Below are 72,089 nucleotides of genomic sequence, written 5' to 3' on the forward strand. Positions count from 1 at the left end.
GGAGGGGGTGAGTGAAGAAAAGCAATGTTTATGAAATATTAGATGTGCCAGATCGTATGATAAATATTTTGAGGATAAAATCTCTTGTACTCCTTATAAACCTGTCAGGCCAGTATCATGGATTCCAATCTACTGTTAAAGAATCTCGGGTTCAGAGAGGTTTAGTAATTTTTCCAAGGCAACAGAGCTAGTAAGTGGTGGTGCAGAGCACCCAATCTGGAGTGCAATGGGCTGAGCCTGTAGGTAGAAAGTGTAGGAAATTCAAGTTGGGAAAACTGAAGCAGGAAGGTTTTGATATTGTGAGACTGTACATCAGTCCCCATTCTCATAAGCCTCTAGGTTCCTCTTCTAGTGTCTCTTAATGGAACCAATGATCAGTCCCCAATAAGACACGAGTAAATGGTCATATGAGCAGAAGACAAAAACCCAAATGGACCTTCAAATTCAGGATCATTAAAATAGCACTTGTAGGCCTTGACTAGAGCTCATTACTCACGATATATAGTATAGATGATATAGGTTAGATATAGATATAGATAGATACAGATATAGATATAGATATGATAGATAGTGCATCCTATTGAATGAATTTGTCAGATTTTATGATTACTAACTAGATGCTTTAGAATTACCACTTTGGAATGAGGGTTAATTTAATGATGTACTGCATCAAACCAAGTCACCAATCACCAGTTCAAAACACTCACCTCTTTTGTTTTTTTTTAAACTTGTTTTTATTCCGGGTCAGAGTAATTGTTTTATGATAAGTACACTTGCCTTAAAAAAATGCTCACTTAAATAGTAATGCTTGAGTAGATATGAAAAGGGATATAAATAGGAGACACTAGATCCAATGAAAAATGCAAACAGTTTTCCTTTCTTTTTTGCAAAACACTCATCTCTTGACACACATGTACTATATTGTTTTGATGCTGCCCAAATCCCTGAATCCCTAGGGGCCCAAGAAGCTTTAAAGAACAAACACTTAAGGTGAGAACATTCGACAACTATTGAGCAAGTGATCAATGTACATATAGTTCTATCCATGGATCATTAAGGGAAGAAAGCTAAATTGACATATCAAAATAAAATTCTATAAACAAGAAACAATTATTATTAAAACTTCAATAACGTGATGCAATTTCCTCCCGAGTCCCCAGTTTGGCTAAGATTTTTCTCTAACTTCCAACAGCTCAACATTCCCTTCCAGGCTCCCAGACGCTTAAGGAGCTGATTCAATCTGACAGTGCCCACATTGTGACAATTGGGGAAGCAGGCCAACTGGAAAAGCAAGGGTTAGTCAACCAGCCAGAACCTAACCTCAGCCACCACCCCAGCCAGGCCTCATTTTTAATGTCTATGTTACTGCAGTAAAGTACGCCTCCTTCTTACTTTCCCAGCTAAGCTTTAGCACTCATAGCCTCCCAGGTTTTTAAGCCATAAGCCTGTTTGTCATCCTTGATGTCCCCTCACCCCCTAAATTCCTTCACCTGGTTCTGTGGTTCTCGTTGACATCCCTCCACCTCCAAGCCATCACCCCAGTCCCAGCCACCATCATCTTTCATTTGAGTCACTGCAACAGCCCTTAACTGACCCCTTGGTCCCCACTCCTAATTCTTCCAATCTATTTTCCACAGAGCAGCCAGCATCATCTTTCTAAAGTGCTAATCTGATTATAATTTGGTTTTCTTCCAAGTTCCATGGCTTTCAAGTTCACACTTTGCTTTCATAGCCAAGTAAGATAACTAGAACATAACTGCGGAAAGTCCATACTTGTCTCTTACTTCTGAACCTCCCTTGTCCTGAAAGTCCATTGTGGTATACCCCTTCTCTCTCTTACTCAGTTCCCCAAATCCTCCCTTCATTCCCAAAGGCAGAGCTGAGATCGCCGATATTCCATTGTAAAAGGTCGCAAAGCCTGGAGTGGTTAGAAAAAGCTTTGGGGTTTCCTATCGGAGGGGAATTAGAGCGCTTCCCAATAACAACCTAAATTCAGTCACAAAGTATTATTGGTTGCATTGTAGCCCCCCAAAAGTTATGTTGAAGTCCTAACTTCTGGTCTCTGTGAAGGTGACCACATTGGGCAACAGGGTCTTTGCAGAGGTAATCAAGTTGAGGTCATTAGGGTGGGGTCTAGTATGACTGAGGTCCTAGTAGGACCTCATGAAGAGGAAAATATGAAGAGGAAAATATGGATACAGACACACACACACAGAGGAATGCCGTGTGAAGACACAGGCGCAGAAGGCAGACAACCATGTGAAGACCAAAGGAGAGACTGGAGCTTTGCCGCCATAAGCCAAGGAATTCCTGGGCTACCAGAGCTGGAAGAGGCAAGGAAGGATCCTCCGCTAAAGGCTTCGGAGGGAGCCTGGGGTTGCTTGCACCTTAGTTTCAGAGGTCTGGCCTCCAGAACTGTGAGATAATACATTTCTGTTGTTTATGGCACCCAGTTTGTGGTACTTTGTTGCCGCAGCCACAGGAAGCTAATACACAGGCCTACCTGCTCCTCCACATAAGGAATCCCCACATCTCTATCTTGGGCCCTGGCTTCTCTCCATGTCCCTTGGAAGACACTCTCAGAACCAAGTTTCCCTCCACGTCTTTCCCCCATAGGTTTCTGTCTCCTTAAATGCCTCTCTGGAGCCCGTCTCAATCAATCAATCAATCAATCAATCAATCAATCAATATCAATCAATAAATAGATAAATACATAAATAAAATCCCTTAATTTATTTTTTTCTCTGCCTAAGGAATTTACCTTTTACACTATTCTTCAATAAATTTTAATCTCTCTTGTCTCATCTTCTCTAACCCAGACTTAGCCCAAAGGCTTCTCTTTTCAAAACCCAAAGTCTTTATTGTTTCTTAACCATAAAAAAAGCTAAGAAGTTTTCTGCCGTCATCAAAAGCTAGATTTTAAAATATCACCTTTTTTTCACCATGTAAAACTGTGTTGTCGCTCATCTGTTTAAAATTCTTATCCTTTTGCCCTCAGGATATAATCCAAGCCCCTTATTCTTTCATTCAACAGACAATTAAGAACTATTAGTTGCCTTGAAGATCCTTTGCTGGTGGATAAGAAACTATAGTCTCTGTTCTCATGGAGATGACAGCCCAGCTAGAGAAAGGCAACAGGCAAACACAAATACATACATAAGTATAAAATGCAGGAAGTGCAATGAAGGAAAAGAATTAAAGTCTCTGAGCTAAAATAAGAGCAGAAATTCATTTAGATTGGGGATTGTTCCAATTATCTATTATTGCACATCAAACCACCCCAAAACTTAGTGGCTTGAGACAAAAAGCAGTTATAATTTCTGCCAATTTCATTGGTTGACTAGGCTCAGCTAGGCAGTTCTGTTCCACATTGACTGTAGCTGCCTTCAGCTGGGGCCTGAGTGGTTGGAACACCCAAGGTGGCTGACTAATGTGGCTGGCAGTGGAGGCTGCCTCTCTGCTGGGAGCTCAGATGAGACTGTTGACCAAAATGCCTAGACATGGTCTCTCCAGGTGTTTTGGGCTTCTCGTAGCATGGCAGCTGGGCTCCAAGGGGGAGCACCCCAGAGTGAGTGAGTGTTCTCAGAGAAGCAGCAGAAGTGGCCAGGCTAATATAGGGCTTGTGCTGGAATGGGTGCAGCCCTGTTTCTGTTGTATTCTGTTGGTGAAAGCGGTCACAGGCCCAGTGCCAAGTCAGTGTGGGAGAGGACTACCCAAGGGTGTGAATACCAGGAGGTGTGGTTCACTTGTCCTGCAGGTCTGTAGTGGTATATCCCTTCTCTCTCTTACTCAGTTCCCCAAATCTTCCCTTCATTCCCAAAGGCAGAGCTGAGGTCTCCGATATTTCATTGTAAAGGGTCACAAAGCCTAGAGTGGTTAGAAAAGGCTTTGGGGTTGCATAATAATCACAGGCAATTAGGAAAGACCTCACTGAGGAATTTATGCACATGGGAGGAGGGGGAGAGGTGTACGTTAAGATCTGAAAGAAGAGTATAAGTTAGCCAGGCAAGGAGTTGGGAGAAAGATGTCCACAAAGAGAATGTAGCTCCTTCCAGGAGCTGGAAGAAGACTATTGTGGCTGAAGCATGGGGACCAAGGAGAAGAGACCATAAAATGAGGCTGGATAGGGACTTCCAAGACAAATTAAGGAGTTGGGATTTATCTGAAACGTAATGGGTGGCTACTTAAGGGTTTTCAGCTAGATGACAATTCAATCTGAGTTTTTGAAAGATTCCTCAAACTGTTATGAGCAGAAGAATGGAAGGACCAGGAGGAACGGTGTGGGAGGCCAGGTAAAGCCACTGCAGGAGTCCAGGGACACAGGATGATAGCTTGTACCAGGTGGTAGTGTCAGAGGAGATAGAAAGAAGGGAATGGATTTGGGAGACTTTCTGGAAGTTGTCTTGACAGGACTAGTGATAGATTGGACATGAGGAATTCCAATAGATGGCAGAATGAAAAGAAATAGATGCCAATAAAGTGAAAGAAATAGATGCCAATAATGACTCCAAGTTTTCTAGCTGGAGCACTCCCAAGCAGGCAAGATTAGGGAGCATTTATTAATATTTAAGAAAACCAAGAGTTCAATGTGGGACGTTTTTATTTGAGATGCTTATGGAGACATCCAAATAGAGGTGTCAGGTAGGCAACTGGATAGAAGAGTCTTGAACTCAAAAGCCGCTGGGCTGCTGTTAATGTGCCTGCAGTACAATCTTCTGCTTATTACTCCAGAACCATTTTCTCCTCTTCCTGATGCACTCCATGCTACATTCGTATTGAATGGCCTACAGTCCCCAACAGGCTATATTCATTCACATCTAGACTTTTGCACATGAGTCTCTCCCTCTGTCTCCCTACCACCCTCCATCCAATCACCTGGCTATATTCTCCCAGATTTGTAGGTTTGACCCTACCTTTACCCTACCTTGCCCCCAATCAGGTTTGGTACTCTTGTCCTGGTTTCCCAGAGCACCCATCGTGGCCCTTGTCATACTGCATTCCAGTTGCATCTTCAGCTCCCCCGTGGAACATGAAGTACTTGAAACAGGAAATGTCATTTAGGGTTGTGTTCCTAGCAACTGTAGGCCCTCGATAAATATTTATTGACTGAATCAGCCTATCTCTGACTCCAGTCTCTTCTTGCTCCAGTTCGTGTGGAATATCATATCCAAAATCAACTTCTCAGGCCGGCCCCATGGCTCAGGTGGTTGGAGTGCCATGATTCCAACGCCCAGGTCACCAGTTCGATTCCCACATGGGCCAGTGAGCTGCGCCCTCTGCAGCTAAGATTGTCAACAACAAACAACAGCTCTCCCAGGAGCTGGGCTGTGCTGAAGGTTGGCATGAGCTGCCTGGGCTGCCGTGGGCTGCTGTGTGTTGCCGCAGCCAGCGTGAGTGGCCAGCAGCCAGTTTGAGTGGCCAGCAGCCAGTGTGAGCGGCTGGCAGCCGGAGAGAGCTGCTGGAAGCTGCTGTGAGCGGCCAACTAACGACTGGCGACCGACTGCCTCAGCCAGGGGAAGCGCAAGGCCTATAATACTAGCATGGGTCTGGGAGCTGTGTCCTACACAACTAGACTGAGAAAAAACGGCAACTGGAAGCTGGCGGGGGAGGGGTGCAGAAGAAAGGGGAAAAGAAAACAATAAACAAAAAACCAAAATCAACTTCTGGGAACATCCCTCTCATCAGACAGCTCCCCTTGTCGTGAGGTTCCAAGACTTCCTGGTGTTTACTCAAACAGAGACTTGGTGTCCTTTATTTTCTCTTCTCTTGCTAAGTATATCGAAAGAGAAAGTGCACAAGGCCTCGATGTTTTGAGCTCAGGATTCCATGGAGGGGCTATAACAGCTTCTATACAGCAGTGGAGACGCTGGAGTGGGAAGCATTGGGGGGCTACAAAGGGAGACATAAAGGAGCCTCTAATACACTCACACAGGTATCAAGGCAGGGGCAGGATCTTCAATGCTTTATATTCACCTTTTTCAGGAAACTATGCACTGGGGTCCTTAAGCTACTTTTAGTTCACACAAAAATAGACTGCGGGATGGAAACAAACACATCTCACGCTCTCAAATGGGAAATGCAGGCTTTGCGCCCACAGATATGCTACTACAGCAGGCTTAGTGCAACAACATAACGATTTTATCATCTTTTACTCCCAGTAATAACAAAAAATGAGAATGGGAAGAAAAACTGGATGCCAGTGATAGGGACTGTAAATTTACATGAGCTTATTAGAATTGAGAACGTGATGGCCAGATGGAATCTTTAACCTCGAATGGCCCACAGGTAGACTTTAGGAAGTCAATTGTGTATTCCGTTGTGAAGGATTAAAAAAAAAAAGTTATCAATCATATATAAAGTGCTGGAAATATATTGTTGAAGTTTGAATCTAGAAGGTAAGGTAAAATGAGAGATTTAAAGGATTTTAGCTCTTTAAAAAAAAAATCCCTTATGATATACAAGACCCCTCTCAGGCAGTTTCAGGACTACGTTATAGATGACAGCTTGGGGCTACCTGATCAAAGAGGGCCCAGTGGAGTGAGGGAAGCCTGGCACACATGGCCACTATTTGAAATGCTGTGAGACCAACTGTATCAGTGTTTCCCTTAAAGGAGATCCAGAGCAATAAGGGGTGACTGCTTAGTGATTGACTTAATTGGTGAACAGCATGGTACAGACGAAACTATACTTGATTAGAAATCCAAGCTCTCTAGTTTTAAAATGATATGAAATCTATGCTCTAACGCCATGGTGCTCAAACTTTAGCATGAATCACAGTCAGCTGGAACACTTGTTAAACCCTGAGTTTCTGACTCAGTAGGTCTGAGGTGGGGCCTGAGAATTTGCCCTGCTGTCTAGCTCCCAAGGGATGCTGGAGTGGTCCAGAAACCACTCAGAACCATGGCTTTCAATCTGGGCTACATGTTACAATAACTTGAGGAGCTTTTGATTTTATTTCATTTTTAATTTTTTTCCAGCTTTGTTGATATAATTGACACATAACATTGTATAAGTGTAAGGTACGCAATGTACTAATTAGATCCATTTATGAATTGCAGAGCGATGGCCACTCCAGCATTATCTACAACCTTCACCACCTCATACAATCACCGTTCCTTTTTTTGTGGTGAGAACATTTAACATCTCTTCTCTTAGCAACATTCAAATACATGATACAGTATTATTAGCTATAATCACCATACTGAACATTAGATCCCCAAACTTGCTCATCTTTTATCTGGAAGTTTTTACCTTTGACCAATATCTCCCCATTTCCTCCAACACCTCCCCCCTACCCTGCCGCCACCAACCCCTGGCAGACACCACTCTATTCTCTATTTCTCGGCGTTTGTCTTTTTTAGCTTTCACATTCACATTTAAGTGAGATCATATAGTATTTGTCTTTCTCTGTCTGACTTATTTCACTTAGCCTATGTCCTCCAGATCCATGCTTGGGGAGCTTTTTAAATATACCAGTGTTGGGGCCTCAGCCCCGAGAGATCCTAATGTAACTGGTCTGAGGTGTGTTAGGACCTCAGCATTTGTGAAGACCTCTCCCGGTCATTTGAATATTTGCCCAAGCTTGAGAACGATTGCTCTAAACTGTGCCATCAGGTTAATAAGTGCACTTTAGTTTTGTTTTATTGCCTTTCTGTAGAAAAGGTATCTAACTGATGGGGAGCAATATCAGGTCAGCATTCGAGGCCCACACATCTCACCTAATGGAATATTCCTAGATTTAAAGGAACAGTCTCTACATAATGCTGGATTTTGAAGACCAAGTGTTAATGGAGACCTGTTTTCACCTGACCTCCACTTCAGTAGGCTGTTATTTTCACGGCCTTCCCAAAATGCTGGGCTGATGTCCAACTTGGTGTCTCTCCCCAAGCTGCTTTCTTAGTGTGATCAGTGTTTCCCAAAGTGTGAGAAAACACACAGTGCTACCAGATGATGGAGGACAGGTTGTTCATATATTCGGCACTGGTGGACTCAACACCAAACAGCGTTGGACAAGTCATTTTTCTTAGTCTCTTCCATCCTTCATGGCGAGATGCAAGTCTCAGGTAAGTGCTGGCCTTCGGCAGGACTGACCTTTGCAGGCAGAATAGGTGAGCCTAAGGTGGATGTGGCTTGAGATGAAGCTAGTTAGAAATTAATAGCATTGCTTTGTTTTCTTGTGTTTTTATGATCAGTTCCTTTTATGGCCAGAGATAATGGTTTTTCACCTACAATAATGTTTCCTTTTAAATGAAGTTTCATTTATGCAAAATGAATTAAGTCCTAGAGACCTACTGTATACCATGGTGCCTATAGTTAATGATACTATATTGCCTACTTAAATACGTTTTTTAATTAGTATTTCAATGTTTTGTGTTTCTTTTTAAGGAGGGCGCAGCTCACAGTGGCCCATGTGGGGATCAAACCGGCAACCTTGGTGCTACTAGCACCATACTCCAAGCAACTGAGCTAACCGGCCACCCGTGCTACTTAATATTTTGCTAAGAAGATAGACCTTATGGTAAGTGTTCTTATCACAAAAACAAATAAGAGGGCGGGAAGGAACTTTTGTAGGTGATGGACATGTTTATGGCATTGGTTGTGGTGATGGTTTCATGGGTGGGTGTGTACCTATCTCCAAACTCACCAAGTTGTATACGTTTTTTGTATGCCAATCACACCTCAATACAGTGGTTAAAAACAAAAAGTCAGAACTTTTGGGTTTGAGCATTAATTTATTAATTTGGTGTCAGCTACTTTAAAACACAACAAATGTACCAAAATTAAAATAAATCTCAAATGAAAAATTAAAAAAAAATTAAGTGAAACAGTTAAATGTTTAATAACAAAGAATCATCATACAGATGATATATTAAGTCACAAGAAAACAGAGTCATTTGAGACAGGCTAAAGATACAGAAAAAGCCTCTTGTGCCGGCCTTTTCTACTGTATCTCAAGGATAACAATCTCTAAATAACTGACATGAGACTACACTGCAAATGTGAGAAGGGTACAAATCACCCAGACACCAGTGCTCTGCTTATACCACACCTGTGTGATACGTGCCCTGCACATGGCAGCCCCCATGCACCTTCCCTGGCAGGAACCCGAGCACTGAAAGGCTGTAGCACTGTGGCCATGGTGCTCTACGAGTCCCGGTAACGGACAGCACTTCCTGTAGGGGAGGTAGGCTCCTCCAGGTGGTATGCGGCCTCTCACCCATCTTGTAGCCTCCAGAGTCAATCACAAAAATTTACCCTAAATATTGGTGGATTAATGGATTTTGAATTGGACCCCTTACAGTCTGAAAGAGCAACCTGCCCTCAGAATGCCTTTGTGTGGTATGTAAGTGTGTGCGCATGCATGTGATTAGTTATTGAATAAAATATGGCTTCCCTGTCCACCCACAACACATCATAAAACAGAAAAGTACCCATAAGTTGGTAAAATATATTTTATTTATTCATACAAAGAAATAGTATGAATTACCAGAATTTCATTTTTCTAGAAACATCTTTCTCTGTGTAAAATTAATTTGTGTTATACATAGGACAAAATACTCGATTTAATTTTTTTTTTTTTGTACATATTGGCTATTCTAACATCCAGGTTATAGAAGACACACTGCTAGAATTTGCACAGTATTTCAGATTACGGGGCTGAATGAAACTCAGTCATAAATTAATGTTACAAAAGTGAAAAAAATCTAACCACACCTTTAAGTTTTATTGACCGTCCTTTTTGATAAACTGAAAAGAAAAAAATGACATTGATTTCTGTGTCAGCATTTTAAATACATACTAAAATGCAACCTTCCATTTTCCTTTCTTACGAAAATATCCTGGCAGGATCTGAAACTGTTTCTCCAAAGGTCTACGATGTATCTGTCACTCAACATGACTTCCAAAGAGAATCTCATGAGAAGACGATTTCTGTTCCTCCATCATCCAGTTAAGTATTTATTACAGTTAAATACCTTTTCAGGTACCACCTACCAAGTTAACAGACTACTATACAAATGCCTCAAAGAAAGCATGGAGTAGATAGGAACAATAAAAACCATCAATTTTTTTGTTCATATTTTTGTTTTTTAATGAGAAAAGAAACAAAACTACGAGGAATAAAGTATTCCAATGACTAGCAAGCTTTTCCTGTAAACTGGAAGAAACGAAAAACATGTGCGAGGACAAATTGCCAAAACATGAAATGGTGTCTGTCTTCTAGCAGCTAAAAGTTAAGCTGGTGGCCTTGCAGATTGCTAGAACAGGAAGAAACCCAAGGCTTAATCTGATGTGTTGCCTAACTTCTCCAGGAGGAAGACATGGGGGCTAGGCTCTGTAATAACTATCACACGGTGGGGTGTAACCTGGGGACCGATGCTGTGTCCGGATCAGTCAGGAACTATACGCTATCAGACCCCTGTGAAGAGATGCACAGGAAGTTTGGTTTATTTGTTTTATATGGAAAGACTTGCTCTAGTCCTTCAGTGCTAATTATCGACATCTGTTTGGATTCAAGGATTTGACCCAGAATAGAATCTTGACCCACTTCAGTGTTTATGACTAAATGACCCTCCTTCTATCTGAAAATTTCCTGTTTCAGTTTTAAGGCAGGGAATAAACAACTTAATCAAAAATTGTCCAGCTTGGAAAGAGGGCAGGGACTTGAAGGAGAAAGAAAAGCTCAGGCAATAATATTTTCCACCCGCTTTGTTGCAAACCCTTCTCTGAGCTTTCCTGCGATTCTACCTCATGACCAGGTCAGAGTATGAGAGTGGCCAGAAAGCGGACAAGGAAGAATGAAGTGCAGGACGTGGAGACTGACTTTTACTTTGAGCAATGTGATGCTGTAACTGAAAAGCGGTGTTCTCAGTTTTATTTCACATGAGCCTTCTGACTGGAAAAACACATGATCAATTAGCACCCTTATACAGATGCCTTTGATACCCAAGCAGCAAGAGAACCACGCTATGATTATGGCGTTTCCCTAAGTGCAGGTTCTCGACTACTGGGTAGAGGCAGAAACAAAGCTAGGAAATGAACAGAACATCTCAGGAATGCAGAGCCCCCCACCCCACCCTCCTACACAGAACCGACATATAACAGTTTTGCTGCTAAGCATCACCTAGTTAGATGTGGGCTAAAACTTGTGGGCAAATACAAACCAGATTATCCACAAGAACTCACTTAAAGACCAGTGACATCTCTGATCAGTTTCTGAAGATAAATTATTTTTTCACGTAAGTTTTCTTCCTCTGTCAGGCTAGTTATCCCTTCCAACAGACATGTGTCCTTTGTAAATATCACAACCCAACCATTTTGACCATATGTATACCTTCCCATACATTCCTTGATGAATGTGTAACTCAAATAACAATTATGGTAGAAGCATTCTGGTTTAGAAAATTAAGGATAAAGTGAATATGTCATTATGTGATATTGCTATGTGGTTACCCGACGGCCACTAGCTAGTCATCATAAAATATCCCCAACTGCTCTCTCAGCAGAGAGGTATGGGGAGAGCCTTCTGTATCAGTGGCGACCCTTCTGCAAAGGCTTAGCTAAACCGAAGGACAGCTGCACAAGTTCAGGTTCAAGTGCTCAGAGGCAACAAGGGGCCCGCTTACCTAGCCTGTCCTTCCAAGGACACTCCTGGTTCTTGCTGTTTGGCTCTTGACTATAACAGACCATGTTGTCGATCTGAGATGAGCTAGGAATTCCAAGGAGAAAAGTTCTAGACATCAAGCAGGGGGCCAAGGATTCCCTTCCTCTGTCAAGCCATCTGCCCTTTTGGGGGCTTTCTCTTTTCTTCCATTGAGGGTGCCAGCCTACTGGGATGTGCCCCACATGGCTGGCTCTGCACCTAGGAGCACCTTGGTAGATGCTGATGGCATTGGATGCACCTGACCCCATTGGGTCTCGACACCCGGCACCCTTGGTTTGTGCCTGTGGTTCTGCTATCCTAGGGGATTCTTTGGTGTGTCAAAGCAGAGCTGTCTGCCTGGAGAACGGAGCATGGTGCACTCTCATGCAAATTAGAAGAGACCATCTTTATTTCTAAAGCAGCACCCGCGCATCTCACACACATGAACTGGGACAGAGGGAGCTAACATTTGCATACACTTCAAGCTGGTTAACGAACCAGGGATAGGGCAGAAGAGGATGCAGGGCCATCCTTCAAACTCAAAATCTGAAGTAAATGGACCCCAGCACGCAGGCTTTAAAAGGATATGGATGTCCCTGCCGAGGCAGTGATTCCCCCATGTGCCTGGCAGACTTGGGGGGGGAAACCTAGCATGGTGGTCTGGCGTCTACATCCTTGGCAATGGCATCATATGGCCGAGGAAGCTGCTACATGAGGTCTCACTTTCAGAGTGCAGCACTGCTGAGGCAGCTCAGTGCTCCTATGAGGTACACAGGCAAAAAGAGAAATGGAATCTGGAATATGAGACCCAAGACACAAGAAGATGGCAAGTGAATTCAGACAGCGATCGAAGGCTGCATACCCGTAACAAAAAAAAATCTCAAGTTGTGCTTTTCTTCTTTTTAAATATTATGGGTGGAGGGAGGGGGAATGGAAGCACCATCAATTGTGAGGAAAAGAACAAAATATTAGTTAAACACTTTGGAATGTTAACAGATTATGAAGCTAACTCTCTAAAGAGCGTGGCTAGGCAGCTTAGTGAATTAATTGCTCATGAATTAAAAATAAATTATTATAAAATAGATTTCTGTACATTTTACATACATATACTCTCTCTCAATATATAAGCCAAGTGGTAAATTACACGGTCCGGGTGCCTTCAATCCCAGCCAAAGTCGTGCCCCGTCATCTGGTAGAACTTGAGGTTGAACGGCCGGTAGAAGTCCCGCAGTCTCTGCACCACCTCGCGGTCGATCTCCGGGTGGGTCCTGCCCTTGGTCTTGCCCAGGCAGTGGGGTTTGCTGCTGCCCTCGGCCTTCTTCAGGCAGGGGAAGCCCTTGGTCTTGTTGAAGTAGAAGTGCTTGTCGGTGATGATCCTCTTGAGGCCCAGGAAGTCCTGCACGCGGCCCAGCTCGCCGGCGGGGTCGCTGATGAGCCGCTCCCCGCTCACGAAGAGCATCTGGCCGATGGGGAAGTGGCGCAGCCAGTGCTCCAGGTGCTTGGCGTAGATGCCGATCTGGATGGCGCTCCACGACGTGTCGATGAGGCCCGTGGTTCTGTTTTTGAACGTCAAGCTCTCGAAGGTGGGGATGTCGGGCCTCTTGGAGAGCGTCTGCGTGTAGTCCGAGATGGCTCTGGTCACCGGGTCCCGCACCACCACGATGAGCTTGGTGTCCTTGGACATGGCCGAGATGCGCGCGGGCGCTTCCCGCGTGACAAAGTAACTGGGCGTCTTCTCCATGGTGATCTGCCCTTCCAGGGTTCTCGGCATCAGGTCCCTGAGGAAAGCAAACAGAGCAAACGCGGGTCAGACACCTCTTTGGCCACACCTCTCAATGTCAACACTTCTAACCCTCTCACCCTCATCACTGGGAACAGTTGTAGAAACATTAAAAAAATGCAAGAATTTTAGAGCTGAAAGGTACATTAATGCCCCCTCTGAAGTTTGGAGGGCAGACACCGTCTACCTGAAATATAAAGGCACTTGCATCCAAGGTAAAATGCATAAGACAAGATTCTCTAAGATCCTCTTGTGGGTTTCACCTCTCCCTACTTCTCAGGGTATCCAGCTTTCAGATGGTCCCCAACACCTGATAGCCTTTGGCCTTTGGGTATGTGCCTTTCCAAAATAACAGCACCTGGGCTCCCAGAGATTTCTCTGCCCGTAGCCCTCACTAGATTGCCTTCAGGTGCTCACTCAGGAAGCCTGGACAAATGTGCTATGGGCACATGTCACCCTGGCCCAGCCAGGCTGTGCTGACTTTATCACAGTGACCACTGACAAAACATACCCGAAAAGCATACCCGAAGACAACAAAACACACAGCAGCCAAAAATTTGGGTGAAATCAGAGGACGTATGAACTAATACAAACTTACCAAGAGGAAATTCCCAAGACACAAACTTCCAAAAATACTTTAGATTCTGTTTGTTTGTGCTTTTTTTTTAAAAAAAAAAAAAAAAAAGACTTGTATATCTATGGCAACATTAATCAAGCAAAAGTATGTAGACAAACTTGTTACAACCTATAGTAGATATAGGCCATGACAACTGGACCAAAACGCAGTTTGTGGTGGCAATTAGCACTAAAAAAATAAGAATCAATGATGTGAGACTGTGCCTTATTTGCTCTCTGAGCCTCAGTATCCTCATATGTGTAATGGGAATAATTCCTCCTACTTCATTCAGCTGTTATGACGTTTATAAAACTGAAGCACTTTGGCTTAACAGTTAAGGAATGTGGGCTTGGCGGTCAGGCTGCATGGATTCAAATCCCAGGTCTGCCACTTACAAGCTGTGTTACCTTGAACAACTTACTTAACCTTTCTGGGCTTCTTTTCTGCATCTCTAAAAATGAAGAAGCTAATACCGACCTCATGTGAGTTTAATAAGAATTAAAACAGTTAATGATCATCATGTGATACATAATCATTATGATAGCTTTCAATACAGTTTATAGCACATGGTAGGACCAAAGTTGAGCATGTGTGTGCACACACCCGTCTGTATACAACCAAAGGAGATGTGCTAACAATTTCAGTAATTGGACACTCAGTTGTGGTCACCAATGTACAATTTTCCATTAGCAATGAGATAGAGATTTCTGATTGATTCTTTCCTGGGCTCAGGAATTTAAAAAAAAAAAAAAAAAAGACAATTTCCACATCATTGTCGACCAAATATTTACCTCTCCGTAAGATATTCTAAACGTCCAGCTTCAAGCCATTTCTAGTCCACTGAGACCACAACTCCTATATTGAGCACATTTATGGAAATGATGACATAAACTCACTGTCGCACCCAGCAGTGAGGGCAGCTCCCTGGAGAGCACTCCTTCTTCACAGCCAGGAGTGGAAGACGCTTTCTTTGAAGGAAGACTGCCTCTGCAGCACGGCAGCCACCCCTGGCTTAAGCTAAAGCTGGATTGACCCACTTTGTCCATTAACCACTTAGATTGATGCTGCAGTGTCATCAGGCTCATGTGACGGAGGATTAAAGATAGTCCCCAATCTCAACTTATTTTGCATTTCACTCAAAAGCAGGTTGAGTCAGATAAAGTCCAAGTTTTCTTCCCCATGTTAAGCCATCTGCAACTGGACAGTGTTACCAGAGTGTAATATCCAGAATCAAAGTGTACACTACAACTGAAGGAAACCCACCCACCCCCCAAAGTTGTTGACAGCCGTTGCTGAGGAATGGGTTTGGGTCTGTCCTCAGAGTCCGTCTGACCCAGCATGGCCTTTTGAAGCCAGGCCACTGGTTTTACTCAAGGCATCTCCACTGATTAGGTGTGTGACCCTGTGAGGGTCACACGCCTGTCCGTGCCTCAGTTTTCTCATCAGAATCATGTGAAAAATGATGGCATCCGCCTCCTAGCGTTTTTGAGAAGACTGTAAAGTTAACCTCGGTAACTGTGAAGGTAACATGCCTGGTGGCTAGTTGGTGCTAGAAAATGTTCTCAGTGACCTTCTGTTGACAGGATCTTGGCAAGGAAGTAAGGGAGCAAGGTTTGCACACAGGTCCTCACACGGTTCTATCCTGCAGAGAGGCAATGGGGAAGTCTCGGCTCCTGCGAGAGGTAGAGGGGCAGGGCACTGGGCTCCACCCTCAGCCTGCTTGGATTCCAGAACCATCTCTGAACCTTTGCTGCCTGCGTTTCCTCAACATCCTTAGGGCCTGGCAGGAAATGAACAAAACAGCTAAATGGGCAATTGTGAATAAGAAATCACATCATAGGTCCGGTAAAAAGGACGTGGGAGAGCCTCACTATTCTCAAGTCCAAAGGCAAAGCCTCCTCGGCTATAAACAAAGACTGAGCTGTGGGCAGATTTCCTGTGTTTGACTTCCTGCTGGCCACTCAAGCCTTCTGGGGTACCAGCTCCAGGGGACCCCTCTCCCCAGAACACGTATGTCAGAAAGCACTAATGAGCCTCAGGCATTTCCTTCATTATCCAATAACAGCCAGGGAACCACTGCTGTGACACCAGGACTTCTCGGCCCTTGTCTATTGTAGGACCCATGGCCACTCTCCCTTCCACGTGCTTGGATGTGGACAGTGAGTAGCCGCACAACTAGTCTTTCCATCATTCAGCAAATGCCTCTTGAGTCCTCTCTGCCCGATTCCAGGAGACACTTCTGTGGCAGGTGAAAATGGAGCAGAATTTGCCAGCCCAAAATATGTCTCTTTGGCATTATGATTAGTTTAGGCAGATTATTTTAAAGAAACAGCATACATAAGAAAAGTTCTGAGTAAAAGTTTCATTTTGTAAGAGACATTTACCTTTATAAGGGAAATCTCCATTTATGAGGGTTGTGTCCGCTCCCACCCCCAGGAAGAAGACGTGAATTTTAATCTGTGTAACAATCATACCCTTGTTTACTGTGATTTTCCTGGTCACCTACCCAGCCCCCAACACCTTTCTTTTGTCTTTAGTTGGATGTATTTAAGGTGATGGCTTGGGCCATTTGGGGGAGTTCCTCAGTTTTCCTGGGTCTCTCTCATGTGTACAGGAGGTTATATGTTATTAAAGTTTTGTTTGTTTTTCTCCTGTTTATCTGTCTTACATGGGGATCCCAGTCAAGAACCCAGAAGGGTAGAGGAAAAATTATTTTTCCTCCCCTACACGGGCACTAGCCTCAGATGGAGCCTGCATCTCCCCCAATATACCCCTGTGGGGAGCACAGCACAAACTGAGCAGTGTGTGGACAGCTCCTGGCACAGAACCCTCTGGGCAAATCCCCTTTCTTCCCATCTCTTCCTCCACTACCCCACCCGGATCCCCACTCCCGGCCTGGAGCAAACCCCCTTTCATTCGCTTCCTGGGTCCACTTGCTTCTTCCCATCCCTGGCCACACACTCTCCGGTCCTCAGTCAAAATCTCTCTGAGCACCACAGTGACTCAGAGGACAAAGGGCAGAGAGCGAGACCACTCACCTGGGGCCTTGTATGCTCATCCCAGCAGTGGATCCAGCCTCAGGTGAGCTTCCTGAGCCAGCAGGGAGGCTGTAGGTTAATTGAGCTGCTCGTTATGAAGCCATTTCTCAAATTGATAGTCATAGCTAATAATTATGCAGTGCCTGGAGCTTGCAGAGGAACTTTCACAGACGTTATCTGATTTAATCCCTCACAACAAGCCTTTGGGGTAAATACTGCAGTCCCCAACTTACTTATGAAGAAACTGAGGCTAAAGGAGACAGGGTGACTCGCTTGGAGTTGGGTCACTGGCCTGCAGGTCAAGAGCTGGGACCTATAGTCTGCCCCTGGGATGCTTCCCCTTCCATTCGTCACAACGCTGTCCCCCTCAGCCTCCTGTATTTCTCCTTAATATGATGAAGAGCACATAGAACCACACTCCTGTCCTCTCGGTAAAGAGGTACCTGTATTTTTTTCTCTTGTTTACAGATTAGGATCTTAATAACAGGTATTTCAGTGATAGAATCAGATGACTGCAATCGTAATTGTTCAAAAATGAGTCAGATTTCATTTAAAACAATAGACCTCTTAGGTTCACATGCTCCTGCTGTTAACTGTATATTCTGTGAGGCCTGGAATCTCAGCAATCATTCCAGCAGTCCTCCCGCCAGCATCTCCTGACCCTGAGCTCCTCCCCTCTTTACCATGTGGGCAGGAAGGGACACCTCTTTGGCACCTGGCACATGTCACCAATGGGTACTTGCGAAGCCATTGGAGCTGGACAGTATCTCTAGTGCAAGCCGAAGGAAGGCACATGCTCACCCCGCATCAGAAGGGTCCCCTAGGACAAGTCTACGGGATAAGAACCAACAATGCAGGTGACACTCATGACAGAAACCAGAAAAGATGCCACTTCTTCAGTGAGACGTACGGGGCGAGGCAGGCTTGTCACCCCATTTTGGCCAGGGGAGGTCGAGCCCAGTGAACTTCCAGGAACACCAGTAATCCCAAAGAGTGGGGCCACAGAACAGGAAGCTGAGAACGAAGAGGGTTCGGAGAGCGTGTTTCAGGCTTTCTACAGGTTTGAGGATATACATGAGAAAGTGATGGGCCACCTCTGTGGCAGTCTCAGTCCTGGGTGCATGTTGAAATCGCAGGGTGCTTTAAACTAAACAACGGGCCCTGCCCCAAACCAACTGAGTCAAGCCTGTGTCGGTGGAGCCCCCAACACAGAATCTTTCAGTATTTTAATGTGTGGCCAGGATTGGAAATAATTATTCTGGGGTATGTGTCATGTACATCAATCATTTATTCTGCTGATATCTGTGGTCACCTAAGAGCAGACACTCCTCTTAGTATAGAGGGCCATCATGGTGGAGAAAACAACACTGTGACTGGAACTGAAAATTGTTCAGTTAATCCAAGACATTATTTGAGTCATAGGACCACAGTTAAGCCTAGGGACTAAGGGTCATACTTTCTCAGCTGAAAGCAGACCAGGTTCCAGAGTGAGTGAGGGGTACGCCCCAGTGGTCTACAAACTTCAGAGAACAAATAAAACAACCAGCACAAACCAAACACAGTCAGGTTAAATGCAAAGAGAAGAAAAGGATGTCTGTTGCCCTTAAGCGTGCATGCGCACACACACGATAGTTATCAAATACAAATCGGGCTACCAGCAAAACAAAATGAGGCAAACTGAAGAAACTCAAAGATGAGGCCATCTGTACGTGTGTGATAATGAAAGGCTCATGATGCATCTAATTCTTTCATCATCAAAAGTTAGATAACATCTGCCTTACCACTGCACTATACGCCTGAAGCTGATAATATTGTATGTCAACTATAATTTAATATATATATATATGTACATGTATAGTCACGGGATATGGAGTACAGCATACAGAACAGAGTCAATGGAATTGTAACAGCTGTATACGATGTCAGAGGGACAATAGATTGGAGGAGAGGGGGTATCACTTTGTAAGGGGTGAAATGTCTAACTATTGCATTGTTTTGTACACCTGAAACTAACAAAAAAAAAGTTAGATAACATCAACATAAACAGAAGAAAGGAAAACAAATAGGTGAAGAATAGTACTAGCACTAGATTATCTGATTTATACTTTTGCCAAAGTTCATAGCTTAAAATGAAACTAAATTCTCTTTATAAAAAATATCTCATGATGTAACACGCTGATTTCTGCAAATAGAGATATCCCTTTGAGAGATAAATTTGCAAAATACAGTCTTCATTTTCTGTATTAAAATTCATTTCAGTTTTAAAAAAAAAATATCATGAAACTAGGAGAAATTAAAGTCAAAAGTGACCATTGGGCCCTTTTCCCGTTTTCTAATCTTGAGGCAGGGTGGATAAGGAGAATGGCCAGAATCCGCTTGGAGGATTTGGCATCTCCAACCCCAGGTCCCAGAGCTCACCTCTCCCTGTGTCTTTGCCAGACTAGAAGTCAGCTGAGGAGGTGAAGTTGAGCCCATGCCCTGCAGAGTCAACTTCCCACTGGGGACTGGCTGTTACAGGGCTTTGGAGAAGCACAGCATTTACAACTGAACATCCCAAGTCTCCACGGGCCCTTACATGTCCCTCGAGAAGCAGACAATACTTTGGGCCCGAATAAATAGGAAATTCAAAGGAACCAGAGAAGATCTAAAAAGCGCTATAAATCTGATGTTTTCCAGTAGCAAACAGTGCCCTAATTTTCTTCTTCTGCTCCTTTCTTTCCTCAGGTGACATGCCTGATTCCGAAGTCCAGCAACTTAACTTACTATTTGAACTGGCAAATTACACAACAAGAAAAAAGGAAGATGACTGAAATGGGTGTAACATAACTCACTACAGCCAAACAGATGCTGAGACATTTATGCAAAACAGATGCTAGAAATGGATGAACTTCAGAGAGGAGACTAAGCTGCAAGCCACATCGGGTTGGGGTAGGCCCAACTCCCACTGTGACTGAGGAAAACTAAACAGAGTGGAGGAACATTCGGCCACCCCTGCCCCCTCTCCCTTTGGGAGAATGACTTCCTTGCCTGGTTGCAGAAATACCCCACATTTTCTGGACTCCAACAAAGAATATTTTTTTTCTTTTTAAAAATCTACTTTTTTGGGGGGCGGGGGGCAGACGGGTGGCTCAGTTGGTTAGAGCGTGAGCTCTGGGCAACAGGGTTGCCAGTTCAATTCCCACATGGGCCAGCGAGCTGCGCCCTCCACAACTAGAATGAAGACAAGGAGTTGCCACTGAGCTCCCGGGCGGCCAGAGGGCTGTTGGTTGGAGCGCGTGCTGGTTCGACTCCCACAAGGGATGGTGGACTGCGCCCTCTGCAACTAAGATTGAACACAGCAACTGGACTTGGAGCTGAGCTGCAACCCTCCACAACTAAGATGGAAAGGACAACAACTTGACTTGGAGCTGATGGGTTCTGGGAAAAACACACTGTTCCCCAATAAAGTCCTGGAAATACACACTGTTCCCCAGTAAAATCTTAAAAAAAAAATCTACGTTTTAACCTACTATATAGTAAATAATCATTTTTGGTGTCCAGTTCTATGAATTTTGACAAATGCACACAATTGTGTAACAACCGCCTCCACAATCAAGATATAGAACTGTTTCATCAGTCCAAAATCTTACCCTTGTGCTATTCCAACAAAGATCTTACAGGAAGCTATTTCCACAGGACAAGTCCCCTCACAAATGGCCAGCGGCTGCCCAAATCCTTCTTTTGATACTGTTTTGAGGAAAATATTGGTTGAAATGAAAAATGGTCAACAGGGACTTAGAAATTTTGACATAACAGAATTCTTTACTGTTGCTTAAGAAAAAAAAAAGGACAAGTTGTTTTCATGAAGGTCTCTGTTAGTCTTCCACTTCTAGGTCTGCTCCTAATTGGCATGTGTCCCCCTCGCCACATTCCTGACTTTCTAGGTCTCAGCTTCCTGGCCAGTAAATAAGCATGGCCGAGGAGGTCCAGCGGTCTGCCCATTCTGGTAAAGTGCTCTGATGAAAATCCCCAGGGCACAGCCAGGAAACTGTAATGCTGCATCATCTTAAGATTTTCCTCCTACAGAGCCCAAGTCTGCCTCTGAGAATTCCAAACACAAAAGTGCAGCAAGGAAAATCTTTACAAACAGCAGAATCAGGATTTCTAGGAAGGTCACATCCCTCCTCTCTATCATGCAAAAAAAAAACAAACAAAAAAACAACCCCAAAACAAAACAAAAAACCCCCATCAAACTTGTTCCTAGTATCTATAGTCCCAAATCTGTTTAGGAAATAAGGATGCCCTTTCAAAAAGGTAAAGCAAGTGTCTTTTTTTTTTTTTTTTTGAGACTCCCATAAACCTGCTAAAACCAGTATCAGCAGCAAAATTCAAAAAGCACTGGGATCCCCAAGGAATAGGAGAGAGGGAGGAACTAACAGGCAGAACACAGAGGATTTTCAGGGTAGTGAAAATACTCTGTATGATACTATAAAGATGGATACGTATCATTACACATTTGTCCAAACCCACAGAATGTACACTACCAAAGATGAGCCCTGATGTACACTATGGACTTGGGGTAATAATGATGTATTCATGCAGGCCATTATAACAAATGTCCCACTCTGGTGGGAATGTCGACAGTGGGGAAGGCTTGGGGTGGGGCAGGGGGCATATGGGAAACCTCTGTACTTTCTGCTCAATTTTTGCTGTGAACCAGAAACTACTCTAAAAAATAAAATCTTCCTTATGAACGATGGTCTTTTCCTAGGGGAAGAATGGGGTCTCACACCCTCACACCTAGACCACCACATCCGTGCACCATTCTCATCATCGTCATTTCTTTTCTTTTCTTTTTTAAACATAGGACTTTTTTAAACAAAGGGCAGGTCTTCGCAGGATGGGAGCGAGTTCTGACCTCCGGAGGAGACAGACCCCTACTTGCCCGCGTTGAGCGGTTCTGCTGACGGAATCCCCACGCAGGCACATCTCAGAGAGGTGCTGGACCTTGCTGACTGGCTTGGACTTCTTGACAGTTGCCACTCTTGGGGACCTCGGTCCAACGTCCTTCACATTCTCCAGCACCATGGTGCAGTGCCTGTCAAAGGCCTTCATGCAGCCCAGGTGCTTCTTGTTGTTGCAAGGGTGGATGAGCACGTGGGTGTTGTTCTTGACTGACTGCACGACCGGTGTTAAACGGCTACTCCTCCCGCTTCCGCAGCTCCTCTGGAGTCATCTCACTCTTGGGCAGGTGGAAGAGGCTCATGGTGGTAGGTGGCAGTGCTCTCTGACCGCTCCCGTCTCCTCCGTGTGGTCTCTGCCTCTCACCATCGTCATTTCTTAACACTCATCTTCCTGGGCAACTTCTGGCTCAGGGCTCTTCCTGGGATGCAGGGAGTACGGCAGCTTTGCCTCATCCATACTGGCTCCTTCACCCTCAACCAGTCAGGGGGAAAGAAAAACCTTCCCTCCTAGGGAAAACTGAGATTTGTAAAAGATAGCATGTTTGAACCTGAGACATGCAAGACAAGCAACGGAATATCAAATTTTCTGCCTTGTAAATCTTTTTGAGAAAAAGTCTTATTTTATGAAAGGATGCCCTTGGGATGCTGAGCTTTCTGACTATTGGCCAGAATTGGGGCTGCCCAAGCCCCTCACTTAGCATCTCTTCTTTGGCACAAAGGCCTCACGGTCCACCTTGCCTAGTCCCTAGGGGAAGAAGTGAGGCACTTGAGAACCAGTGTGATAGAAGCAGGGGCTTTATTTTAGGCTCAGCAGTAGCTGAATGTTTCAACCTCCCCACCACAGGGAGGTCTAGGAAACTCACCCAGTTGGCTAACTTGAAAGGGTGGAAAGGGCAGCTGAGGGTGCGGAGGGGAGGAGACCCGAAGGGAGACATGAAGGGAAGGTGACATGGAAGAGAGGTGATGCTGTTACCGTAGGCAGAAAGAAGAGGGCGGGCGGGAGAGAGTGGGGAGGAAGGGAAGGAGCAAGTGTGGGAAACGAACGAAGGAGCTGAGGTCACTTTTAAGAAAAGCTGTAGCTACCAGACTGGCCAGAACTGGATTCTGGCAGCAAAGAGCAGATCCAGGACACCATGTTGCCCGTCAGGTGAACTTTAGCTAATTACAGTGGATTATAATATTATTAGCATGGCAGCCAAGAAAAATCTCCACCCCATGTCGCCATGACAGTTCCCACAAGGGCCAAATAAAGAAACAAATCCCTCTTCCCGACAGGAAGGAGTGGTCAGCAGTGCCACCCCTACATCTTGAATATTTCGCACCCTCATTGTAAAGATGATAAAATCCTACACTTCTTTGTTCTTTGGAGGCAGTTGCTCTTCTCCTGGGCCTGCCCACTCTCACGCCATCCTGAGAGTGTACCATACCTATTTCCTTTGAATAAATCTACTGCTTGTTTGGCTTTGTTTGCGTTGCTTAAGTCTGTGTGTCCTGGAATTCCCTTTTTCTCCAGTAACAACCAGTTCCAAGAAGTGAACTCCGAAGCTGCTGGATAAGTCCTGGAGGGGTCAGATGTGGCAGGCGGTGGGGAGCGAGTGTCCCCTCCAGGTTTCATTCGGCACTTGGTACTCCAGGCCAAAGAGTTAAAGCATTTTCAAAAGAAAATCCAGGGGAAGAGAAAGAGCTGGCCCCAAGGCCACCACAGTCCCAGTCACAGGCGTTTCTGTAGTGACAAGTGAGGGCGAGCCTATCCTTACCTTCCCTAAAGACCGGGTACCAACCCTAAATATCCACCCAAATTGGCACCCAAAAACCTCCCTGGTGTCTTTCTACCTCTCACGACCTTACACATTACAGTGGACTTCAGGGGTTGAAAAGACAAAAGCTACAGCCTTATTCTCTCTCCTTTCTTCTCCGACGGGAGGAGACACCCAGGGACAAGAGAGAAACTTTTCCTGGAACTTGACTGTGGACAATGACAGAGGAACCTCAGCCTGCTCCTGAGAGTTGTAACTTGAACTGTCAGTTGCAACTCTGGGAAGTTTCTTCTTTAAAGCAGCTTTCTTCCCAGGGGAGGCAGCAGGAGGGTGGGAGGAAGATGTGAATGAGCCTGGCCCCATCTTATCTGGAACCTCCTTCCTTTGGTAGGAAGCCTCAAAGCTCACCAGACTGGAGCTCCCCTTCAAAGGGCCACATCTCCATAAATAATTATCTCCATTTGGGGGAGATGTTTGCATATCAAAGAACTCCTCTGGGAGGGTTTAAAATAATTTAAAATGAAATTGTAAATAGTCTGTTGTTCTCAACGTCTCTCTGGTCTTGAAGCCGGAGCAGTGGGGCTACCGGAAGTGATGTCATCATTCATTACAAACTTTGTTGGGTCTTTTCTCTCTCCCGCCCCCTTTTTGTAAGGTAATGGGTAGGAAAGAAGAAAAATCACAAAAGATGGGCTCCCCCAGGCCTCCCCCTCTTCCAACCCTCTCTTCTTTCTTCACTCCCAACCCCCCACCCCCACCACAAGGATTTGGCCTCCATTGTCCTAGAATTTCAATACCGCTCAGAAAATGAAAAGCCTTTGAATACCATAAGGGGGTGGGGCGCAAAAGAGCATCTCGCTCCTCTGGGTCAACTCAAGATTCCTTTCATTTTGGCCGAATCCTCTGTTATAGACCCTGCTTCACAAAGGCCTGAGTTCCTGTTCCTGGAAGGGGCTGGGGCCAGTGGGGGATGGAGCGAGGGTTTCAATTAAAAGCTAATAGCCTTTTGTGTATGAGCTCTCTGGGGCACTGCTCATGTTTATTGGACCTCACTGTGTGCCAGGACAAATCATGTGAAATCAGAGTAATCTGTGTCCGCTTCCTGGAAAAAAAAAATTTATCATTAGAAAGAAAGAAAGAAAAAAGTTTTCAGGGAAGCGGACTTTTTAGAAAGTAAAATCAGCCCTACCATTGGGCAGAGGAGGGTGGAGCAGAGGACCCAGAAAGGAGAAATGGGCACCAAAATCCAACTGCAGAAAGGCTACAGTTGAAGCGGTTCTGCTCCTGCTTTGACAGATTCTTCCCTGGGTAGACCCGGCCAGCATTTTGTCTCTGATCAGTGCTGCCTTCCTGGTCTGGGACAGGCTCCTTTTCCCTGGGGCAATGGGAATCTCAGCTCTGTATAGGTTACTTCCCTGGCAACACAGGGTCAGCCCCCGCCCGCCCCCCTCCAGAGTTGCACTCCCTCTAAGTTTCACAGGGTCCTGTGGTCCTCTCCCAGCTCTCCAATTCATCCCAAGAAAAGCTGTCTTCTCTCGTGCCCTGGCTAACTCTGAGTCACTTAGTTCAAATGTTTGTAAACAGTCCTTCACCGTAGAGCTTCTGAACCACTCAGCTACGCCAGTCAACACAGAGTGGATGAAAATCACTACACCCCACAGGGAAGCCAGGAGAGAACAAATGGGAAAAGGGGGAGCGGGGGCTTCCTGACACTCAGTGAAAGCACAGTGGGCACTGGGCACATCAGGTTCTGGGTTCTGGTTCCTGCCCTGCCACTGACAAGACCCTAAGACCTTGGACAGACACTAAAGCTTTGGACTCCGTTTCCCTCTGTACAAATATTAATGTATTGGTTTAAAAGAGTGTTCTTCAGCTCTAAACTTCTATATGCTGACCGTTACAATCTCCACTCTCCCACCCCATCCCTATTCTACCTCCTCCTTCAGCCAGCAGTAGTTTGACACAAGTTGGCAGGGATAAAGTAGATCCTCTATAATATTTGATGATTGAATATGTACAAACAGCATCTCAGGGGCATTGGTATAGACCAACGCCAAGAGTATAATTTAGATAGAGGTCAATGTCAATTGTACCCTGTGGGGACAGAGCCAGGAGTGCAGTTTCCAGGCTCTCGGCCTCACGTGGAAAGGTGCTGGCTCAGGTAGTAAATGGCCATCAACTGTGATTGGATGGCCATCAGCTGTGGCTAGTTGGCCGTCAGCTGTAACCAGTGAGCCACTGGCCACTAATATAACTGCCGTGGCTACGCTAGCAAAAAATGGGGGCAAGCAAGAAGATAGTGGCTGAGCTAGCAAGTGCGGATTGCAGTTAGCATGGCGGGTTGCAGATCGTGTGGATCCTGCTTCCTGTGTCTCCAACCCAGCCGCCAGCGAGAGTATAGTGGTATGACTCCTCTATCTATGGCTCCGTGGGTGTTCCTTTTTGGCCTCACCATGTCCTGCGTTCTTATGTCGGGAGCGGGACCAGAGACCCCGCCTGACGTCCGGCATGACATACCCTAAAATTATGCACCCAACTGTAGAGTAGAAAGAAAAGTGGTGTTCAAAGTCAGGCTGTGTGGCCTTGGACAAATTGCCTAACATCTCTGCACTGTCTTTCCTCATCTGTAAAATGGAAATATTTGTCCTGCCTATTTTACAAGACAATAAAAAATAATAATTGAGACTCAAATGTTGTTTGTAGGTGAATAAGCTCTTAAAGAAGCGAAACCCTACCTTAAGAGTGGGGTGGAATGAACCCCGTTCATTATCCCACTATTAACTCCTTAGGCTTCTGCCTCTGCATGCTACCGTGTTTCCCCGAAAATAAGACCTAGCTGGACCATCAGCTCTAAGGCGTCTTTTCTAATGCGTTTTTGCTCTAATGGAGCAAAAACTAATATAACACCTGGTCTTATTTTAATATAAGACCCAGTATAATATAATATAACACCAGGTCTTATATTAATTTTTGCTCCAAAAGATGCATTAGAGCTGATGGTCCGGCTAGGTCTTCTTTTTGGGGAAACAAGGTAGGAGTATTTCTAGGGAAATGATGCTAAGGAAAAAGAAACACCAAATTGGTTCTTAAATTCAAAGTCTCGTGTAAAAACAAGTATTTGAAAGAGTCTTGATTTCCTGAAATTCCTCACTTATGCTATGAAGTATCCCACGTTTGGACTTTTTTTTTTAATACCCTGGTAGGACACTGGAGACAAAGGAAAACTAAACTGCCTTCCTGAGTTGACATCACTGGTAATCCAAGTGTGGGGGCTGAAAAAACCACTTTCCCTCCCACCTTTTAAGTTCTTCTAGCTTGGCTAATAATCAAATTAACAGAGCCAGATTAACATTAGAAAATATACAGTTTATTATGGACGTATATGCAGGGGGTGCGGAGTGTCCTAAGATAGGACACCCAAAGAGGTATTGGGTAGTGAGGTTTATATGCTTTATGGACAAAAGAGAAAGGTGGCAGTGATGGGATAGCGGAATGGGAAAATAGGCAATTTACAGGTAGGTAAAAAGAAGGGAACACAAGTGGCAGGCAAATTCTTGCTAAGCAACCCAGAAACAATGGGACACAGTGGGGTTAGGGGTGGGGGTTATAGAGCTACCAGGCCCCAGCCTGGAGCCTTCCTAAGGCTCTGGTGAATATGTTAAGATTCCCTTCCTGGAGCAGGCCTTTCCATCTGGATCTCTTAGGTAGAAAAGAGGGAGGGGTCAAAGGTTCTTTCTAAATCTTTTGTTTCTTAATAACTAGCTTAAAAATCAATATCCCAAAAGGCATATTTTTGGGGTGGTAAAACTTTGGTGCCCTTCACAAGCCAAAGAGGAATGGGAGGTGAGGCAGTTTTTATACAAACGCAGCCTATTTTGGAGAATTCTTTTTTCTTTTTTTCTTTTTCTTTCTTTCTTTCTTTTTTTTTTTTTTTAACATGGCAGAGAATAGGGTTTACACGGAGCAAAACAGCCACAGTTTAGGGGCTGGAGTCCATCTGAGGCTGATGAAAAGAAACAACCCAACTGCTGAAACCAGATCCACATAGTGAAGACTTGATATAATCATTTGCCTTCCTGCCTCCTGGCTGTGGGGCCAGCAGGAGTTTGGGACAAGAGAAATCCCACTCAACTCTCGACTTCAGTACAAGATAATGGCCCCATCCTGTTCTCCGGCTTCCCTTTTCGACAAACAGAACCCCATTTTATGGTTATTAACTGAAAACACTATAGAGCAAATTAGGTCAATAAAAATCTTGAGAAAAAAGTTTGAGTTAAGCTAACATAAAGGGAAATGAATGCAAATAAAGTTCCCTTATCACAGGCTTTAGAGGGCTCAAGAACATTTTAAAGAAGTACTTTCTACCCAGAGAGAACATCCAAGGGAGCGTATAAACTTGGAGAAACTACTGACAAAGAAAACACTGTTTCTTATCTTGCACTTCTTATCATCATCAGTACTCACTTCTTCCCAGTTGTTTTGACCTAGTGCTTAAAGTTAACCAAAAGGTGCGTCAAGAAAGTAAGGCACACAGCAATGCCAATGGAAACTCTAAGGACACCCATCAAAGTCCCCCCTCCCACCTTTTTGGAATTCTCAGGTTGGGAAGTAATGGAAGCTTCTCAGAGTCAATTTTCAGCAGGAAAAAAGCAAGCATAACTTCCCCCAAATTTTATCCACTCATTTCATGGTCAACCATTTTTTATAAAAACTTAATAAATTTCCAACAGATAGACTATCTGCCTTGTGTATTTCACGTCCAAAGATAGGAGAGATGAAAAGTGTTGGAGGCTGAAGCTATGCTCACATGTTCTGTATTATTTGAGGCTATCCCATCACTATTTTTTACATGCTCGGAGAAATCTAGTAGATGATGCTACCTGACTGGTGAGTCTTAAAATTTCCAGCAATTCTTCTGTGCGTTAGACAAAGTGTCCCCTCCCCCACCCCACAACTCCCACAAGGGGTAAAATTGTAAGTACCAAGGAGATCAAATAACTAAATGGTTGGTGAGAGAGCTGTTAAGAATTACAAGTGAGATTAGCCTTTTACCCTGCATTAGCCCCGATGAAAAACTAACCCTGTAAATATTTTTAGGTTTAATGACTATTTCTATGAACAAAATGTTGGGGTGAAATTTATTGCCTTCTAGGTTTTGTTTTGTATTTGTTTGAACTGTGAATTTTAAAGATTTTTATCTTCAAAAGGCATACAGGAAAATACAGCAAACACGAGGCATAGGAAGCACTTGAAAATATTTGCTGAATGAAGGCATAAATGAATGAATGAAAGGGAATGAGTTAGCAATACTTAAAGCTAATGACTGGAGGTCACAGTGCAAATATGTAAAGAGAATTAGGGGCAACCCGGAATAATAAATTACCATTTGGTCCAGGTTTGAAATGGTGATGATCTCAGTATCCCGACACCCAAAGAAGTTAATTCTAGAACAACATTTATGTATCATCATACCCATTACATTAAGTGACACAATTACATTAAGAGGCTGTGCACATAAAGAAGGTCTTGAACTTGAATTCGAAGCTAAAGCACAGAACAAGTGTGGCATGAGATCCCTGTTCCTTATTTCTCCTGTGGCACAGAAACAAGCTGTGACATGTGTTACGAACCTTGAATGCCCCACCTCTGGTGGCTGGTAATAAAACATCTTCTCCATTAAAACTAATAAGTGGTTGCAGTTAATAACAATGAGAAAATGACTTTAATTAGCTGATTGATATTAATTGTTATTTTGCTTTAATTATTATTAAAATTTGTTTGCATTCCCAGGCATCCATTGAGTGATGGTGGGTTGAGGTACGCACCAAATGCCTCTCTCCTAGGGAGCAAGAAGAAAGCTGACTAGAGATGTAAAAGTAATATTTATCACAGATGATTAAGGAATCAATGATATGGCGGGTATGTGTCATTACGGGGATAATTCTTGTCCAGGGGGTTACTGTGTATTTGGAAAGAAATTCCACACCCAGGAAGTTTACCAATAGGTATTGTATACTTGGCTTAAAATGAGAAATGTGGAAAAGCAGCACCCAGAAGTTGTGTCCTTTGAGGTAATGGAAGCCTCCTTGAGCTAGTCCCAAGGGTAGGTAGGTGGAAGTGAAAAGCTCACGGACAAAAGATACTTCAGTTGAGGAAGATAAGACAGTGATTGAGCCATGTAGCCTGGACTGAAGATTCTTCTTTTCCTTTTTTGAGGAATGGTGGGCAGTACTGGAAAGATTGGAAAACAAGCTGGGGTTGCCCTCTATCTATCCTGCCCAGCCCTCCACCCACTGCCTTCCCCCCAGGTATCTTTCCAAAGTCAAATCCTAAAGCCTTCACCACCTCTCACAATGTGGAGCATGCTGTTCAAGTGAATTCTCGGTCCCTACCTCCTTTCTCACGGCTCCACCCAACTCTGCTTCACCTCAGCTATGGGCACGTTCCTGCAATTTCTCACATGGGTCACAAAGTTCCTCTCCTCCTACCCCCCAGGGTCTTCCCTCCTCCTGAAACATTCTTTCCAGCCCTCCTCCTTCTAATAAATTTCTATGACACTCATCCCTTCGTCAGTCTGGCAGTTAGCAGTCCTTACTCCCTTCTCGTGACTGCTACCCTTCTGACATCTTTCCCGTGCGTGCACACACACAGACATAGCACAGCCTCTATCTATCTGCGGTTACAGTTCCAGGAAGCTTTGAGGACTGGACTGCGCCTTATCTGCACTGTGGCAAAAATAAATGGTTGTTAGATGAATAAAGGGTGAATGGATAAATGAACAAATGCAAGACAGAATTTGGATCTGATCTGAGAGGCAATGAGAAGCCACATCAAATGGAGGAGGTGAGTGGCATGAAAATGTATTAGGAGTGCAGGAGACAGTGCTTCCCAGCAGCATATATGAAACAGATTTGGGCTTTTAGCTGATTATAAACTTCATGAGCCTACTCAAGACTGATACGAGAAAATACAAAGAAATTTGGAATAAGAAAAAAGATCACTAAGTGTCTCCAGTGGAAACCCACACACTGTGTAAAGCATACTCTTCTGGTTATCTGACTCCAGCCTTTTATTGCCTTTGAGATATTTTGCAGCTCTGTAAATTATAGATAACAATACAGCAATGTAATATAATTCTTGACCATAGGCATGCAAATAAATGCTTTTGGTGGAGATTCTGTGGATTTGCCTCTCCACCTCCTACCACATGGAAAAAGTCATTTTCCTGCCTATTTGTAAATTTATCTCAACATTCCTTTAATTCCAAGCAAATCTGTGTTCTTTTGACGTCTCCTTTGAACTAATGGTAACATGCGTCTGGTTCTCTCATTAACAATGAGTGAAACAAAATCCTTAACGTGATCATGAAGGAAATATAATCCTGAACATTAGATCTGGATGACAGTCATAATTTTACCTTTTGTTTTTAGACAATTATCCTTTACCAAAAAAGCTGGATTAACCATATATTTCCTGGAAGGGTCCTATCCATGCCATGGCCATTACCCCAGTGTCCTCTTTATGTAAATCCCCATCTGAGGACCAAGAGCAGCCATGCTTTCTTTTGAGCAGCATGTATCTGTGATTTGTGTAATTGAGGTTCATCTTTTTGTGAAGTTTGCCAGGAAGCTGAGGATCACGTCCACCGTCATGGGAGAGACATTTCTTAGACCAACTCCTGGCTCCTTTTATGGCTCCACTGTTCATACGCTTCTTTGATGCTCACATTTGATGTGGTTTGTGGCCCTTTAGGTATCATTTAAAACCCACCCTAAGTATTTTTTCAAAAAGGTATTTACAAAATCAATGAGATTCTGTAGATCTGAAATGGGAAGAGGGTAGTGCAAATGACGGGGCAGCTAATTTCAAAACATTCTCAAGAAGGAAAAAAAGCAAAGCTGGTAACAGGTTAGATACCAGGAAAGAAGTAGGAGCAAGGACCATCTCGGGGTTCTAAGCGAAGCTGATTGCGGGCGTGACACTAATGTGTTCTGAATTCACCCACGTACAGTGTAGCTTCCCACAGTTTTCAGGGTAGAGGTCAGCAGCAGAATTTAGGTGCTCATCCAAGAGATGTTATAAGCAAATGAAGATTTAGGATTTTTTGTGACCATGTGCAAGAACAGAGAGAAACTGAGAGAAAGACAGTATCACCCCACCCCAGCTTCTAGATGAGAAAAGATTCCCTGGGCCAGAAAGGCCAATTCTGGGTCAGCCCAGGGTGGGGGTGGAGGCCTGTCTAGGAGGCCAACCAGAGGCAGGGTGCTGAGAAGAATGGCAGCCTCTCCCTGAGATGCTCAGCAGGCATTCTCCACTGGCTGACAAAGCCAAATAAAGACCTTAAGCTGCTACTTTCCCAAATGAGTCCACTCCCAAATCCTGGGGCTGAGAACACAGAGCACTAAGCCCCTGAGCAAACACCACCTAAAGGAGAGAACAAGAGATGCGCTTTCTGCTGCCCCATTAGCACACTGGGTAAATTAATCAGCTCAAACCCCTGCAAGGCCAGTTTTCCTGGGCTTGCTAAATGCACACAGATTAACCTGTCACTTGGAGGCAGGCAGGGCTGGCTACCAGGTAACAAACCGAAGAATGGAATCAACTGACTGTTGAAGATGCAGTGAAGCTGGTGTCCTAATGATCTTTCTGCAGATGTCTCCATACATCTTGAATTCTGAGAGATTTCCCTACGAGACAAATAACAGTGTCTGCCCAAGGAAAGACTCCCTTCCCTGGGCCCCCTCTCCCTCTAAAGAGAGATGGTTCTCTTCTTATTCAGAACAGAAATGGGGCTTGTTAAATATCACAACAGACTTTTACCCTTGCTTACTGCAAAACAGCCATGAAATCCCAGAGCAGTGTGCCCTGGAGCGGAGCTCCTTCCGCTTTTAGGGATTGTAGAGAATCTGAGGAAAGGGGTGGATCCTCGGTGCAGCAAACGCACACACGCGGCCCAATAGCCACCTGCCACCCCCAGTCAGCAGGCCCTCGTGGCCTAAAGCCTGACTGAGATGGTTCGGTAGGAGGTCAGTGCACAGAGCAGAGCGGACATGCGCTCTCCATCCATGGATGAGGTCAGCATCACATTTAGGCCCCATGAGTTTTGCTCACCCCCAAATGCTTTGCCTGCACTACCTACAAACAGGACGTGCCTCTAGATTTTCTTAAGCATTGAAATAATGAGCTGGCATGATCATGGGTCTGTCTGCACACTGTCTTGTAAAACCACTGCCGGCTATCATACTCAAAGTGCATGCAACAGAAAAAATGTTTGTCTCTGGTAAAATGTTTGTCTCCATGGGCTTCCTTTGTATCAGAAGATGGGTCTCTCTCTTCCTTCGCCATATGGTGAACTCTAAGACCTGTCCACGAGGAAGCACTGACATCCAGGATCTCGTTGGCTCACTGTAACAACCTTCTCAAGGGGGTGTTTGCTCCATTTTAAAGACCCGTAGAGTGAGAAGGAGGGCGCTTAGATGGAATATAAGACAGTGATTGAGCCATTTTTGCCCCAAATCAGATATCGGGCAGAGACAAAGCAGGGACCTGGACTTCGGAACGTTCATCTTCGAATTTCATGTTCACCCTATTTCTCGATGTTTCTAAGACTTCTAAGATCAAAATGCTCAAACAACAGTAATCATCCCACCAACCCCATCTGACCCATCTATTATTACCCACCTCCTTTTTAAGGAGGTTTCCACCTTCCCTCCTTTTCTGACAATAAAAAATAATAAGGTTTAGTTTTAAATTAATTTTGGCCATTGTAGGGTATAATTATAGTGAAATAAACATACTTATATAAATATAAACATATATGGAGAGAGAGATTAATTTAGAACGTGGGAACTAAATCTTTCACTGTTCTCTGTACTTCTGCCTTAATGCCTTCAATTTAGGAGCTCACTTTTCACTCACCCACACCGAAAAAATGACCACAAAAGTGAAAGTCATCAGATTAGCCCTCCCCAACCATAGCCCTAGTTCCTGTCACTATTCCTATTCTGTATTGTGTGCATTAGCCCTTATTTTTTTCAACTGTGCCAGTCTTCTGCAGGAGGAAAACACTTGCCCCAGACCCTAGGATCAATATTACAAACAGCCTTGTTCAATGCAGCGTGCCCAGTATACGCTGGTGACACACACCCAGCTGGAGTGAAGGAACGACTCTGAAGTTTTCACAGTGTGCTTTACAGGTATCACGGAGAGAAGAGCTGACCTGTGGTTGGTTACCCCCTCAGCTTTCTTCCCTTTAAATACACCAGGTGTGTAAAAGGAAAAGCGAGCTTGTTTTCCACACCCAGAGGCCAGAAGTCAGAGCTCAATCCATCTTTAGAAGCGGGGAGATTCATGAAGCTGTGCCAGGCTGAACAAGTCTTTCAAACCAAGAAACAAACAGGCTGATAAATTAGCACTGTGAAGCCACTGAGCCGATCCCCAAGAATCAATCCAATAGGCTGCCTCCTCTTCTAGCTCATTAACTGTTTGAGATTACCATCACACGGGTAGCCTCGCAGCTGGAAATTAAATTAGCCTGGCTATAAACCAGGATAATGTAGAGTGGAAAGTATCTGATGAGCAGTCCCAGGGAAAAACACCACACCAGTGCCTTCCCAAGAGCCATCCTCCTGTCCTCCACGCTGGCCCCTTCTTTGCAATTTCTCTTCTGAACATTAAGAAAAACAGCACAGCAAAAGGGGCAAGACTTTCTTATTTTGGTTTTCAGATAAAAGTACAGTTGCTTCTGGTTAAATGACCAAAGAGATGGTTTCGTGAGACTAAATGGTCAGAAACTGGACATCCAGAAAAACCAGGTAAAAAATGCTCAGATTAGGGAGGAAGAAAAGAAGGGGGGAGATGAGGAAAGAGGGGAGGGGGAAACACAGGTACACCCGTACCACCCCTGCAAATGGTCTGTGCTAAGGGATAAGCTCCAGTAAGAAGGGCAGCAGGCACTAATTGCACATTCAGAACAGGTGTGTGCCTGCAAAGCCACCTCTTAATTACCAGGTTTGGCATTTTGGCACTAGCAGCCTGGCCCTGCTCAGCTTGTAAGAATGCTGGAACTGAGCGTCCACGGGGCTGTTCCTTATTGTAGGTCCGAAGAGCTGAGAAGTGGAATTTCTAATTACATGGCTTTCAGCTTTACCCTAATGAAAGGCTCTGTCCAGGCAAGCAAAAAGCAATCAGCTTAAAGGACGTGGGTCTCGGAGTACATCCTGAGAGGATCTCCAGCACTTGCCTTTTTTTCTGGGTGGCATCTTTTCTGATCACCAGCAAAAGCCATTCCTGTCTAACGCTATTCAATGGCATCTTGTAAATCCCACTTCCAAGCTGAAATGCTTGAGAAAAAGAAAAGGTGCAGGATAAACTGCTACCCTCTGAAGTCATGATGTTAAGGCTCATTCATGAAAGACACCAACCCCTGATGCTGTCCTACCTCACTTGCGTTTCTCCTCTGCTCATCCTTCCCAGCACCCACCACACTTTTTCGTGTACATGTAACCCTCTTTGCCTTTTCACATTTATTCCCTCTGCCAAGAAGACCCCTTTCCCCACATGGTCTGCACATGAACTCCTATTCATCCATCAAAACCTTGCTAAGGTGTCACTTCATTTTCACTCTCCATAGTCAATGTCCACAAAGAAATCACAGAGCCCCCGCGCCCCTCCCCACTGGTATCCCTTCACACTTTGAACACACAGAACTGCCTCTCTGCCCCTCCCCTCCCCCTCTTCCTTTGATCTCTTCACTCTGGTCACAGGGTCTTCTCACAGAGATGTTCCCACCGGCTAGACCTCCATATAGCCCTTCTCTTCCTTCGGGCCTCTACTCAACATCACCTCTATAAAAAGACCCCTGCCTAAAATAGCCCTTCTCTCCCATCACCTGCCCCCACAATTCTCCATCCCCTCCCTCTGTTTTACTTCTATTCATGGCTCTCATCACTGGGTGAGACCTTCTGCTTTTATTAGTTTACCTATTTGTTTCTTGCCCATGTCCCTAATAGAACATAAGCGACATGAGGGCAGGATCAGTGCTAATAAAATAGGTAATAATATTTGTGAAATAAATAAATCTTTGCATCCTCAGAGTCTGGCACAGAATGGATGCTCAATAAATTAACAAACTCAATATGTAACCAGAAAGACCTGCACTGATACCAGTGGACATTCTAACACAGGAACACCAAGAGCTAAGTGAAACCAACGGGATTCCTCCCTAGTGCTCTTTTCCCTTTGCTGAACTCCCATGGCCACAATCCGCAGGGTCCCTAGTGCTGGTTTCCTCCATATTGTCCTCTCAATACAGTCCACTTAGGAGAGAGAAGCCAAAGAATTTTACAATCGAGACAAAAAAGCACCAAGTCCAAATTAGAATGTAGCTGACAAGCAACCCACAGCTGGAAAATTCTTTCTGGGGCTCACACGTTAAACATGAGTAGGACTGACCTTTAGGACCTCAGTCTACTGCTGCACTCGACTGGTACACTCAACTTGGGGTCTGTCTTTACCTTCAGCTCAGGCTGCAGCTGCCTCCTGGTGCTAGGTCCACACCTTGACCTTCGGGAACCTACGACCCACTTGCCACATCTGGGAGTTGAGCAACCACAGAGGACACACACAAATAGGCGACATGCCCTTGCGTTTCCCATCGCCCAAACTGACATTCCCAAAAGACACCACCTGGGTCAGATGAGCTAGCTTTGATCAAAGTCCTGGAGATGAATGAAAGCTTAAGTCTCGAGGAAGTGGGCACATGTACTCCCTGGCACATGGGCTCTCTTTTTACAGAACACACACAAAAAGCCATGAGCCTGCTCTCTACTTCTGTTTCCAGCTGGGACTGGAAGAAAACACAACCCTAAAAATAACAGATGGGAGGAGACAGGGCCAGAGCACAGGGCCTGCCCTTCTCATGTTGGCTGCCCCCTGACCCGGAGCCTCTGCCTGTGCTCTTTTGAGCCCACCAAGCGGCCTCTCACCTCTGTCTCTTCTCAACAGAAGTAGCCTCTGGATTAGGGAGATGAATTCTTAGCCAGACTTGATCAATGAGTGCGATCACTTTTATAGGCCAGCACGGAAGGCTCCTAAATTTAACTGAGTTCCCTCACAGTGAGCAATGGGAATAGACTAAATCATTTTGGGAATGCTGGCAACCGGGAACCAAACGTGGTATCTCTCTCCGTGCTCAGGATCCGGGGACAAGAAGGGGAAGCTTCGCCTTAGTTCTGCCCAGCGGGGCCAGCAAGGGGAGGCCAGGCGAGGGGAGGCCGCGCGGTGTCCCCTCTCCACCTTGTTTCCTCTGCTTGCTCAGAAGCCCTTCCGGAGGAATGGCAGGGCTCCTGCCGCAGCGGAGCCGGTTAGGAGACGGCCCAGCCTGCAGGCTCTCGGCCATCTGTTTCATGCATCGGGCTGGGAAGCTGGCGTTTGCAGCCTAGCTGGGAGTTGGGGAAGAATGGCTCTTTACCCCAAACGTCAAACCTCAGAGGGGCAGTCTGTGTTCTTTGGGACAGTTATCCAAGTTACCCAGAAAGGCAACAGGGAGAGGGGTGTGTGGGTTCTGTAAGGAGTGAGGAAGCGTGTCCCGTCACTTCTCATGAGCTACACGCTTGTTCTGGAACTCTTGAGAGCCACTTTCAAATCACACAGTGTTGTTCATCTTAGAAAACCGTCTACACTTTTTTTTTTTTAACTTTCTCTGTCATAAAACACCAAATTATTTTATTTTCCTCAAAAATACATGAAAATAATTCAAATGCATAATTCATGTAAAGTCTGCACATTTCTTTGGTATAGGAGGCTCTGCTGGTCCACAAAACTCCTTTTGATCAGTGAGATGAAAGCCCTCCCCGCCACAACATAACACCGTATCTCTGAGCCAGCCTCCTGGCCCCCTTCTCCCAATCCCTGACACTTCCTCTGTCCCACCAACCCCCAGTGCTCTCCCATGCCTCTGTCTAGGCCTTTCCCACAATGCTGTCCAGCCCTGAACGTCTTTATTTGCTTTCTGGGACAATTGGCTGACAAACTCCTATCCATACTTCAAAGCCCAGCTCAGTGGTAGCCTCTCCTTTATGCCTCCTTCTCTCAGCTGCCACAACACATCTCACTTTGTTCTATATTATCTCTCATCACGGTCCCTTGACCAAGATCATGAGCTTCTTGAGACGTCTGACAACCGCTGAACATCTTATTTTCCAACTGCTTTTATACTATTTGAACACCCATTCTAGGTGCTCCCAAACTGTCTGGTAGAGGAAATCAAATCACAAATGAAGAAATGGTACACACCACATCATTCCATGAGTAGTGCCATCTAGATGCTCTGGTCATGACTTGGCAATAAGGCTGCGTCATTATTGCCTGATTTTCACAAGGCCCCATAGAAAGAGAGAGTGGGTATTAAATATCCCGTTAAAAGATACGTAACTTTATAGGAAGGGAAGTGTGATAAGAAAGAAAAGCTAGTCAAGTACACGCAGTAGAGGACCCACTCTGGTGTGAAGCTGCTCACTTCCAGACCATGTGAAGCGCCCTTGCCAAACACCGCCCCTATAAGGAGGGGCTCAGGGCAGAGATGAGGGGGCCATCCAAACAGGTGTTAGAATTTCGCCAAATATGAGGAGTCTGGTAAGCGAGAGCATCAGGACATAATAAGATAATTATAGCAAGTTTAGAGTGCTTGGAGGGGGAAACCCAGATACTCTTGTAACTTAAGTTTTGTACAAATAGGTAAACGAATCCCCCATCTCGGTAAAAGGTTCCACTCACCTCCTTTCCCAGTGACACCTAATCTGAAAGTTTCCTTCATTTCCGGTGCTGTGTGACTAAAGAACACTTTTAAGTGTTTCCCCTTGGCCTCAGACACAAAAAGGGAAAATGCATGTTTGGAAAAAAAAAAAAGGTGATTGGCAAAGGTGATTGGCTTTGTTTGCAGCTAATGGCTGAGCAGGTTTTTATGTGGCACTCGTGTTATTTTGCAGAGACCTCAGCAGCGTGTCCAGGGTGAGCAATCACGTTGGTGCTCTGACAAAACACGCAGACCACAGGCCTTCGCTGTGCCAGGCAGGGTAGAAAAAAGCTTCACCCTTTACCAACACCATCAGACATCTTGCTCTGTAAACAGCTCAGAGCCCGAGGAGCACTTACTTTTGAAAACAGACATAAGCTCCTTGGAGGAAAGCTGAACCAGCAATTAGCCTGCTTAGGGCAGAACAGCAAGTGGAAGCCTCCTCAAGATGCCTGCAGCAAGCCTGAACGTGAAATCCTTCTCAGCCTCCGCGAATTTCTGCCCAGGGTCCCTGATTTACTGAGACCCCACTTCTCCTTCTATCTTCTTTCTGTACAATCATCCTGGGAGCACAGGGGGTGCAGACACACTGGGTTGGAAATGATGTCACAAGTGGGAGAAGTATGGAGTCTAACTGCATTCCAAGGGTGGACAGAGAGAGCACAGACAGAGTCAGGGGGTCGAACTCTTAGAACTGCAAGAAACCTTGGAGACCTGCTCTGCTAAATGCCCCAAACTGGCATCCAGACAAACACAACTCCTCAGGTTATCAGTAGGTATTGAATGAAAAAAGGATTTTGTACTCAAGGGAAACTTGAACAAAATTAAACAGATTTTTGGTTCAGTTTTGCTTTGAACTATACTACTTCTCAGGGCCTTCAATATGCTAACAGGGAAGCATTTTTTCTACAAATTACTTATTGACCTTTCTATAATTTTTTGTTCACTAAAACACTCAAAACAGTGCTTCTCAAAGGGTGGTCTTCAGACTACCTGCAAACTGTCTTCAAGGAGATAAATACAAAACCTGAGAGTAAGTATTTAAAGCTACTGTAAGGAATTTGACATTGTTCCATCATCCAGAGCTCTGATCAATGACAGAGTACAGACCAGGGTAGGTGTTACAAATTGTGTGGCGGAAGGCACAGGGCACAAGGTGTGTACTAGTCATGCGCCCTGGGACAACACATGGGGCCACAATAGATAGGGGAAAATGTGGTCCTGCACCAGAGTTTGCGAAACACTGGTTCAGGAAGCACTGATGGGCCCGTCTCCATTGTACACTTGAGAATGTTGACACCAAAGAGATAAAGTGACTGGCTCAAGATCACAAAGTATCCATCGCAAAAAGCTGACACCAGTTGGGGGCTGAAGAAGAGCTGGTTAAAGAAACAAACAAAAAGTATTAGAAGTCAGAGAAGCACATCATTGAAAATGATTTTATAATGGTGATTCTGTTTCCAACTGGCATCCAGCTAGCAGACCTCTCTGCAGCCTCTCCCAGGGTCTCTACAGTTGTAAAAGGAAGACTAATTTCAAAATCTGACAAGGATGTCCATGATAAATGGAAATTCAATCCTGAAATACTGCATACCTGAGAGAAAAGGGAAAACAGTTTGTAGCGCCCCATTCTGTTTGGCAGTGACCCAGACCTAGATCTGGGACTGGGCAGTTAACAAATAAGTGTGAAACAATAAGGAGCAGTGGGGACTGTGGCAAACAAGAGAGGACATGCCCTCATGCCCAGGCACAGCTCTTCTCCAGCTCCAACCAGTTGCTGCTACGAGGAAGGCAGGCCTTGTACTGTCAGCAACTTTATAAAAACAGCAGAAAATTTGCATTTGTCTGTGAAATCTCTGAATCTGTCAATATTTGCAATGAATCCACATATTTTTAAAAACCTACAAATATTCACTTAGGATTTCATTTACAGTAAGTTCAATAGCAGGTATAATTAATCTATGATGGTAAAAGGTAGGATAGTGGTTATCCTTGGGACAGAGACTGTGATCAGAAGGGAACAAGAGAGTGGCTTCAGGGTTTTTGAACTGCTGTTACGTGGATATACTCACTTTGTGAAAATTCATCAGGCTGCACACTTCTGATTTGTACACTTTTTAAAATAGGTATGTGAATGCAAATTTGTCTAAAAAAATCCCACAGGCTGGATTTATAGATAAAGTAATATGATCTCTGCGATGTTCTTCAAATAATACAGAAAAGAGAGAACACAATACTTCTTAGAAATGATGGAGGAAAGTCTTGGAAAAAAGTAGAAATAAGGCATGTTGAGAAGTGGTTAAGAGAGTGGTATTGTTACTACAGATGCTGAGATCTTGCTGGAGTTGCTCCCTATGTGGAAGGAGTTCTGCGAACCGGTACTTGAAGGCAGAGGATACCATCCCGAAGGGCCAGTGCACACCACGGGTCCTGGCATGGGTAAGGGGTAGTGACCAACAGGGCTAAGTTGCAGAGTAAGGCCCAAGTTCTTGGGTAAATACATAACTCAGGGTTGGCCAGGTGTGCTCTATGACAAGACCGTTTCCTGCACAACTGCCAGGGATGGTACAAAACAGGGTGTCTCCAAAGGGCGGGGCAAGGGCGTTTAGGTGTTAGCCAAGGATGCAGCAAGAAAGCAACGAGCCACAGAGGTTGAGCCACAGAGGTTGAGTGCGAGACACAGAGGTTGAGTGCGGCAGGTTTTACTGTGATCCTGAGAACTGAGAATGTGGGCGGCATGGGTGTGGTGGGCAGCTTCAAGGAAGAGGTGAGAGAGAAGAGATAGGCTGGGAAATGAGGAAATGGAAGGAGGCTGCAGTGAGAAAGGGAGCGTCAAATGTACAGATTTTATCGCGGGAGCAAGGGCAACAGGGATGATGCTAAAGTGACAGGTTGGTGCATGAGTGACATGCAGGAAGGTTGGCACCACCAAGGCATATATCATTTCAACAGATGGGGCTGAGGAGTGAGTGTGAGAACCACAGGGATAGGGACAGAGAGAGGAAAAAATATATAATCTTGGGGATAGTGTAATGTGGAAGGGTTTGTGTCTTTGGGAAGAAAGAAACAACAAAAGAAATGGCTTCAACTGTCCAGAAGGAAGATCATGTTGAATTTCAGCCCTGTGCAGAAGCTGTGAGTTGTGGAATCAGAAGGGCCCTCGGGGAGGCATTGGGTTCAACAGCCTGAGACACCCCATAGATACAGCTTCTTCTACCTCTGTGAGCTTCCCTTTCTTCCTCTGCAAAATAAATGGGGCAAATCACACAGGAAGGACCACTGCTAAGATACAATGAGCACCGGCCAATCACCTGCCCACAGCAGGCTCTCAAATACTTTCCTACTGTATCACAGAGTGACATCGCCTCTCTTACCTCCTTAGCTCTCTTTGGAAGCTCCAAAAAAGTGAAATATAAAGTCACATTTCTTGATTTGTACTGTTTTACCACGTGCTTCCTCTTCCCCTTCAAATGGCTGTTAGATTTATCAGTGATTCGGCAGGACTAATGATTTGTTTATATCAGTGTGTAAATTGCTTTGAGACCTCTTTGAACCTGCAGATTTTAGTTCACTGACTAAAACGGGCTCCTCAAGTTCATGTCTCTTGTACTTCCTCAGTACCTCAAGTGCTGCCTGGAATAGCACTTGATAAAAGTACTCAACGGGACATGTTTTGGACAGTGAAAATATTCTGTGTGATACTATCATGGTGGATATATATCATTATACATTTGTCAAAGGCCATTAACATGAACAACCTCAAGAGTGAGCCCCAATGTAAACTATGGACTTTGGATAATAATGACGTGTCATCATAGGTTTATCAATGGTAAGTCTTTTTGCTCAATTTTGCTGTGAACTTAAAACTACTCTAAAAAATAAAGTCAATAATATATTTAAAAAGTAATCAATAAATCTTTGTGAGGTAAGTGAAAAAACAGGCCAACATGATTCATAAAAATGTATTATTCATTAACTATAGAAAAAGACTTAAAATAGTCACCTTTCACTTTTTCCACTGAATATTTCAGGTCAATGACAGAGTAATGATCAGCTTCCCTACTTTACTCTCTCTACACGCCTGCCTGGGGCTTCCCAAGCTTCCGTAAAACCTCTCGGCTGGGAACAGGATGTTTACCTCTTTGTGTATCTGGGTTTAACTGGCAGCACTAGCATATGCTAAGTGCCTGGAGACTGGAACAATCAGACGGGAGGGCACCAGGGACCCAAAGAACAGCACACATCAATATGAATGAATGGCTAGGCTAGACCAGAACTTTCCAGCCAGAGGCTAGGAAGGGGGAAGGAGAGACCTTTTAGCTGGGGAAGACACCCGGAGTGGTCCCGGGGAGAATTACTGTCCTCTAATTGTTGGCTCAGTGCGTCCTCTCCCTGGGGAGACTACGTTAATGGAGATGTGGACCCAATCCTGATTGTTTCAACCTCTCCTGCAGCAAGGACCAATGTCCTATGTGAGCTTCCTGACCTTTCAATATTGGTCATCTCTTGCACCTCAGCAAAACCTTCCAGAAAACAAAGTTGCCTCATCCAAATCCGCAACAGAATTCTCAGTGGCACCGTGGAAATCCCATCCTCAGTGGAGGCATTTTTCATGCTGTGATTCCACCTGACAGCACAGGGGAGAGTGAGCTCCTCAGTGCCCCCAAACCCCTTCCTACCCACTCTGCAGGCTGAGGGAGCAGAAAGGGGCTTCCAGGATGCCCTAAGGGGAGCCATTCCTTCTCCGTATGGGTAGGGGGCAGCTGCAGACTGTGGTCACAGGGACTGAGGGAAGGAGGGCGACAGGGGAATGTGTGCCTTCCAGGGGCACTTGGGGAGCAGCAGAGAAGTGCTGGGGAGAACCAGCAACTAAGTCTCAGTGAAGCGAAGATTCAAGAATCGAAGATTCAAGAATCGGAGGGGAGCCTGAGTTACCTGCCTTTTCCTTTCCCTCCTCTCCTTCAGAATCTTTCCCACCTTTCTCTTTATCCTGTCATTTAACGGGCCACGTTAGGGAAAATGAAACTATTTTGGGTTATCTACTAATTTGCTGCATCTCATTTTATACACCCATTACAGAATTGGGTGAAGTGAGGATAATATATTTCTTTCCCAAGGAGAAAAGGATAAGGAGTGGGGGGTCGAGGGGGGGGGCGGGCGGGAGAAAGAACAGATACGTGCTGGTTGAAAACTGACTTCATTGTTTTACTTCCTGGAGCGCAACGCCATCCTTTTCCCTGCCCCAAAATAAGGCCCTTAAAAGACAATGTTTCTCGTCCGGCTCTGACGAATTCATTCATTCAGGCCCACATCCCAGCAGCAACCGATTCAGGGAGGGCGAGTCTGACTCTGTCCTTATTGCTCTGCCCAACAGAGGCAAACATTCAAAGAAAAGACACCTCCCCTCCACAAGGCCCCCACAAGGGCCACCTGTGTAGGAGGGTTTAGAAAAGACAAAGAAAGGAAAGGAATAAAATAGATCAGCTGATAAACTTGGCTCGGAAAGCGACGACGCTTCAGAACTAATTCAGCTCCACCGACTGAGCGCAGAGCCGCCAGGAAAGCCTACCCCGGCCTCAGCCCGACGCGCCAGCTCCGCCCGCCCCTCTGGACCGAGCTATGACGCAGGCGGGGCGCCATTGGTTTACCGGCAACCCCTCCGACCAATCAGCGCGGGGCCGGTTCCGCCGGCTCCGCCCACTGTAAGCGCCGGCCGCAACGCTAGGCTCAGCCCAACAGGTGAGGCCCGAGCGCCAGGCTCCCGCTGGTCACGTGGCTGCGACCCGCAACCCGCTGGGCGGAGGGGCGGAGGGGCGCCCCGGGCCAGGCCGCCGGCCACGCCCCCAACGCAGGGAAGCTCGGCCATCTGTCTCCTGGGCTCAGCGGTCCTCGGGCCAGATGCAGCAATCCCACGCGACACCGGGACCGTGCTGACTGATCCCCGAGGCTGGCCAGGCGCGGAGCCATTTTCTCTGCCATTGGCTGCGCGCTTGGCCACCTCCAGAACGAGAGGTGTACGCGAACGTTCCTCCAGCTGCCAGAAAGGAACAGACACGTAGCAACGTCAGAGGCCTGTCTGGGGCCATGTTGGACACTTCTGTCACCACACCTTTCCTCCTGCCCCCAATTCATTAAATCAAGAGTGTGCGCGAAAAATCTGCTGCTTCTCACTTCCCTTCCCAGTATTTTTTTTCCAATCTCCATTTGTTGTCCCAAGTCTCATATTGCTCAGAACAATCATTCAGTATTTTATGGGTTTCCAAGCAAGTGTAACCATGTTAAGTAGTGTTGGACAAAAATTTGAAAGAAAACAGGAATTCTAAATCATCCGCGCCCAAGTTGCTTGATGAACGCACGTGGAATCATTCATATTCTGCCCAAGAGTGTTTAAAAGTACTGATCTCTTGGCAAGAAACAGTCTAGCCTCGGCTAAAATAAAATTGACTTTATGTTAACCTGAGTTTTACTTTAACACATTTGCTATATTTAGAAGAAAAATATTTTATTCCAAGAGCTTATCTGTTCTGTTACTAATTTAGCAACTTAAAGTCACAGTGAATGTGTGTGTATACACATATAATTTTATAATGACTAAAAAATACAAACTCTGGCATTACTCTTTAACCAGCTCTGTCTGCACAGATCTGCACTCATAATTTTTAAAAGCAGCTCTCTAGGAGGAGAACGAATTGCAGTACAGCTTTGCTATGTAAATATGTTTCATCCATGACACATTGAAGTAAATTTTTTGAATGACCGAGTAAGTTATGCTATTTTTAAAATATTTGCAGTCACAGAAGTGGGCATTTTAAAGGAAGAATTTCAGATATAGATATAACATAAAGGAAATTATTAATCACTCTTATGTGCAAAGAAAATTAATGGGGGTTTTATTAGCATTAGCAGTATTTTAACACAGGGCCTCTTGGCTGCAATGAAAATTATTTATTATCATGTTATTAAACTGGTAACTGCTCCTCACATCCTTAACTTTTCCCCAAATCTAAAATCAGAAAGAAAAGTTAATATACACTAACATCAGTTTTATTTGCTGTGAGTTTTATTTTGGTATAGTTGAAGAGGAACATGAGAGTTCTAACAAGGTAATGTTTTAAATATTAAAAAAAGTTTTATGCTTTACTTACAAGTAGTTTTCAAAGATACCGGTCTCTCATTTCTTTTTGGTCATGGTAAATGTTTTCACTTGAGGTAGGGAGCATATTGTATTCATTACCCTTGAAAATATGCCACATACTTGGGGAATTCATTTTGCTGGGATTCCTGACTATCCCAACAGCCTAGGACTGAAATGTCCCTTACTGACTGAAATCACAGACTGTTAAATGAGAGAGGTAGCGCCCTATTTGGAAACTAACTCTATTCACAGCAAAAGAAATGCTCATTATGCTCTGCCTTTAAAGTGGACATTTTGTGTTTCTGTCAATCAACTCAATTTCCATGTTCATAGAGTGAGAACATAAAGTATTCAGAAACGACTGACATAGAAAGCAGTAGGCAAGCAAGCAGTCCTAGGCATGTAGTATTTCAGTTCTGAAACTTGAAATAAATGCCGCTTCCCGGATTCATAACACTGATTGGTGTGTTTGTTTTCCAAATTCTTAGTACACTTTTAATTCTAAATAATTTTAGTGATTCAAAAGTTCATCTGGTAATCAGAAAACCTTATTCCTAACAACATGTTTTAAACAAAAAGGTAAATCAGCATCCATAGTTGGAATAAGGTTTTTGTGACAAGTTGGGTTTTAAAAAGAACTAAAAGTATTTCTTCACACAACAATAAAACACAGAACTAGAAAAGCAGACTGTGACAAATCACTTTAAAATTTCAAATAATGTAACTTTAGCTGGAAATGTCTTTTATGACTATTAGTTTATATTAAATTGTAAACTTTTAATAATCAGGCTCCATTAAAAAAGGAAAATCTAGTCAGTTTAGTCAAATTGTAGCATTCTATTTTGATAAATTTTTTTAAGACATGGGCCGCAATCTAATTTTTAGAGACTTGTTCAATAATAACATCATTTAGAAGATAATAAGTGTAATTTAATGCATACATTTCAGCATTTTATTTACCTAAAACAAATAGGTTGCTATTAAATATTGACTATTTTATTAACTGAGAGCATCTGGGAAAACACTTATGATTAGGTTAATTTATGTTACATTTCCCCCTCAACTTGTAAAAGATTAATCAACCATTTTATGGTCTAATTTAGGTGCCTAATTAAAAACAGAGTTCAACACATGCTACACTGTCTTGCTAATAAATCTTGACAGCTTTGTAACATGACGGTTTGTATTTCAAATTGTTGCATATAAATGTAGATTTTTGATCTTCACCCAGGAGCTTGAAGTGAGTTACACACTTGGTTTAAACTCCAGGACTGAGAAAGTGCAATTACTTCAAAAAGGATTATCCACAATCAGATCTTATCTCAAATTTCCCTTAGTGAAGACAGTCTTTGCCACCAAGTTTTTAGAAATAGACTAGGAAAATAGGGGAGAGATTAAGTTTCTCAGCATTTATGAAATTAAAAGTGTAGGAAAAGTTGCTATTTTCAGCTATTAGTTTTCAAGAGAGATTTTCTGAAGTTACTGGGTTTTAAAATCTAATTCTCAAGAAATCTATTCAAAGTGTTAATTACAATTGTCTTCTTGTTGATAAGTACAAGTTTTCCGTCTTTACTTGGGGAACTGCACTTCTTTTTAAATGAATAAACTTCTTCCAAGAAGTTTTGAAACATCTTTTAACCCTGTATCCTCTCATACTTCCCAGCCTTAAAAGGGGGGGATGGGAGAAAATAAATCTATTCCCCGTACATTACAGGATATTCCCTGTGTTTTCTCAGACTTTATACTTGAGGGATATTTTTGTCGTTTTAATGATTCCTTTGACTCTAACTATCCAGTGCAGGCACAGAAACAAAACTGCCATAATGATGAAATTATTCTCACTTTAGTCATAAACCAACTTTGGACATAGCAGCTAGCCTGTTCTGGAGTTGATATTCTTTTAAAGTGAGCGATCCACACTGAGGTCACTGGAGGTACATCAGAAAACTCAAACTCTTTTAAAGCAAACCCAGTTTTGAACTCATGATATATGATCAACGTCATGTTTTTGGTCACTTAAGCAACGAAGCATGGCAGAGTGACCTTTGGAGTAGGACTGCCAGGATTGGTATATTAGCTTTGCCACTTTTTAGCTGAGGGACCTTGGGCAAATTGCTTAACCTCTCTGTGCCTGTGTTTTCTCATCTATAAAAGTACCTACTTCACAGGATTGTAATGAAGATTAAATTTGCTAAGCCTGTAAACTTGAAACAGTGCCTGGCACATTGGGAAAACATTCAGTAAGTGTTAGCTACCAATATTATTAACACACACACACACACACATACTACACTTTTTAAAAAATGTGGTCACAGCATTCAAGTGTCAGCTTATTTTGTACAACCGAAAACGGAAAGAAGAGCTGCAAGGCAGAGAAGGAGTTTCTGCCACTGTAAAGTTTAAGGCATATTTCCATATAAAAATTAACAATCACAGTATTTGGCTAACTTAATTCCCAAACTGAGGTCATTAAAATTTGTGAAAATCTACCAAATTTATGCCAAACCAAAAAAAGAAACTTATTAAAGAATTTAGCTTTTTACTGAAGCTTCAATCCATATTCAGAGTCTAAATGTACAGGGTGTGTGCTTTCCCCAAGCTGGCATGGGTGAGGTTCTCCAGAACCACACCCCAGAGTTCTCCAACACCATCACAACCTGAAACAGAAGGTAAAGGCCAGTTCCACCAAAAGTCCTGATAAGTCACTCCTTGGGCTGCTCACCAGCACCTGATAAGTTTGGGAGGCCTGATTCGAGAAAAATAGCTGGATAATAAACTGGAAAAGTAAACCCACAAGGGTCTTAACCCCAGACTAAAAAACATACCCAGGTTCCAGGGTAGATGGGCCTCGTGTACCAGCGCGTTTGATTTTTGTGCAGATAAGGCAGCGGAAAAGCTCCCGCTCTCTCAGGCCGGTGGCGAGGTAAGCTCTGAGTCGCCACCACGGTGGGCTCCATTCCCACCACTATCCCTCCTCTTCTGGCTAAGGGTGACAGTGGAAGGAACTACAATCAATTTCCTTGACTTCATGCAAATCCGCCCAGTCTGGTTAGGCCACTCGCAGGACTGTATACCAAAACCGATTAAACACATTAACGACTCGCAAAGACACAGCCAAAATCTCCTTCTCCAACGGATTACGATGCTGACCCTCGGGTTCAATCATCCATGACTACAGATTAATGCCTTCAAAATGTCTAAATGCTTTCAAAATGTCTCCCCTCTCTCTTAGTATTTTCTCGTTATGAGGACTTGTTTTAACCACGTGTCTGAACTGCAATTCTCTCAGGTTAATTACTGTTTGTGCTCGTCTCCAATCTGCTGCCTGCCGGTAAGGGCGGCGCGGGAGATACAACAGAGATGCAACTCTGGAGCGCAGCAGGCTTGGCCCCGCGGAGGCTGAGGAGCGTGCTCCTTGGGCACGGGATTTCAGTAAAAGTTTTCTGGGTCAGGCGTCTCCTCCGGGTGTGGTTGTTCAAAATTAAAACGGCTGCCTTCAAAATAATTCTAAGTCCATACATTTGCTCAGACATCCAGAATATTCTTCACTAATCAAAATTTTTTTAATTAAGCAAAGGGCATTTAACATATTTTTTTCCCCTTAAAAAAATCCACTAATCCCGTGGCCACGCCCGGCGCTGCTGGAGCCGCCGGAGAGCGCGGAGTTTGGGGCGGGTTGCGGTGCTAGCGGTTTGCTCCTTCCGTAGCCGGGTCCACCCGGTCACCGCCGCGGGCCCTGGGCCTTTTGTCCCCGACAGCCCGACTCTTCATTTTAGGGAGATGACTCGCGAGGTTGAGGAACTTCCCGCCTTCCGCGGCCCGGCCCAGCCCCCGTGGCCCCCACGTCCAGCGGCCCGGCTAACTACGCCGCCCCGGGGCGCCTGTACTGCCCGAGGCTGCCGGCTGCGCTCCCTGCTGCAGGAGCGCGGCGAGGGTTACCAGAGCGACTTCGTTCTTTATTCAGCGTTTTTGAGTCAATCAAAAGGAACGTAGCAGGTGGAAGGCAGCCGCCTAAGAGGCTGCGTGAATCTTCCTGTGGGGATTTCCACAGCCTACCCCAGGTGCTTCTAAAACCGCTTGACGTGAAGGATCCAGTTAGTTTCCTGCCAGTTCCTCCCAGCCCGGTCCCCCGCGTGTCTGATCTCAAAAAATCCCGGGCCGCCTCCGGCCTCCGGTGGGTTCCACCTGGAAGGGCGCTAGTGATTGCCAGCCACCGCGGACCTGGGATCCGCATCCCAGGAGGTGCAGAAGTGGTGGTGGTGGTGGTAGAAGTAATAACAATACGATCGATGACAATCGCTAACAATTAGAGAGGCCCCCCCAAGTGCCAGCCAGGCACCCGAGCGCCTCAGCGCACTCCTGCCTCCTCTCCCTGCGGAGAACCACACCATCCCATGCACCAAGGAGAGCACTGAGGCTTGGCCCGATTAGCGAACTGCCAGAGCCAGGACAAGAGTTTACGCGTCCGACTCCAGAACCCCTATTTTTAACAGCCGGTGTCCACTGCCCGGGAACGGTGGGATGGGTGACTGTCACGGCTGGCTAAACCTCGAGACTTAGGCAACTGCTGACAATAATAAAAACATGAAGGACAAAAGAGAGGGGGAGGGCGAGGCTGGGAAGAGAGAGGTTTTAATCCACTGGGTCAGCCCCCTTTTATCTTCCATCCTCTCCTGGGGGACTATGGGGGTGTGGGGGCAGGGAGTGGAGCTCGCTTCGACTCTTCCCCTTTGCTTTTCCGAAGTCTTAAGCCTCTTGGAGGCTCTTTGGGCCTGGAGGGGTGCCGAGGAGTCAATGGAGACCTGCTTGTGAGGGTGTGTGTGTGGGGTGACCGATAAAAGGGGTGGGGGCCGGTGGCCGGGCCCCTGGTTGGCAACTAGGTTTCCGAAGGCGGGAATCTGTCCACCCTCTGCCCACCCGCGCCTCACCGGAAGCTCGGTCAACCCAACAGCTCACCCCAAAGACCCGCAGCTGGGGGAGGTTGTGATTATGACCCCGGGAGCCGCTGTCCCTTTGGAATCGGACCCACAACGCTACTCGAAAACCAAGTTTCCGGAAGCCGCGACCTCGGGGCAACCCACATTTCTTAATGAGTGGGCCCCTAATATTCTTTGCGGCCCGAGGTGTAAAGGGCCCGCGGAGACACGAGGTCCAGCCTTCGCACTCCCAGCACCCAGGCCCGGGAGGCGGAAACTGACGGGCCATGCAGGAGGCGCCGGGAAACCTTCAAAGCTGCGCGCCGCTCCCGCCAGCTGCAGTGCTAGTCTTTGCCCGACAGGGACCAGCACCGCTCCACGCTCCGCCCGCGGCCACCCATCCGCCAGGCGGAGGCGCAGGGTTACCCCGCCCAGTTTACCCTCCCAGCCGGAGCTGCTCGCTAGCGAAAAGAGTTTGACCCTCTGTGGGTTCGGGTTCCAGAAAGGAGCAGTACCGCAACAAAAAAGTGAACAGACTCCCTGCGGCCTGAATAGGATGCGGTCACTCCCATCCCCACATCTCCATCTGGGGAGCAGAAGCTGCTCTTAAAGTCGGTCTACTGCGGCCGGTCTACCGCGGCCGGCGGGACGCAGAACGTCCCGGACGCGGAGAGGAAGAATAAAATATGAGCAACACTGGATTGATTCGTTTGGGACACCGCCGCAGTTAGAACACTGCGCGCTTCTCTGAGCGCTGTCCTAGTCGCTGTCTCTCCTTTGAGGTAGAGCTCTCCTGATTAATGCTAGGGTATCCTGGGCCATTGAGCTGCCAGAACTCCTCGAGAAGTTTCTATGGTTTGTAGCGAGGCGGAGGCGGAGGTGGCGCAAACTGGGTACCGCTCTAGGGCGGGATTCTCAGCGCTGCTGGCCAGCATCTCGCGTTTGTTCTCTGCCCGTCCCCGACCCCAGTGGTTCAAAGCTGTACCCCTGTCACTTCCCCAGCACACACCACGTCTCCCTCTTCTCCCGTCTGGATCGCAGCTGGCGCCCCTTGCCCCGGCGGGGAAACTCACCGGTACCAGGCGAGGCCCTTGTCGTAGCTGCGGTCGAAAAAGTGGGGCTCGGCGCCCACGGCGCGCACGTCAGGGTGCACGCGCAGGAACTCAAGCAGCGCTCGCGTGCCACCCTTCTTCACACCGATGATGATGGCCTGCGGCAGCTGCTTGCTCCCAGACCCACTAATAAAGCTGGAGATGGGGCTGGAGGAGTCCGGCGCCTCGGGACTCTGTTCCTCCTGGCTCGCGGCGCCGTCGGCCGTCTCCTTGACCGCAGCCAACGGGGTGGCAGGAGCCGCCTGGAACGGCAGCCTGGGAGAAGCCCCGTCGGGACTGGTGGCCAGGGCTGCAGAGGCGTGGGCGGCGCGGGACCCAGAGCCCAGCAGCAGCAGCCCCGGTGCGGCGGCGCACGAGCCGGCGCACGAGTACAAGAACATGTAGAGCCAGACGCAAAGCATGGCGAAGAGCAACGCGAGCTTCCTCCTCACCGGTGGCGGGGGCGGCGGCGGCTGCGGCAGGAGCCGGCCGGGAACATCGAGGCAGGATCCGCCGCCGCTCAGACGCTGCCCCATGCGCTGCCCGCGGGCGCTGCGAGGGGCATGGCTCAGCACATGGCGCGGGTCCCGCCGGAACAGTGAGCGCGGAGAGGGGTCCTTGGCCCTTCGGACGCCTGGTGGTGCGGTTTATTGCCCCCGCGCGCCCGTGGCCACCGCTGCTCCTGCTGCTGCTGTTCTTCCCCAGGTGGCGGCGGCAGCTGTAGCGGCGGCGGCTTTTGACATGTTGCCCGGGAGGAGCCGCAACTGGCACGAAAGTCGGGTGGCGGCAATTGCTAGCCTGCGGACCGCTCCTGCGGCGCGACGCCCGACTCTGGACCAAGAGAAGAACGCTGCACTCCCGCTTCCTGGCCACTCCGGACGGTGCGCACGGCCGCTCGCCGGGGCTGCCTCCTCGCAGCCCTGCGAATGGAGCCAGAGAGCAGCCCCGGCACTTCCTCGCAGAGGCTGCGAAGGAGAACTGCGCAGGAAGAGTCTGAGACGGAGGTGGAGTAGGCGGGCCCGGCCACCAGGAGTGACAGGTCACTCCACCTACCAGAAACCTGGAGCACCACGCAAATACAGCCGCTTCGCTGAGGGTTCAGCAGCCAACCAGCTACCAGGACGTGGGGGTGTGGAAAGGGTTTGAGGCGGTGGAGAGTGGTCGGGGGTTACTATTGGCTGCAGTACAAGGGGCGGGATCACAGAGGCGGAGCCAGGGGCTGGTGACAGGAGCAGATGGTAGGAAGGATGCTGGCGGGACCCAGCGCTGGAAGGGGACAGACCCTACTGAGTGGTGCACTTCGGCACCGCGCGCGTTTACTCACTGGCTTCCCGGAGCCAACCTTGGCTGTAGTTGCCCATATGTCGGGATGCGAGTCCCCATCCAGATGTTTCGTGGGTGGGCTCGTGATGGTGTGTGTGTGTGTGTGTGTGTGTGTGTGTGTGTGTGTGTGTGTGTGTGTTGTGCAGTCGGGAGGGGGTTGGAGGAGCGAGAGTCAGTCCGGACATGCATGCAGTCCCCAAACCAGCCCATCCCACGTCGGGGACTCAGAGAGATACCTTTCCGGGACAGGCACCAGCTTAGGAAGTTCAAGTGGAAAGCATATTTGGAAATCGCTGTCTATTATTCTTTTTTTAAAAAGCTTTCGTTCTTATTCTTTGCCGGGAGTTGATCTCTCTGGGGCTGCCGGTTAGCTGGGATCCGTGTAAAGTATCCTCAGGGGAAAAAATCTTCCCTAGCTTCCCAAACCGCTGGGGTAAGGTGGGGGGCGGGGGGCGAAATTAACAGGGCTGGTTAAAAGTTCCTGGTAGAAAAGTGAATGTGAAAGTCACGTATAGAAAGTTTAGTCCGGATATGAATTTGTTGGGAATGTTAAGTTTAAGAAAATGTTCAATCTTCCCTTTTCCCCGAATAAATAATAAAGCCAACATTCTCCTTCATTTAGGAGACAGTTTGGTTTTCTGACCTACTGCACTAATTATTAGGTGTTTTTTTTTCCCCACCAATTTTTTTTTTAAGTCAAACGTAAACTGGGAGCAAATCGATCACTGAGTTGCATTTATTTAATAGTCAAAAGTCCACTCGAAGTCGCTGTCCCCTGTTCTCGGAAAAATGATCCGCCCGGGGCGGGGGCGGAAGCGGGTGCTGAGGAGCTGAGCTCGGGAGGAACTGTAACCGCTAGCTGGGGAAAGCGGAGGCGAAAGGTGCTGCATCCTGCTGCATTCTTGCCACTGCGCGTGCAGTTCGGAAGCTCAGGATTTCAAGTTCATCCCAATGGTGTTCAGAAAGTTTTCGAAGCCGCAATCTGGCTCCAGCGGGGCCAGCCGGCCTCCAACGCCCGGCTGCCCGCTGTTCCGGGATAGAACACTCCTTCCGATTCCGACCCCATTGCGCTCCCCGGGGTCTCGTGTCGCTCATGAGGTGACTCAAGGAGAACCGCCGCCTACGTTGCATTTCACCACCGGCGCAAGTGGGCGCGGCGGAAGCGACCTGAGCCCTGGTCCCTTTGTAGCGCTATTGGAGGCTAGCCTCCGCCGCCAGCCCCGCTCGCTCTCGCTTCCTTCCTGAATAAAAGTCCCCAAGTGTCCTGAGTCCCGAAGCCCTAACTCGGGTCAGGGTCCCCTGCGCCTAGAGAACACTGACAAAGCCAGTGGGCCGTTAGCACCTCATTAAAAATGTGCTAGAAAGGCGGCGAGAGGGTTCTGATAACCCAGCGGTCATCACCCGACCGACGCACCGGAGCTGTGCTCCGCGCGACCTCTTTGTACCTAATTACCTTGAGCCCAAGATATTTTCCAGCAATACTGTTGAGGGGGATATAAGTTAAAAGATTTTCCCCCTTTTATATTCGCAGTGAGAATTTCTTTCCAGCTTTTCTTTGGGATGTTGTGTGAGCTTTTCGAGAGAAGTAACTTATCCCTATTTATTTATTTATTTATTTATTTATTTATTTATTCTGAAACATGAGAATATATTTCTGAGCATTACCCCGGCTCTGTATTTTGGAAATGTGAGAGGGAAACATTAGTGTCTGCGAAGGGTGTGTCTTTAAAATCACCTTATTTAGGGGGGAAATTAAGTTACTGTCTTTGATCTTCAGGCGGCATATGAGTTTACTGACTTTTGTGGGTTGTGGGGGGGTGGGTGGTAGTGGTTTACGATTTGTATGTGTTCAGGAGAATCTTGGCTCCCTTGTGGCTAACTTCAGGCCCGGTGATTTTGATAATCCTGATAAAAATGGTCTCTGTCCGGAGGGTTAGCAAAGTCTTGTGTAAATGGGGGGTGGGGGGGAAGTGAGCAATTAGAAATGGAGGCCGCCGGATATATTTAGGATTTTTTTTTTTCGGGAGGTTATGGGAGGGAGGGAATGAAAGCAGAGACGTGGGCATCGGAAATTGCCCGGAGTGTTCCGCAGAGCTGAGCACCCTAGAGCCAAGTCGCCGCCCGCGTCCACCCAGCGTGCATTCAATTCCCAGTAGCTAGAACAATGGGGGAGTTCGCGGTGCGCGCAGCGCGCAGGGATTTCTGCCTCCCAAGGTCCACGGGTCATTTGAAGCCTGAGCTGAACCCCACGGGCTGTGAAGCCTCGGCGGAGCAACGCCTGCGCCGCTGCGGAACGCTTTGACCCTTCCGCCCACTTGGCTGGTCTGTAGGCTGCGCTCCCCAGCCCCAGGTTGAGCCCCAAAATCCGCTGCCGGCTGCTCTTGGCAAACACCATCTCTCCCATCGTCCCACCCTGCAGATGCGAAACTTGAGGCTCAACCCTAGACAGAGTTGGTGGCGAAACTGACCGTAAACCCAGTTTGAGCCTCTGCACTTATCCCTGTTCTGCAGTACAAGGTCCCCCCCACGCCTGAGCCTGGCCTTTAGTAAAGCGCATTCACCCAAACTGGGAGAAAAGTTTACCTCTGATAAATGTTTAAAAATCTTGCACTCGGAAAATCGAGAAAGGAGCGAATTCAACTCCAGCACACCTGTACGGTTTGTTTTATTTTGGTTTGTTTAGGATTGCTCACCTAGGGCCTCTGAGAATTCTAATCCGGCAGGCAGGCCCTCTCCTTTAAGAAAGGGACAGGGCCACCGTCTCCTTTTCCTTTTACCCCAGGTCCTGCTGTCAGCGACCCGCCGTGTGACTTCAGGCACGTCATTCTCTGGCCCTAAAATCTCCCAACTGTTAAATAGGAGACTTGGACCAAAAGATCCCAGCGATATTTTCGCGGTAAGTTTCTGATTCTGGGCTCAGGGAGGGAGGCGCTCGCAGCTGCTCGTGCCCCCTGCCAGCGCCGCCTGGTGACCCACTGTGTCTCTGGTTCATACCCCACCACTACTCCCTGCGGGGCCGCGATGGTTGCTTTTCTTGGGGCTGCCGGAGCCGTTGGCCTGGAGCCCAGTTCCGGTCACCCGAACCCGTACCCTCCTCGGAGCCGCGGAAGGTGAAGGGCCGCGATCCCGGCCGCGGCTCCAATGCCCACCCGCAAGGGGGCGCTCTGCTAGCTGCCGGGGTGGGGGGGGGCGGGTCCGGAGGCGAAGATGGGGACTGCGGCCGCTAACAGGTTTTCTCCGCACACAGGGCAGGAGACTCTCTCCTCCACTTGGGCTCATGCGGCACCCCCGAGCGTCCCGGAACTCATGTGGCCTCCCAAATCTCCCGGGTGTCTAGGCGGCCGAGGTGCCCCCTTCTCCGCCGGGTTTCGAGGGAGCCACTCAGAGCGCGGGGAGCTATTGGCCAGAGGCGGGCATTTGCCAGCCCCGCGGCTGCCGCTGCTGGCCAGATGGCGGGGCTTAGACATTCTTTGCAGGACTCGAGAGGAAAGAAACGCTTCCCAGCGCTGAGATCCAGGTGCGCCTAGGGGAACGAGGACCTACCAGCCTCAGTTGCACCCACCTCCCCACGTGTGTGTACGCAGCGTGTCATTGCAGTAAATTCTGCCATGTATGAGTAAACCTCTGTAAATCACAGAAGAGGGACGATTGCTCTTATTTTATAGATTAAAGCAATTTGATGCCCAGATTGGTTTGGTGACTTGTGTCCTGAGGAGTCAAGGTAGTGCCCTGATCTTAAATTCCCTCATCCACATACACCCTGCTCTGGGCCTTTGGCGAATGAAGCAGGGAATGGTGGAGAAATTGGGGGAGAGGAATTTATGCCCCAGGCTTCCTCCTGGCTGAGTCATCAAAGGCTGGCTTCTGTCCTCCCCAGGAAGTAGTCTCCCCACAGCCTTGCTGTCACCAGGTTCTTCAATGGCTGTCCCCCTCACCTCTTCAGGCCTAAGGTGGTAAGGACAGCTCACATTACCAATGCCAAGGCACTGTGCTGTTCCTGTATGTTCTCTCCTTCTCCAGCAACTTTGTGAGTAGTTCTTTTACTACATACACTCACCTCAAATTCCCCAAAGGGTGCCATATCTTTCCCGTCAGGACCCTGACATGTGATATACCAGGGCTGCATTACTTTTCTTAATCTGGTTCCCAACTACTGGTTGTATGACATTGAATAAGTTACACAACCCTTCTGAGCCTGAGTGCCACTGTCTATATTTGTACTCCTCTCTTACAAATGCCTTCAGCCTCTCTCTTCCTCTATTATACTCCTGGCAATGGAAATCCCTAAAGGCCAGTCCTGTCTTCAACCTTCCTGGCCTGAGCCACTGAGTTGCTGGAGGAAATCCCGCCATTAGAGATGACTGGTCCTGCTTTAATTTTCCACCATAAACTTCTTATGGGTAAATAAAGGCACCCTGCACCTCTCCTAAATGTCTTCGGGAGGCCTGCTTTCCCAATCCCAGAGACAAGTATTTCTTACTTTCTCTCTCACAAGAGACAGGGTTTCTCAAATCTTCTTTGAGGACATAGATGCTGATGGGATTGTCTACACCTTCCTTCCACCAAAACTCTACACTGACTAGCACTCACCCCAACTCCTCCTCCTTCCCTTTGTCACAGTGCAGGAAGCTGCAGGCCAGTCCAATACAGAGTGATCCCCATTAGTGCTCTGGATTCCAGCCATTCTCGCCTCAAGGACTGCTCTTTTCCCACCTCCTTTGTTCTGAGTCATTAGTCTCTCACCATGGTGGACAATGATGTGACACCCAGACCCCATGTCAGTGAAGGACATGCTGCCTCAGGTCCTGGTGTGCTGTCAGCACAGAGCCTTCAGCTGCCAGCCTCTCTAGGGCTGCAGGGGCTGAAGTTCAGGCCCCTTCCTGAGGTGGCCTCCATCCACTGACTGATGCAGGGGGAAAGGTCTGGTCATCCCAGCCAACTCTAGATACCTCTAAAGGGCAAATGGACTCCAGAACTTTCTCTGGGGTTGGCAAAGCATGGTGGGCCTGCATCACAGCTATGCTTCTCCCTCTGCCTACGCCTGCTCCTCCTCCTCCCTTCTATAGGTGTTTGTCCCAAGGGCACTTTCTAATAAACATTCTGTTCACTGTGTCCCTCCACACTCTGCTATGGTTCACATCAGCATCCAAACACACTCCTATTTTTTGTTCCTCTTCCTGGCCAAACACATGCACAGTTTCTACTTTCTCACCTCTTGTTTCCTCTTTATTATGTTAGTTTTTTCTTCTTTTTCTTTAATGATGGAAACATTCAGACAAACACTAAAAAAATCAAATTTGTAAGAAATAGAGTAAATATGACTCTCTGACCCCAAATCCCAAGTCTTTCTCTTCAGAAGCAACCACCCTTGTTAAATATTTTATGAAAATAAAAGGAAACAAGTATGTATTACTCTGCCTTTTTTTTCCCTTTTCTTCAAACAGGAGCACTAAATAGTAGTATTCTGCCATGATATGGGTGATCATTCCATATCAGTGTGTGTGTCTTTTAAAAAATGCCAACTATAGATAACTTCAATTTTTAAATGAAGGAACTACTGAAGTAATAAAGTATCTTTATACCTGGGAGTATGGTTTCCTAAAAGGTACCTCTAAACTTAATAAGAAAATAAAATACATGCATTTGGGTCATTAAAAAAAAAAACTACATATTTTTGCTTTGAAAAATGAGTAAATTAGCACATTTATTATACTTTTCACCCCTCTAACTTAAAAAAATTAACTAGTGTATACTTTATTTCACTTTGTCAAGGTTGATAATATTTACACTCTTAAACACAATTCCATGAGTTATTTACTCTGAGTTTCATTTTTATTTGACTCAAGGGAGCCAAGAAATCTTGAGAGCTTCATTTTTTATTCATATTGTAGTTGGCTGGAATTCATGGAATAAATGGTTATTGTTGATGTTTTGAAAAATGTTTGTGGATGCTATGCCTCTTAAAATGTTGCGAATGTCTACCTATTGCATTTTTAGACTGGAAGAAAAATGTAGCTGGGTATAAAATTCTTGGGTTACACATTTTTCCAGTTAGAATTTTATGAAACTTGTTCTACTTTCTACTGGCATAGAATTTTGCTAGTACATTCTTGGTGGTATCCACTGTGCAATTCAACACATTTACTGAATATAGCTGATCTTTAAACAACATGAGTTTGAACTGTGCAGGTCCACTTACATGTGGATTTTTTTTTCAATAAATACTGTAACTGTATTTTCTTTTCCTTATGATCTTAATAATATTGTTTTCTCATTAAACTTGGTTGTAATGGGTCTCAAAATTCTGTGACAGATTTTTGGTTAAGTTGTTTCCATTAAAATGTACTGATTTTAAAAACTAATAACTTAAAAACTGCTTTTCTCTAGCTTCCTTTATTGTAAGAATACAGTATATATTACATATAACATACAAAGCATGTATTAATCAACTGTTTATGTTATTGGTAAGGTTTCCAGTCAACAACAGGTTAGTAGTAAAGTTTTGGAGAGTGAAAAATTATGGGCAGATTTTTGACTGTGCAAGGGGACAGTGCCCCTAACCCTCACGTTGTTCATGGGTTAACTGTATTTTATTTCAACCATTGTGTTTATTATATCAGGCATCTTTATTTTTTAAACTGCTCATTTGCATATCTCAATTTTGTGATTTTTCTCAGAAAGCTAATGCTCCCGGAGGCTATCAGTTGATAAAGTGTAGCTGGGGAAGGACAGGACATCAGGCCCCAGCCTGTGCCCCTCTATGTGTTTTTCAGGGTGGGAGAGAAATTCTGGGATTATAAACAGAATTTGACTATTGCCTATTCAGCCTCTTGCCTTTCCAGCTTCAATTGATGCCACCTTTCAGGGTAACAGCAAGTATCTGAGCTCAGGATACTATTATTTCTAAGTGATGTTTGCTTAAACTGTATTATATGTCGGAGAGGTGGTGGAAGACAGACATGAGGGAAGGATCACCTCCCCAGCCAATTTTCCATTTGTAGAAACTGTCCCTCTTCCAATCTAGGCTACCATTTTCTTCCCCAACAACGAAATGGAAGAGCCTTCTTCCCTCCTAGGTCTTTCTCCTGTTTCCTCCACCTTACGTTCTGGGATCTGATGTTTCTGTGGCATCTCAGGACTGAATTCAAGGGAGAGAGTCTGCAATACATGCTTGTCCAAAACATGGACTCAAATTATTTGCTACTTTTAAAGTTGAATAACTTTACCAGCTGACATCTCAATGCTGAATTTTCTTTATTTGTGTTAATTGAAGCAGAACATACCTTTCCAGTTTAATGGTTTATCTATCTTTTTAGGAACATATTGTTATTTTACAACATTGAATATTTTTTTTCTATTGTGCAGTTTCATTCTTTTTTTCAAGAATACTCATTGTATATACATTATATTTCCTTTGTCTTTCAGACCTATACTTCTCTCTACAATAATATTAAATCTTATATATTTTCTAGGTCTTATGTATGTATAATTTCCTTTAGCTTGTCTACCAGATCCTTGAAAATAAATTCAATTGTTTTCATTTCTTGTTATTTCTTCATTTTATTCTTCTTTTTCACTCTTTCCTGATCTTTGTGAGTAGCGTGTTTTTCTTGTTCTTCTGTTGTTTTAAGGCATTTTATTTGAAACATTGAGTCTATTCTTGATCTCATTTGTTTTTAAGAAGGATTATATTAGTTGTAATTCTTTGAGAGTTTAGAGAATTATTATTCTTACTACTCATTTTTTCAATTGAATTAATAGGCTTCATTTTTGTTAGAGAAGTTTTGGGTTTACGGAAAAATTGGGTGGAAATACAGAGAGGTCTTATATATCATCTCATCACCACCCCCATATACAGGCTCCGCTATTATTAACACCTTGCATTAATATGGTACATTTGTTACAATGGATGAGCCAATACTGATACATTATTATTAACTAAAGTCCATAGTTTACATTAGGGTTCACTACGTGTTATACATTCAATGAGTTTTGACAAATATATGCTGATGTGTATGCACCCTTACAGTACCATACTGAATAGTTTCATTGCCCTCAACATATCCATTTATTCATCCCTCCCTCCCCTGAAGCCCGTGGCAACCACTGATCTTTTTATTGTCTCCGTAGTTTTGCCTTTTCCATAATGTCATATGTAGGTATCCCCCTCTTTTTGAAAGTCCGTCTTACCGCACTTTGCATTTACAAGAGACCTACATAATCACCTGTTTTTGCTAACCAAAAGACACCCGAAGAGGACTTTCACTTTACCCGAAAAAGGCAAAAAAGTGAAAATAATACCATTCAGCTTGTTTTGCAGCCAGCTGTTGCAGAGGCAGCACACACCTTGAGAAACTACACTTAGCACTTCAACATCAAGCGCCATGGCTTTGAACTGCATCTGTGAGCATCTATGCCTTATTTCTTATGCCTTATTTATTTTGTGCATCCATTAGCAAAATGTGTCCTAAGGTATCAGAAAAGCCTAAGAGAGTTCGTAAGGGTTACACTTAGTGTAAAACTGGAGGTAATTGTTTCCATCATGGTGAGCAAAATAAAGACATAAAAAGTAATGGTGGGGCCAGCCCAGTGGCTCAGGTGGTTGGAGCGCCGTACTCCTAACACGGAGGTCACCGGTTTGATTCCCACATGGGCCAGTGAGCTGCACCCTCTACAGCTAAGATTGTGAACAACAACTCTCCCTGGAGATGGGCTGCGGTGAGCAGCCAGAGGCATGGACTGCCATGGGCTGTGTGCTGCCGTGGGCTACCGTGTGCTGCTGTGAGCTGCCGGTGGCCAGTGTGAGTGGCCAGCAGCCGGCGAGAGCTGCCGGGAACCGCTGGGAGTGGCCCACCAGCGACTGGTGACAGACTGCCTCAGCAGGGGTGAGGAGGGCGGGGGTGGGGAGGGGAGTAGAGCGCAAGGCTCATAATCCCAGCATGGGCCAGGGAGCTGTGTCCTACACAACTAGACTGAGAAACAACGGCTTGAACCAGAGTGGGGGGGAGGCAAAGAAGGGAACAAAACCAAAGTAATGGCAATTGCTTCTTCGCTTTTCCCCATTATGAAGGGTGGCATAGGAATGCTCTATTTTCGGAGAGCAGAGGAAACCTATAGTTGAAATCATACAGTGTGTATCCTGTTTAGATTGGTTTCTTTCTCTTAGCAATATGCATTTAAGTTTCCTCCATGTCTTTTCATAGCTTGATAGCTCATTTGTTTTATTACTGAATAATACTCTATTGTCTGGATACTCGTATATCGCAGGTATTTATCCATCACCTACTGAAGGACATCTTGGTTGCTCTCAGGTTTTGGCAATTCTAAATAAAGCTGCTATAAACATTTGCGTGCAGGTTTTTGTGTGGACATGACTTTTCCACTCAATTTGGTAAATGCCAAACAGTACAGTTGCTGGGTTATATGGTAAGAGAAGGTTTATTTTGTAAGACGTTGCCATTCTCTCTTCCAAAGTGGTCGCACAATTTTGTTTTTCCACCAGCAATGAATGAGGGCTCTGTCGCTGTACCACCTGGCACTGGATGTTATTTGCTCCTCACTTCTTAAAAAGATTTTAAAAATAATTCTTCTTGTGAGATATGCTTTTTTTCTTTTACTCTTCTTTAAACATATATTTTAAAATTAGGAAATATCTCAAAGGTATAGAAAAACAAAAACAATATAATAAACATGTATGACTCCATGACACATTTTAGCATAATTTATTTTTTTTTAAAAAAAAGTTACAGAGATAGTGGAGCCCTCCCTTTTAATTAATGTTAAATAAGTTAAACTTATTTTTACATTTTAGATTATATTTACATCCTTTGTCTTTGCTTTTTTTTAAAAAAAAATCTCATTTCCTATCTTCTATTAGACTGGGTTTTTAAATATTTTTCCCCTATCCTTTACTGACTTGGAAATTATAGATTGAATATAAATATAAATATTCTTATACTTTTTGATGGCTGTGGTTGACTGTTATACTCATGGCACTCAACAAAGCATACCATTTGGAATCTCTGCCCTTGTATAGTCCTCTCTTATATTGAGTCTGTGTTTGGCCACATGATTTGTTTTATCCATAAGACATCAGCAAACACGACAAGCAGAGGTTTAAGAAGCACTTGCACAATAGGGCATGCTAGAGTGTTGGCATCACCTTCCTAATGATGAAAGATCACAGAGAGAGAGAGATTCAACAATCCCAGCTGCCCTGAGACTTAGCTGACCCTCCAGCTGAATGCAGCCATGTTTTAAAGTATATGTGGGATTTGTTTTAATCACGTATAGTAAGACACGCAGACATGGAAATGACTGCCATGGTGGAAGACACTGTACTCACAGTTCCCTAGACACCGAAGGCGTGGCACCAAGCGTCAGTCAGGAGGTAGAAGCAGTGAGGGGAAAACATGGGCAAAAGCCTTTATTGTGGTTTCTGCAGGAAGGCCTGCAAGGCAAGGCAAGCAGGTTTAGGATTGTCTAGCTGGAAGAATCTCAGTGGGCCGTGGCGTATAGCTGCAGTCCCTAGTTGTCTGGTAGGTGGCCTTGGGTGATTGGGACGGAGGAATATTGCCTCTTGGAATGTAAGAGTCAGTTACAGGAGGTGGTTAGGAGTCTGTACTCCAGATTGGTTGGTTTGCATATGAAAAGCACCCTCCTGGGTAAGTTATTTTCTGTCTCTAAGAACTGGCTGCCCACCGAGGGGCACTCTCAGCAGTTAGCTCAGTGAGGGCCCAATGCCAGAACATAGAAAATAAGAAAATAACATTGATGCTTGAACAACGTGGAAGTGAGGGGCACCCGTCCCTTTCCCCTTGCCCCTCCCGCCATGCAGTCAAAAATCCACATGTAACTTTTGATTTCCAAGAAACTTGACCACAAATAGCCTACTATTGACCGGAAGCTTTACTGATAACATAAACAGTTAATTAACACATACTTAGATGTTATATGTATTATATACTGTATTCTTACCATAAAGTAAGCCAGAGAAAATAAAACATTATTAAGAAAATCATAATGAAGAGAAATACATGTACAGTATTTATTTTTTAAAAATCCACATATAAGTGAACCCACACAGGTCAAACCCATGTTTTTCAAGTGTCAACGGTACAGTTGATACATGTCACTTAAGTGCAACTAGTAAAGAAACTGCCCAGCTAACCAACAGATTCACAAGAAATAATAAACTGTCATTTTAAATCTCTAACCTTTGGACTGGTTTGTTATGCAGCAATTGATAACAGATATTCTTAAATGATATCAGTTTGATAACCATGTATATCCTTAAACTTGTTGTGTACATATGCAAGAAAGTCATAATTTTTTCAAAAAGTCAGTTGTCTGTAGATGTGTTTTCATCATCTTTTGGTTTATGTGCCATTCTGATTTTTTTCTTCCTTTTATGTAAGAAAATGTTGTCTAGAAGCTTATAGGTATTTCTTTTCTTTTTTATTGGGGAATATTGGGGAACAGCGTGCTTCTCCAAGTCATTGTCCTTCAGCTCCAAGTCATTGTCCTTCAACCTAGTTGAGGAGGGCGCAGCTCAGCTCCAAGTCCAATCGCCATTTTTCAATCTTTACTTGCAGGGGGCGCAGCCCACCATCTCACACGGGAATCGCACGGGCAACCCTGTCGTCCAGAGCTCGTGCTCTAACCGATTGAGCCATCCGGCTGCCCCTAGGTATTTCTTATTTCTGGAGTTGTAGACTTTTCTCAAGATAAGTAAAGTTCTTAACCATCCTGCCAGGAACTTAGCAAAACTCTTTAATTTAGAGAGTCAAATCTGCTGCTTAAGGTCACTTTATTTTATTGGCTGAATTACTGCTTCTCTTTCCATTTATTTTACTCCCTTTGGAATTCAGATTTTTGGCCTGTTATATCTCCTGGATCTAACTCCAGATATTCTATCTTTTCCTTTAGATTTTCGCTTTATTCTCTTTCACTTGATTGTCTCAGCAGTTTGCTTGGAACTCACCATTGTCCATTTTCTCCTTCACCTACTGAATTTTTAAATCAAAATCATAGGTTTTAAAAACCTGTACTGTGTGCTTGCACTGTACTTATATGTCCTAAACCACTCTCCTTCTTTGTTTAATCTGCCTTTCTTCCCCAGTGGTTGTATTGTATTAGGGTATCTTCTGAGCTTTCTGCTTGCTCCTCCTCTCCCCAGCTGGGTCCCCTCTCTTTTTACATTTGTTCAGAAGGGCTCAGTTCCTGCTGCTGTGGTACAAAAGTGGTGGCAGAACTATGGTAGAGGAAGGGACATCAGTCTGCGTCCCTGTGAGCCTGTGAGTGAGGCATGGTTAACCCCTTACAAAAGCACAAAAGAAAGACTCTGTTCTTGCACCCCCATCGTAATGGCTAGAGAACATTTGGGCCACCTGTTGCATTCTCTGGGACCAAGAAGACCAGGCATCCTTGTGTGAACAGATGGTACTTTCCCTCCAACCAGTCTATGCATCTCTTCTCCCAGAGTCCAGGTACCTCCCTTGGGCTGCTGCTTATCTCTGGGAATGCTCTGGAATTGAAGCTAGGAGAGGAGAGGAGAGGAGAGAAGGCTGAAAATGTTGAAGACGCCATCTTTCCAGACTCCCCTGTGCTGTGGACTGAATTTTGTCCCCTCCTAAAAAAATGCCTATGTTGAACCCCAGTGTGACTCTGTTTGGAGACAGGGCTTTAAGGAGGTAATGATAGTTAAATGTGGCTGTAAGGGTGGAGCTGTCACCCCATAGGATTAGTGTCCTTATAAGAAGAGACACCAGAAAGCTCACAAACACTCTTTCCTCCCCCCTCCCAACTCCTGCCGTGTGAGGACACAGTGAGAAAGAAGGTGTGTCCGTAAACCAGGGAGAGTATCCTCACCAGACACTGAATCGGCTGGAAACTTGATCTTGGGTTTCCCAGCCTCCAGAACTGTGAGAAAACAATGTTTGTCACTGAACCCACCTAGTCTACAGAGTTTTGTCACAGCAGCCTGAACGGACTAAGACACCCTGCTTCCCCGAGTAGCCAGATCATATCCAGTGGACAGTTTTCTGTCTTCATTTTGCACGACCTCTGGCAGCATTAGATTCCGCTGACCGTGTGCTCTTCCTTGACACTTGCCTCTGTTAGCTTCCGAGACATTACACTACTCTGTTTTCTTTCCCTCCTGCCTCCCTGTTTACTGTTTCTGTTTCTTCTGCTCATTCCTTCTCTTTTACCAAATCTCTAAATGTTGATGCTGCTTAGGACTTATCCCATCCTAGATGATTTTGCCTAATCCAATGGCTTTAAATACTTTCCATTTACTGATGATCCCAAATATGTATTTCCAGTCCAGACCTCTTTTTCTGAGGTCGAGACTCATTCATCCAACTGAATTATTAATTGTTCTACTTGAATGTTTCACAGAAATATCACATTTTATATATTCAAGATAGGAATCTTGATTTCACCTCGATTTTGCTCCCCGCTTCCCTTTCCCACTTAATTGCTCAAGGGAGAAACCCGGATGAATCCTTGATTTCTTCTTTCTCTTCAGTTTCCATATTCAATCCACCAGCAAATCTTGTCAGTTCCACCACAACACATAGCTTGAGTTTTCACTCTACCTTTCATAATTATTGCTACTCCCTAAATCCAAGCCTTTCTCTTCTCTTCTCTGGTCTAGTGCAACAGTCTCCCAACTGGTATTCCTACTCCCACCCTTGCCCTACCTCCAATCCACTCTCTGACTCCAATCCACAGCCAGCATGAGCTTTCAAAGATTGGACCCTATTTTCTTTGCTGTTTATAAGCCTACAATGTCTCTCTAACATACTTAAAGTAAAATCCTCACCCTTTACCACAGCTTAAAACTCCTGCATGCTCCAGCTTTACTGACCGTCCCAACTCATCTTTGTTTTTTGTTGTTTTTTAAAATTTTTATCGGGGAATATTGGGGAACAGTGTGTGTTTTTTCCAGGACCCATCAGCTCCAAGTCAAGTCTTGTCCTTCAATCTAGTTGTGGAGGGCGCAGCCCAGCTCCAAGTCCAGTCGCCATTTTCAATCCAGTTGCGGGGGAGGGGGGGGCGCAGCCCACCATCCCATGTGGGAATTGAACCGGCAACCCTGCTGCTAAGAGCTCGCACTCTAACCAACGGAGCCATCCGGCCGCCCCCCACCTCATATTGTTATACATGTCAGTTGACCACTATGGCCCAGCTACACTGGCCTTTCTTCAACTTCTTAAATATTCCCAGTTTTCCCCTATCACAAGCCCTTTTTGCATGCTAATTCCTCTCCTTCTGATTTATGGCTTTTCCCCTCAATCTTGCATGACTGGTTCTTTCTAATCTTTAGTTTTCAGTTGAAAGGTTACTTCTTCTGAGTCTTTTTCTGATTTATCAAAAGTAGATCTTCTATAGCTAAACTCCACTTTTTTTCTTCCCAGTACTTTTGGCAATTTATAACTAGGTTATTTTGTTTGTTCACTCATTGGGTCACTATTTTCCCCCACTAGGAACTTACCTGCTTTGTTTATCATCGGACACCTAGCATACTGCCCGGATAGTGTAGGTTCTCAATATAGATTTGGAATTAGTTTGCAAGGATCAAATCAAAATGTATGTAAGGTGCCTAATAATATGCCTGACACACTGTACAAATTTAGCAATGATTAAGTTCACTGAGAATGTGGTGGCTATTTCTATAAGTTACTGTGGGTTGTTTGTGATAATCCCAGCAAATTCCCATTGTTTTTGAAAGAAAAAGTAGATACATTTTATGGAAACCTTGGAGCAGTGGTTCTCAGTGTGGTCCTTGCACCAGCAGCATTAGCGTCACTTGTTAGAAAAGTAGCCAGAAAATCTGGGGACTGGGCCCGTAGTCTGTGTTGTAACAAGACCTCTGATGTGGGCCTGAGTTTGAGAATACTGCCTTAGGGCATTTTTTTTCCCACTTTTTACTTTGAGTTATGGTAAAATATACAGTATATTAGAAACTATACTGTTTCTAAGTGGACAGTTCAGTGGTGTTAAGTAATTCACACTGTTGTGCAGCCAATTTTCAGAACTCTTTGCATCTTGCAAAGCTGAAACTGTATACTCATTAAACAATAACTCCTTATTCTCCCTCCCCCAGCCTCTGCAACTACCATTCTACTTTCTGTCTCTATGAATGTGACTATTCCAGGTACGTCATATAAGTGAAATAATACAGTATTTGCCCTTTTGCATCTGGCTTATTTCACTCAGCATTATGTCCTCCAGATTCACACATGTTGCGCAGGTATCAGAATGTCCTTCCTTTTTAAGGATGACTAATGTTCCATTGTATGTATATACCACATTTTCTTGACCCATTCTTCCAGCTGAGTTGCTTCCAGCTTTTGGCTCTTGCTGTTATGAGCAAGGGTATACAAATATCTCTTCAAGACCTTCCTTTCAATTCTTTCAGCTATATACCCAGAAGTGGAATTGCTGGATCATATAGTAGTTCCATGTGTAATTTCTGAGGAACTGCCGTACTGTTTTCCATGGTGGCTGCACCATTTTATATTCCCACCAATAGTGCACCAGGGTTCCACTTCCTCCACATCCTGGCCAACACTTACTTTGTTTTCTTTATTTTTATTATAGTGGCTATCCTAATGGGTGTGAGGTGATATTTCATTGTGTTTTTTAAAAATTTGTATTTCTCTAATAGTGCGATGTGGAGTGTTTTTATTTATACTTGGGCCCAGTTTGTAGCATAGCAGACTAATCTGCAGCAACACAGGTAAGGAATTTTCAGTTACTTCAACATTTAATTTTAAAAATTGATCCCCCAATCCAGATTTCCTATCAATGTTCTTAAAATCCAGACCTACATGTGTTTTTCAGCCATCAAATTGGGACCTTCCACTTTCACAGCCATAAGGGCTGCAAACGTCTTGGAATAAATGGACAGGTCTGCACTGAAAACCCACCTTCAGAGACTGGTTTCTCCTTCACCTGGGAGTGCATGGCTAGAAAATGGTAGAAACCATACCGGGAGTGCAAATACCCTGCAGTAAATTGCGCAGGGAATTGACAGAGCTTTTGAAGTAGCAGGTGGCAGTTTGAGAGCCTTTGAACCTGATTCTACTTACTTATTGGCTAAAAATGAATCTTGTTGTTTTAATCAAAAAGAAAATTTTTAGAGGTATCTGGGGCCATCAGTGGTTCTTATAACCTACTACCCAAAGGTTTGCATACATATAACAGATATTTCAGTCCAATTCCTCTTAAAGCAACAAGACGTTATTGGTCAGAGTGTTTTGTTGATCAACAGCCATAGACTTGCTGAAGGGATTTTTCTCCAAAAAATCCACTGAATTCTAACTTGTGATCCCTTCTAAATCTTGGAAACATGTTCACTCTGGAATTTTCCGTACAGCCAGGTGTCTGCTACCCTGTTTTTGTGAACAGTCACCAGGCTCTCCAACCTGCTTTTACCATCTGAAAATGCACACTATCCTTTGCTTTGCTTCTCATCCAAAAGGCTGCCGACTCCAGAGGTTTCTATTCTATGCTTTACTTTCCCTTTATTTTACTGCCAATGTCACTCCGCATTCATTTCAATATTGATGCTTTCCCCTCTTTCATTTCTGACCATTCTTTTTCCATTTTGTACTCTTTCTCCCTCTGGAAATCACCTTTGTAACCTATTCCTCATTTTCAATTCCCAAGAGTCACCAAACGGACCGAAGTAAGATAAGTGAGTTTCCCGTCATCGTAAATGTTACACCTGTCTCCCTCGCTTTGCTAAGTGCCTTAAGGGGAAACTGGCCATACCAGAAAGATTCTTTTCCTGTTGACTTCCATTAGCACTTTATGAATTTCTTAACTTTCAGCTTTTGGGAAACCATTTGAAATAGGGAGACCCGGTACTTTTTTGTGAGGTGAGAGTGTGAGGATAAAATAATGATGCTGACTTCCACGAGCCATTCATGAAAATTAGTTATGGGGCTGAATGGTGGGCTTTGTCTCCATAGTGTTCTGCCGGCTTTTAAACTCCCAGAGGCCGCTGTCGGACTTTGACCCCATTTTCATCTGGTAGGCACAAAAGCACTAATGTGAAATCTACTCCAAACTGAGATTGGTTTATAAAACCCAGAGCTGCCTCTTGGTTTCCTTAAAAATTTGTTTGACGAGGCTAGCTGTGTTAAAATTAACACACTGTACTGGAGTGAAAGTGCTCTGCTGGAACTTGCTTTTACAGCCACTATCAGAGTTCAATAGCATTTGGCCCCCAGGCCCTGCTCTGACCATCCCGATGAATCTTGCTCACCAACACCAATTTCTGCTCATCACCTTCCCACTCAAAGACTTTCCATGATGCTTGGTACGCCCATCTGTGGCTCTCGACCTTGATTTCATCGGTAGTAAGACCATCTGGCTCTGTCACATGCCAGCTCAGGGCTCTTTGGAAAATTTCCACCTGTAAAATGGGGTTGCTAATACTGTAACGGCTTAGAGCAGCGTCAGGCCAGTGCCGGCATTCCTGATGGATGCTAGGTCTTCTCACCATTACGTAAATGGTAGCTGCATACCATTCTCCCTCCATCCTAACGTCCTCTCTGTACTATGGCTCGCGATGCCCCGTGAATCCCAGGTAAGGAAGGGCGCAGAAGGTACCTTCTGAATCTCTGGGATTGGAAACACACTCAGATGTTCTGATCCACCGTACTGAGAGCACTCTATCACTCCCCCGCCCCCACGAACACACCCCCATGACAATCACCTGCCTGCAGGATAAGTTTTGAACTCCTTCTGTTCCAGATTCCTGTTTTGAAACCTGGCTGAACTTGAGACCAAGCGAGGCTGGGTAAGAAACAACAGAGAGGACAGAGGTAAACAAAAAAGCAGCAAATACCACCTCTGGGCTCACACTACCCGGTGCTGTCAGATCTTCTGATTTCTCCAGCAAAGCTGCAAAACTGCATTTGTATGTGAAATTGCCTGCATTTTAAATGGAGGTGATTTTAAAAGCCACAGATTTGAAGTAAAATTTAAAAGAGCCCTGGGACCTGTTCATATCCGAGCCAAACACAAGTAGGTAAAGTCTGCGGATCTCCAACCTCTCGGCTACACAAACTCCTATTTCTTTCCGATAGTTCCTGAAGACAAAAATAACCAAAAACAAAAAAACAAAAACAAAAACCACCCCACGACAATGTTACAATCAAAAGGATTTCTGTGTGCACTGAGTCAAAACACTCCTTTTCGTAGAAGAGAACACTGCTTTTCAACAACACAAAGTGACTTGCTGAAGGTCATCCAGACTGCAGCAAAGAGGCCAACCAGAGCTTTATCCCTCGCTGTCTCCATTCCACAATACAGGAGCCTCTAGCTCCAGGTCTCCTCTTTGGGAGATGCACAGACCACTCCTGCATTATTCGTTTTCTTCTATTTGTACATATCTCCGCTCACCATCCAGAGACCAGCTCTTCTACTTCTTTGTAAACCCTCCAACCGGCCCCTGGCGCCTGGCAGCATCCTATAGTAAATGGCCAACAAATTGTTGTTGCTCAGAGTCATTAAAGTAATTAAGCACACTGGATTATTGCATTGGAGTAATAACTTAATTAATGACCATTTAAATTCTTATGGATAATGTCAGTTTGTGGTCTGCTTTAGATCCTCTAGATTCTAAAGTAAATGAGTTTCTGGAACTTTCACAAGTTCAAATCCTTCATTCCTTTATTTATTCATTCATTTGCTCAGCCTTTCTTGCTATCCCTTAGGCGAGGCGCTAGCAACAGAAACACAGTCCATGCTTTCGTACAGCTCACAATCTACAGAACAATCTTGATAGCATTAAGTGTAGATATTATAAAGGTATCCATCCATTCATTATAAAAGTGAAAAAGACATAGTAGTTGAATACATGAATACAAAAGGTAAATTCAGGTGGAAACTGAAATAGTAATATACTAGGAGTCTCTCTTCCTCTCCCCTTGCCTCCTTTCCCTTTTTGGTGATTCAGAAATAAATAGCTGTTTCCTAAAGGAACTGGGGAAGTGTGAAAAATTCCTGTATAGTGAATTGACATTATAGGAGCA

The 72,089-nt window shown here is 45.2% G+C and overlaps 1 protein-coding gene and 1 pseudogene across 1 annotated transcript; one reads left to right on the forward strand and one right to left on the reverse strand.

The window, feature by feature from the left end:
• Positions 1–8,989: 8,989 nt before the first annotated feature.
• On the reverse strand, positions 8,990–52,353 carry HS3ST3B1 (heparan sulfate-glucosamine 3-sulfotransferase 3B1). Its single transcript, XM_033091451.1, has 2 exons — positions 51,694–52,353; positions 8,990–13,419 (listed from the first exon to the last, which is right to left on the reverse strand). The coding sequence occupies exons 1-2, from the start codon at positions 52,245–52,247 to the stop codon at positions 12,801–12,803; spliced, it is 1,173 nt and encodes a 390-aa protein (XP_032947342.1). The 5' UTR covers positions 52,248–52,353; the 3' UTR covers positions 8,990–12,800.
• Positions 52,354–70,562: 18,209 nt separating this feature from the next.
• The window catches only part of LOC117012852 (tigger transposable element-derived protein 1-like), a 26,409-nt pseudogene continuing 24,882 nt past the window's right edge, over positions 70,563–72,089 (forward strand).

This window comes from Rhinolophus ferrumequinum, chromosome 21 (genome assembly GCF_004115265.2).
Source record: "Rhinolophus ferrumequinum isolate MPI-CBG mRhiFer1 chromosome 21, mRhiFer1_v1.p, whole genome shotgun sequence".
In the NCBI taxonomy this organism is placed as follows: domain Eukaryota; kingdom Metazoa; phylum Chordata; class Mammalia; order Chiroptera; family Rhinolophidae; genus Rhinolophus; species Rhinolophus ferrumequinum.

Bases quoted from the DNA above. Each gene is read 5' to 3' on its own strand.
- HS3ST3B1 (XM_033091451.1), bottom strand. From the start codon at position 52,247: ATGGGGCAGCGTCTGAGCGGCGGCGGATCCTGCCTCGATGTTCCCGGC. The intron at 13,420-51,693 runs GTGAGTTTCCCC...TGCTTTCCTCAG, and splicing joins AAGGGCCTCGCCTGGTACCG to GGACCTGATGCCGAGAACCC.